The sequence below is a fragment of the Pelodiscus sinensis genome, chromosome 2 (assembly GCF_052426305.1).
Source record: "Pelodiscus sinensis isolate ZL-2025 chromosome 2, ASM5242630v1, whole genome shotgun sequence".
Classification (NCBI taxonomy): domain Eukaryota; kingdom Metazoa; phylum Chordata; order Testudines; family Trionychidae; genus Pelodiscus; species Pelodiscus sinensis.
Genome location: NC_143053.1, coordinates 36989142 through 37061230, shown reverse-complemented (window position 1 = coordinate 37061230; position 72089 = coordinate 36989142). Strand labels below are relative to the sequence as shown.

Genomic DNA, 72089 nt, shown 5'->3' with positions numbered 1-72089 from the left:
TAAAAAGTGGTGTTTTTAAAGATACACCATCCCCACTGGCCTCCCACTTAGCCATTATCAGCTGTTGATTTCCTGTAGGAATCATAGTACATACAAGGGGTTTTGAGGAGGGATTTGAAGAATAAAAGGGTGGTGGCTTAGTGACTTAGGTTGGGAGGGCATGGAGGAAAATCAAGTCCACTTGCGGAGAAGTAGATAAGCAGGCAGTTGAGGCGGTGCCTGTGGTGGAACAGAGAATGTGACTCAGTAAATTCTACTTCCAAGTGCAGTATAATGTTCATCTGCTAATGACTGCTGCTAGCACGGCCTGGTGGACTGGTTACAGTTATTTAACTTGTGTTTATTTTTATTTCTTCAGCTGCTTTGCTTAATGTTAGCACTTAAATAATCCCAAGTAGTCTCCCAAGTCAACACCTCATTAAAATGAGCAGAATTCATGTAGCTGCCTCTGTCTGGTTAGAGACAGGAGTTTTCTGAAAAGACTTGTTTAACAGGGTCAGTCGATTTATATGAAAGAAACTGTGATAATGGATAGGGCTAAATCCAGCCAAACCTCTCAGCTTGGACCCATCTCTCTAACTTAGATCCAGACAAGCATCCTGAATCCAGGGAGTCAGCTCATCTGCTCAATATGAGGGGAACGGGCAGTTCCCTATATGCAGATCCCCTTTCCTCTGTGGGCATAAGTCAGACAAAACTGGAACCTTCCCTCCTACGCTCCAACCTTGCAGAATTCCTTGTGTCTGGAGATGGGGAGACCAAGGACACAGGTGGGGAGCTCCCCACAGCTCCAGTGGTGAAGTGATCAGTGTTGACAAGTCTGGGATTGCACTAAATCTTCCCCGGCATCTTCCCATGGGGGAAACCTCCAAAGGGCAGCTCTGGCTGGGGGGAAATTAGCAATTCCTATGGAAGAGCTGGTGCAGAGAGAGGCATCTGGATGAAGAGGCCAACCCCTCCTGTGGTTCCCTCAAGATTCATGGACTGTGCTGGATGAGGTAGGAGAAATTGCTGCCCATTCCAAAGGAGGGCAAACCCCAGTCCGAGAGGGAACAGTCTGAAGTCCTCTTCACCCCCACACTCCCAATTATCCTTGTCAGGTTTCCTGGTACCTCTTCCTCGCTGACACCCCTCTGTGGTGGTTTCAATGGGTTGGATGACCAGGGCCATTGTTCTTCAAATGAAGAATTGGTTTGCAGTAACCAGAGCAAAATCACAGAATGACACTGAAGTTGTATATTGGGGTGTATTCTGGGCATACATTGCATTGATCTGTCTCACCTGTATTTTTATAGATCTAGAATTGAGCAATATTATAGCCTGGGTACTCCTGAAGCAGGACATGGCCATTTGGAAGCTAGATAAATTGAACTTTCTGTGCGTATGTGTTTTTTAAAATCCCTCTTGAATCAGGTGACTCCAAAAAACGACCATGTAAGTGATGCTTTAGGCTAGACATGCATTATCCACTGATGCTAGCTGGCCTCTGCCAGAATCAATGAGATATAATAGTGGCCTTCCAATCCAAACCTCCATATTCATCGGCAAGTCAGCACTTTGCTGAAGTATCATAAGTAGCATTCAACTTAACTTATTAGGGTACCATTAGTAAAAAGTGGGTGTTGTTACCCTCTCCAATGACTGTATTCACTGACTGTGGATGCTCTGGAGCAGAAGCACCCATTGAAAAAAAAAATAGCAGGTGCTCAACTTTTACCTGCCACCTGCAGTCAGTTGTTCAGTGACCCCCCCCCCTCCCCACTGATTAGCTGTTCAGCGGCAGGTGGGAGGCTGAGGGGAGGGTATGGAACAGGGGCAGGAAGAGGTGGAGGGTGGGTGGGGCCGTGGGGAGAGGGAGCGGAGTGGTGGGAAGAGGCAGAGCGAGGGTGAGGCATATTCAGGGACTGGGCAGAGCAGAGGCAGAGTGAAGTTGGAGGCTTGGGGGAAGAGATGGGGGCAGAGCCGGGGTGGAGCACCCACCTAGAATAATGAAAGTTGGTGCCTATGCCAATGACTGACCTCATGTGGGTATTAAATGTTTAAAAAACCTAGAATATTGAAGAAAAATACTGCAGCGCATGTCTTTAAAGTAATATACATCTGCTCCAAGAACCATAACCCAAAAGAATATCTTTATTGTTAAAAGAAGTGCCACAATATATCTTTCCTTCTCTGCAGCATGGTGAATTTCAGTATTATGAATACATCCAGTGCACAATGTTAAATAAAAGGTATTACATATCTCTGTGTGTGGGATTCATTCTTGACTCACATGGCAGCTTAATTTATACCGTCTTTGTTATGAGTGCAACATAATCAGACCAGCTGCCTCACCATCAGCAACTAGAAAACTAAGCTTCTGTGGTTGTGGAAGCCAGTCTTGCTGTGACACTTGCTATTACTCAGTCTTGTGCAAAGGTATTTCCTACTGTGAGAAAGAAATGGATGGCTTCTGTGTGCTATTTACTTTTATAAGGTTTACAAGAAACCTACAACAAGCAATTTCTGTTCAGGAAAACAGTTATGGATGGGCCTCATCTTTGCTTCCTATTCAGGAAGATTCTCAAGGTGGGGGCTTCTTTTGCCAAGTGTATTATGCACAAATGTTGGATCACTAATAAGCTAGGTCTACATTGTCATGCATACTGCAAATTGTGTTTATTTTTCTGATTGACTTTCGAAAGAGGCTTTTCTGAAATTTGGTGTGTCTACATGGCACCAAATTTCAGGAAAAAGTGCTCTTTCAAAACATCCCTTATTCCTCATAGAATGAGGTTTACAGGGATGGCGAAAGAGCACGTCCGCTTTTTAGTTTATTTTTCTTCGAAAGAGCGGACATGTTCCTTGGGCACGGCGTTGCTTTTCTGGGATACCTCTGGTGTCCCGGAAAAGCAATGCAGTCTAGATGTAGCCATATTTGCAAAGAGGTTGAAGATCCTCAGAAGAGGAATTTAAATATGAACATTATCTGGATGTTTCAGGTAGCCCTTATCCCTATAACTGGGGAAACTGAAACCCCAGATTACACAACCAAACTAGCAATTTGGGCCCATCTCCATTAAGGATGATATTTCAGAATGCGTAAGAGCAACAAATTTACACAGCATTCTGAGGCCTGGACCTGAGGCTGCAATTATCTCATTGATTTCAATGGTGGATTGCTTAAGCTTCATTTCAAGGATGGTAAAAAAAAAAAAAAAAAATTCCCTCATGGCCACTCTCTCATAAGAGATTCTAGATCTTCTAAATCCATCACTCTTGCATTCAAAATATGACATTCTTCTTAATAGCTTCACAACCTTAAACCCAATGTTCCATCCTTCTCAGATTGACTAGTATGTTAATCTACAACTAATCCCATGCACATCAGTGGGACTACTTATGAAGTAAGGCATTGTTTCTTGTAAGGGCGGAACTATAGTTATAGTTAAGGAAAATTTTTATCAAAGAAACATGTTTCCACATTCTCAGGGGCTCTCTCATGACCCTCTATTTTAGTTGTTGACCACTTGCTGGTTAAAAATCTGATAGGCACCTATGTCGTGCTGAGATACCTTAGCATTTACACCACACATATACTTAGAATTTCCCCCTTCCATTAGGTGCCTAACAAAATGTAAGAGTTCTTTCCACAAGAAATCTGGCTCAGGGAAGGTCTGGATCAGACCAAAGCTGTCAAACTGGTGGGTAAACTCAGAACCTAAGGGGTCACAGGGAGACCCATAGCCTCTGTTGTCCAGTCCCCTTCATCCAGATGTATCTCTGGCAGATGAAATTATTTCCATTTTCCTCAGGTAGTTTATGCCAAACAGAAAATCTCTCACATTAAATTCAGCTGATTACACCCATTGATGTGTTTGGCACAGCTGAATCCTTAGTGTTCCTGTCATGCAGGTGGAAACAGCAGGCCTCTATTCAACAGGAGAACACCTTTATCTTGCTATAGGATCTCCATGCATCCTGACTTACTGGCTGTGTATATGTGAACCACTACTCTTTGTTGGATGGATTACAGTACAGGCAGTCCCCAGGTTACGTACAAGATAGGGACTGTAGGTTTGTTCTTAAGTTGAATCTGTATGTAAGTCGGAATCTGGATGCCAGTTCTGACTTACGTACAGATTCAACTTAAGAAACCCAGACGTCCTCAAGTCAGCTGCTGCTGAAACTGATCAGCAGCTGATTCCAGGAAGTCTGGGGCAGAGCAACTCTGTCTCGGGCTTCCTGTAGTCAGCCGCTGGTCAGTTTCAGCAGCGGCTGACTTGGGGCCTGGGGCAGAGCAGCTGGGGTGCTGCTGGGTTGCTCCAGTAGCGCGGCTCCTTGGCGCTACTGGAGCAACCCAGCAGCACCCCAGCTGCTCTGCCCCAGGCGTCCTGATTCAGCCGCTGCTGAAACTGACCAGCAGCGGCTGAATCAGGACGCCTGGGGCAGAGCTGCTGGGTTGGTCCGGAGCAGCGCTGTGGGACCAACCCAGCAGCCCCCAGCTGTTCTACCCCAGGGGTAGGCAAGAAAAGCCTGGTCTGCTGGGGGAGCACTAACTGTACCCCCCCCAGCAGACCAGGGAGACGGGGGTGGTGGGACCGCCCAAGTCCTCCACGGCTTTGCTCCGTCTCCCTGGTCTGCTGACCTGGGAGACGCCGAGCAAAGCCGCAGAGCACGCGGGCAGCGGGACAGTCCAGGCATGCCACGGCTGTCCCACTGCTGGCGTGCGCCGAGGCTTTGCTCCCCATCTCCCTGGTCTGCTGGTCAGACCAGGGAGACGGGGAGCAAAGCTGCGGCGCACGCCCGCAGCGGGCGTGCTCCAAGGCTTTGTTCCCCGTCTCCCTGCAGACCAGGGAGACAGAGAGCAAAGCCGCTGGACCCCCCCAAGCAGACCAGGGACACCAGAGCAAAGCCGCCGCCTGGGCGGCTTTGCTCCCGGGGAAACAAGCAAAACCGCCCATGCTCTGGTGTCCCTGGTCTGCTAGGGGGGGTCCAGCGGGTTTGCTGGACCCCCCCCCCCCGACCCCCCAGCAGACCAGGGAGACCGGGAGAAGCTTTTCTCACCCCGGAGGACACGGGTGGCGACCCGCCGCCCGTGAGCTCCGGGGCAAGAAAAGCCCCGTTTGTAAGTGCGGATCCGACATAAGTCGGATCCGAGTAAGTCGGGGACTGCCTGTACTTCTGTTTATGTAACACAATTCCATATATTGGCTGAGCTACTGTATTTTCTTTATCTTTACTTTGGAGATAAAGTCTTAAGTTCTATTCCTGATGCTTCATATAGGCACGTAGATACTGTATGATGGTCAGCTATATTTAAAGAGAAATGGACATACCAGCATTGCTACTTACACTCATCTACCCCCAAGACTTTCAGGAACACTTTAGGATAAGATGTGTGTAAGAGAAACTAGAATGGGACACAAATATGGAGGAAGGTCTTGATTTACCAACTGCAAAAATATATTGTATTCAACCATATTGAGTAACTGCAGACCTAAGTATTTTCCTATTCTGGTATATTAGCCTTTATTATATTTAGCACAACCTTACCTCTCTGTTCTACTCAGGGATATTAAACAAACAGATCCTAATATCAGTATTCCAAAATATAACAGCTAGCTAGAACACTTTCTAGGCCTAACATGTTGATTTAGATTCTGTTGTGAATTATGTTTCAACCAAAATTGTATAAAAAGGCTGTATGAAATATGACAAATTAAGGATATTTGTATTGGCAAAAAAATCATAAAATGTGTAATATTTTATTAATATGCATAATTCATTTGACAAGTTCTATAAACTGGGCAAATAAGTTAATATATATTTTAAAATCACAAAATTAATTGAACAAATCATTTAGAACCCTATTCTCCCCTTCTGCCCCCATGAATAATCCTACTGAAATTAAGAAGGCTATTTGTGGAGTAAAACTACTCACTGTGAGTAACAGTGGCAAAATTGAGCCATCAATGGTATTTAACCTGTTCTAAATACAGATTATGTTCACACTTATTTTTGTGTTCATATATTGAATGACAGATTTTAATCAACCTTTTAGCTTTCTAAAATGCTCATTTCAAATCGTGCCAACAGATGAGCTGCTTGTTATGGAAGGTGGAAAACTTATCTTTACAGATGTGAAATAACCAACGTACAAAGAGTGAAATAACACTTCCAAAGGTTAAATCGTGAATCTGATATACGATGATGTAAAACCTCTACCAGAGTATTAAACTGCTGAAGGTTTAGCACCTTACAATGTCACAATGATAAACTGATGCTTGAAAACCCAATGTAAGAAAGATAATGTGAAAACACACCCCAGGAGTGTCCCGTGTATGCTGAGTGCTGGTGTTCTACAGCTGTTGGCTGTACAGATGTGATGCCGTGAGTGGTGTTCCATTATGAGACACGATTTGAGGCATTTTACACAACCACTGCCTGGCAATCAGAAGTTATTTATCCCCTTAGGGAAGAGATCACCATGAGTACATCTGAATGCAAAAACAAAGCTACTCCTTTTTGCCCAATTCAGTAAGTGATGTCAGATTTATTTATTTATTTACTTCAGGAGAACTTTACACTTTTGATCTATAGATTTGTCAGTAGAGGTTACATAGCAAGAAGGTTGTGTCTGGGTCATGTGAACTATATCAGAGAGAAAGACTGGGCATCCCAGATGGCAGTTGTCAGAACTGCTGTGAAGGAAATCCTTGTTTTGCTTCTAAGTCTTGGTTTCTCGCGGCCTGAGAAAGTTTTATGTGTGCAGAGCCTCAGAGGAAAGGAGAGGCTTACACAACAGTAACCCAAATATACTGAGTACTGTATTTGGTCTTGGACTTCAAAGAATAAGGTGTTTTCTTTCTAGACCCTAATACTAGGGGAAGAATAAACTAAAATCATGTTATCACCAGCATTATCACAGTCAAACTGTTTGGAACATCCATGAAACCAGCACCACCCTGCATAGGCATCACATAGAAACCATGTGGTAAACTGGCCTTAGATTATATAGCGATGGTGAGGAAATTTTAAGACATTCAGAATCTGATTTGAATGTTTATCAAAACCAGTTCAGTCCCCGGAGGCCAGGGCCTTTACAATGTGTATCAGTGCCTATATTATCTTTTAGGAAGAAACAGATACTGTGCATTATGGAGACAACACACATTTAAGGATAAGGCCATTTCTTGTCCCATATTTTATACAGTTCAAGTAATAGCATGTATTGCTTTGATACACAGCAGACAACATGAGATAGTGGAGATATTTAAGAGCAGGTTAGACAGACATCTGTTAGGGATGGTCTAGACCAGGAGTGGGCAAAAGGGCCTCTGCAGGCTGGATCCAAGTGGGTGGATCTGGCCCGTGGAGGCCCTGCAGCTTCCCCGCCCCCAGGCCAATTAGGGCCTGAGGGTGAGGGAAGTGCACAAAGTTTCCTTTGCCCTGTCAGGAGCGCACAGCGCTTAGAAACACCAGGCACTCCTGGCATGGTGGAAGGAGGCTTTGTGCACTCCTCTGCCCCCAGGCCAATCATAGCCTGGGGGCAAGGAGAGTGCACAAAGTTTCTTCCGCTCTGTCCCTGCCTTGTGAGCAGCGCACGGAGCTTAAAAGCTCCATGCACTCCTGGCAGGGCAGGAGAAATCCAATTAGGGCTTTGGGCGGGGGAGCGTGGGAAATTTCCTCCCGGCCAAGGATATGGGCACCGAGGGGTAACCTGGGGGGGGGGGGGGGGGAGGGCAAAGGTGCTCCCTTTACCCCCAGACCAATTATGGCTTGGAGATGGGAAACCCAGAAGTATCCTGGCCCCTGACCCTTCTGCTCAAGACCACACTCCTTTTGGTTCAGCCCGGGGCCACTTCAGAAATTTCTGAAGTGGCCCCTGGCAAAAAATTATTGCCCACCTCTGGTCCAGATAGAGCTTGGTCCTACTGGAAGGGCAGGGGACTGGACTCGATGACCTCTCGAGGTCCCTTCCAGTTCTAGTGTCCTATGATTGCCATGCCTCAGTGTTCACCCAGTCCAGATCTGAGATCTGTTTCTTGGTACTACATGGCTACCATATATGAGACCTAATACAGTTAGTCTCAGAGGGGTAGCCGTGTTAACCAGTATCTGCAAAAAAAACCAAAACAACAAAAAACCCCACTAAGAGTCCTGCGGCACCTCAGAAACTAACTGCCTTCATGGGTCAAACCCACTTCATTAGATGAATTGCAGACCCCCTGCCTCTGTAATTTCCACTCCAATTCATCTGATGAAGTGGGTTTTACCCACAAAAGCTTATGCCCTAATAAATCTGTTAGGGTGCATATCTACACAGCACCCTTAACTCAAAATAAGCTATGCAATTCGTGCTATGCAAATTGCATAGCTTATTTCAAAATAGCTTATTTCATAATTTGGTGCTGTCTACACAGCACTAAATTTCGAAATAACTCGCTGTTCCAAAGTGCCCCGTAACCTGGAACCAGGGTTACCGGGACATCGGAATAAGCCATCCATTATTTAAAAATCTATTTTGAAATAATGGGCTGCCTCAGTAGATGCGGAATAGCTATTTCAGGATACTTCCACAAGACTTCTCATTTTTTGCTGACAGTGAAGGTTGCAAATGGCCTGTTCACCCTTCTCACCACCCCCGTGATGGTTGCAAATGGCCTGTTCACCCTTCTCACCACCCCCGTGATGGTATTGGGGAGCTGTATAAATACTATCTTCACAAAAGCCAATCAGCCCCAGTGCACCTTAAAAGCCCTTATTTCAGGGGGTACTCTGCACTGGTGTGACCCTCACAGCTGTATGTGGTGAAACAGGCTGTCTACATAGCTACTCTGGTCATGCTCCGCCTGCCCTCCTGGCTCAACCCTCTGACCAGGTCACAGAATTTTACCCTTCCTAGGATAATAGAATCCAAGAGAAAAGAGTCCAATTTCCTCACATTTACTGCAGAACACTCATTTCCTATGCCGTGTTTCTATAGCCTCTTGAAACTCCTGCAAATTTAGTTAAAGGGCTGAATACAATTGTTTTAAATGTCAGGCTCTTTGGGTGATTAGATAATAAGGGTTCAAATGTGAATTCTTTGAGAAGCCTAGATATTTGCAATCTACTCTGCTACTGTTCCTCATCAAGAATGGAACCTTCTACCTTTAAATCTTGGTGATTAGCAGAGTGAATAATAAGCTTTAACTTTAATGATAGTATTGGGGATGAAATAGTTCTCTGAAGAGCCTTTTCTGTGTTTGACTTTTATTCACAAATTATGTATAAATCTGAATCCCTTCACTTCCCTAAGCTTGTCGGAGTTCATTTCTGTAAGGCTTTCATTAATCTTTGGGAACTGGCAATAGAAGCCTTTGTCAAATGGCACTTACCAGAGAAATCTGTTCTGTGCTGGGAATGCAGTAATTACTTTCTAACTTACTCATGTCCAAGCAATAAAGGGAACATCTAAACATGGTTATGCTAATAAAAATGTTAAAATCAATGTCTGTCCCTATTACATAGCCCTTATGGAAGCCAGGGTCCATTGCAACTAATGACTCCTTTCTATTACTTTAAAGAAGATTGTTTTAGAATGTCTGAAATAACGCGATCTGAGAACTGCAGACTAGGATATACCCAGTGTTAATTTTCCAGTCTGTAGAAGTGTCATCCTTAGCGTTATATATCATATCACTGGTTTGTTGCTGAATTTTTGTTTCAATGAGTACTATCCAAGCAGTTTATATACAATATATATAAATTACATACAGCCACTTAATCCCCCAGTTAAGTGAAATATTGCTGCATTTATGGAAGCCTTTACATTATTTTAGTTTTTATTTATTACTGTAGAATGTGAGCATCTCACAGTTTATTCTCACACCACCACAATGAAGTAGGGAAGCATTATTAACTCTGTTTTACTGATGGGGAGTTGAGGCACAAAGGGCCAGATTTTTTAAGAGTCCTTCAAGATTTCACAAGATCCTGAATTCATAATGCTTCTCTGGGAGTTTCTGTCCTTGTCAGCACAGTCTGCATTTTGCCCATATGCTGTCTTCACTTGAGCTATTTAATGAGTCAGTTGAGTTCCAGTAGCACTTATGAATCACCCAGAGACATGGGCCCATATCCCAGAAGAGAACATAGGCATTGCAATGCCTAACTTCTAGGTTCCTAGAGTATCACAGAACTTTGCAACCACAAGTCTGCGTTAGGTGCCTAGGCTCTCTAGACATGAATGAGAAGCAGGTGCAGCATTGCCAACCTCAAGAAGTCAAAAGTCTTGATCAGACCCTCAAAATCATGAGGGTTTGGTTTGTTTTTATCTCAAGCCATGTTTTGGGGTTCTTTTAACTCCCCTCTATTCTTCTGGCGCTGTGTGTGTGTGTGTGTGTGAGAGTGAGTGTGTGTGAGACAGAGAGACAGAGAGACAGAGAGACAGAGAGTGTGTGTGTGTGTGTGTGTGTGAGTGTGTGAATTTCAGGTTGAAAAGTCCATGGCTAATGTACTTCTCTGCCTCATTGCTCAGATGGAGACTCCCCTCACCTTTTTTTCACCCCTAAGACAGGAAATGCATAGCAGCTCCCTGTTACGGTCTTGACTCAGCAGCACCACTTCCCTCACCCCTGCTTCCTGCTGCCCAAGGGCTTTTCCTCTGTCTGGATCCAACCATGACATCCCTAGCTCCTTTTCCTCCTGCTGCCCCAGGGCTTCTCCTTTGCCCAAGTCCCGCTAGCACCATTTCCCTGATTTCCCCCCTCCCATGCTTCCAGCTGCCCCAGGACCCCCCCTCCCCCGCTATAGGACCATATATCAAGGCAGAGCTCAGTATCAGGATTGGTCTTGTGTCCTTACCCCCAAGGCTCTTGCTCAGAGCTCTGCCATCATGTTCTGCCCAGGAGCTGGCAGGCTGCCACAGATTGATACACTCCAGGAAAGGAGCAGCTGATATGACACGGTCAGAAAGGCAATGCAGAATGAAGAGGGGTTGTGAAAGCACTATGATAACCGCAGTGGGACAAGCCTTGAATTTAGAATTTGTTGCTCCATGATGTTGGGCCGAAGTGGCCCAACTACATTTTTTGTCATAGGCAGCATGATGGGATAATTGGAGGGCCTGGACCCTGGCCCTTTATGTTTTTCTCAGGGGCAGTAGAGGTGCCCGGTTCTTTACTCTATGCTGGGAGGCTGTGTCTACACTGGGCCACTTATTCCGGAAAAATCAGCCGCTTTTCCGGAATAAGCTGCGAGCTGTCTACACTGGCCCTTGAATTTCCGGAAAACCAACAACACTCTACTGTACAAAATCAACCGCTATTCTGGAAAAACTATTCTGCTCCCACTCGGGCATACATCCTTATTCCGGTACACTGTTCTGGAAAAGGGCCACTGTAGACAGCCCAGTAGTCTTTTCCGGAAAAGCGCATCTACATTGGCCACAGACGCTTTTCTGGAAAAAGGGCTTTTCCGGAAAAGCAGCCTGTCAATGTAGACGCTCCTTTTCCGGAAAAACTGAAAACGGAATAGTATTCCGTTTTAAGCATTTTCGGAAATTCATGCCAGTGTAGACACAGCCGGAGTGTTTGGGGCTCTACTCACATATGGGTCTTTACTTTAAGCGGAGTATGGTAAGGGGACTCAGGTCCTCGCTTCCTTCTCTGGCAGGTTTCAGCTAAGCACCCTGTGGTAAGTAACACCAGCAGGTACCTCCCTCAGGAAGTCTAGGTCCACTCTCTGAGCTACTTCCTACCTTTAGTTCAGGGCATGGCCACTAAAGAGCAAACAGACAATAGCTTACCAGAAAGTCCAAATGACCAGGGCCCTGAAAGTTCTCAAAGGAAACTGTGGCAGAAGACACTGCCTCGGGGTTCTTATCTGCTCTGTAGTCCCCTCTCAGACCCAGCCTTCTCTCTTGCTCCCCAGAGAAAGACTCGTTCTCTCCTTCAGCCTGTGAAACATTCTTGGCCTGGGCTTCTGAACAACTTTTAACCCACTCCTCCTGTCAGAGCCTGCTTGGCAGGCCCAGAGAGGCAGGCCACTTGGGCCCAGTATTGTCCTTTAGCCCCTGTGAGTTCAATATGGACTTTGTAGACCCCATTACAGGGAGGGTATAATCACAGTGTCCTAGCTGTGAGCATAGGTGACTCGTAGTAGTGCTCCCCAGCACCCCCACCAAAGTTTTAATTGCTAAATGGAGTGCTCCTAGAGGGAGGGACCCCCTCCCTCTAGATGGCCCTCCCTGCACCCTTTCCCCACTCCACAGACACAAGCTGCCTATGAGATTTTGTAACTCTTAGTATCTTTCATGGTGTTTATGTACAGCACTGAATAAAAAACTAAGACACCCATAATTTGTGTGATGTTCCACCTCATTGTTCCAAGTACCTATAGTAACTAATGCCTGTATTGGATCCAGGCAAACAGTTATAAAAATAACCAACTGAACAAGAGTTAATAACTAAGGACGATGGCTGAGGCCAAGTGCCACTGCAAAAGTTATGGTGGGAAACGTTTTGAATGAAGGCTTATAGTGCTTCACTATAGTACATCACTGAAATAAATGATTGGGGTCAGGACCCCAGGATAACACTAACTCTGCTCATTTTGATGGTTATAAAGTGGAATCAGATCCTAGAGTATTTTTCTTATTTGACTCCTATGCCCCCAGCAGCTTTGTCTGAAATGTGTGGGAACCCGTCCCTCCCTTTTTTGGCTGTTTGATTGGTATATATTATACCAGACTCATTAAGCTGGGTCATTTACACCTCTTGTGCCTGTTCAATTCTGTGCCACAAGAAGGAGTCATCCCAATGGTCAGCTGGTAGCACTGCTGCTGCCCCTCTCTTGTGATTGCTGGTAGAGATGGAAATTAAGCTGGCTATGGCTGGGATTTCACGGGAACTCTGTTGGTAGAGGCTGCTAACAAATATGCAGCCATGTCCCCTATAGACTGGGATGCCTATCTCCTGAGATGGACTGAATCCCAACACTCTCCCAAGCAGAGGGTAGCTGTGACACTGTATAAGCGCAACTTCCTCCCCTGACAGACTTTCCCTTTGCTGGGGTTCTTGCACCTTGCTTTATGCCATGGTAAACTTGGGTTGTATCTAGGCCATTTTCTGTTATGAACATAGGTACATACTGTAACACTGCACTCATATTCTTCAGTGATATTGTTATATGATTATAGCATAATTATGCTGCATTTTGTACAAGACTGGTCATGTAAAGTGTCTTTGGAACAATGATTTGCTGAATAGGATTATCTTATTTGTATGTATCATACTTGTATTTGAAGTTATGAATATTGACTAAGGATTATATTCCCTGCCACAATAGTCAGCTCCTGCCACTCCAGCCCCAGTCTGTGAGAATGGATTGGGGCTTGGTGAACAGCACTACGTTTTCCTGGTAAGTTCTAGCACATGCCAGTCTCATTAGCAGGAGCTGTAAGGTTGGAAGGAAGTGAGAAAAAAGGGAGGCAGGGGCAGTAGGAAGATGCTTCCTCGTCTTATGCTAGCCAGGTCTGTGACAAGCCAACCATTTGTAAAGCCTGTGTATAGCTGAAACTGGTGGGGGGAAACTAGTCATGAATAAAGAATATGGGGATAGTATCAGACTGAAGTGTCCCTGATTCAGCTAAGATTCAAGGGGCCAAATCTGGAGGGACATGGCATGCGCCCCATCACAACTATGTATCAATAGTTTAAATGTAGTTACACCTGGGTAAAACCCCCTAGGCAAAGTTTTCCAATCTAAATAGCCATCTGCGAGAGGCTTAGAAGAAACTTATTCCCCACCTGGTAAGCCTTCCAGAGAGCCTGTAAGTAATGGTGATGACTCAGCAAGGCATACAAGGGCATGTGACCAGACCACATGACTTTGGACTCCATTTTGGGATGTATTTTTCTACAAACTAGTCTGGAACCTTGTTTGAAGCAAAAGGTTCCCACCATATGCTAAAACTATTTAAGGCAGGGATTGACATCATTGGTTGTTCTTCACTCCCCACACAAGGAAACACCTGGAAACACCCAAGGAACATAAGAATGAGCTTGAGGAAGGGCTGGAAGAGATTTCTAGCCTGTGTATGCAGCCTGGAATACCCAGGCTTCCAAAGCAGCTGCAAGTTGTAGCTTGAGTATCTGTAAACCTGCTTGTGTCATCAGTCAAGGTGAGAGCGTTAATTCGAATCCTATCCTTCTAGTATGTTAAGCTTAGTTTGCATTTTTCTTTCTTTACTAAACAATCTGGTTTGATCTGTTTGTTATCGCTTATAATCACTTAACCTAACTTATTCTTACTTTAGCTATACCAGTGAGTTTGAATGAAGTGCTCAGAGATCTTAGCTCAAGGAGCAAAGGCTATTGCATTTCTTCTCTACAGTGAGGGTGAGGCAAACTGGATAGTAAATTCATACTAGTCGGAGTTTTGACCAGGGCAGGATAGTACTACTCTGAGGTCCTAGTCTGGGAAACTGGTGGTTATTCTGGCTGTAGCCTGTCTATTGATGGTTCATGCTGTGGCGGGCCAAAGCTTGCATGCAACTGCAGCTGGGTGTGTCCCTATCTGTGTGAATGCTGGTGGAAGCATAGTACTGGGAGCGAGTCTGCAGTATTTCACAGCAGCACCGTGTGAGAGGGAGCCCAGACTGGTGAGTCAGAGCTCGGTGGAACCCCAGTTCCAAGTGGCATCCTGGAGGAAACCCACCACACATACCACTGAGAAAAAAGCTGGGATGTCCACGAGCACCTTTCCAAGCTGCTTTATCACAAAGGAGTTCTAGCATTCTAGTGAACTTCCACTTGCACTTGGAAGAAAGATTTTAGTGAAAAAGGTCACATGGCTAGATATTGGAAGCAGGGCTGCGGGCTGGTGTCTGGTACTCCAACTGCAATCACACTTTTATGCGTCTCACAAGGACTGGAAAGTGCCAGAAACAAGCATTTTGCAACTGACCTAAATAGTTTCTTGAAGTTGCTATGAAAGCCAGGGCCACGGAAAGGAACTTAGCTCATAGCTGCTTGCTGCAGAGATTAATGGGTGGGGACAGCAAGTGTGAAAGAACAAGTGAGTTGCCAGTCAGAAATCTGCCTGCAGCAAAGATGGAGGAAAAGCAACAGTGATGAAACATGTCAGCTAGCTAGCTTTCAGCCTGCTGCTGGGTAAATGGCCTCCCGTAAGAAGAATAGCATTGCAAGGTGGGAATCTTTGATTCTCAGTTAGTAAAACTAGCTGCAAAAATAGTGAACGACAGCAGATGGTGTGGGCAAGACTAAGTGTACAATAACCTGCCTTTGGAAGTGGCTGAGGCCCAGATTCACAAAGATAGGCATCTAAGTCCTAATTTTAGGCTTCACTGCAGTCTACAACCTCCCACTGTGACAGTAAGAGCCTAAACTCTCTCAGCATCCAAATTTTTGCAGGAAGTTCCCTTGGTGCCTCTGGGCAGACCCAGTACAGCCTTGCTCTTGTCCAGATGCCTATCTCCCACGTAAGCCCCAGAGCAATTAACGAAAAGTCTGGTCAGGGTTGCAATGCTGGTACTCCAACTGCAATCACATGTATGTTTCTAACAAGGACTGGAAAGTGCCAGAAACAAGCACTCCCATACTGTTAGGGGACCCACTTCACGCTAAGGCAAGTGGGTGCAATTCATACAGCCACGCATCTCCTCCTCTGTTTCAGGGCTGGCATCCCACTTCATCCAACCCATTTATCATATGTGGAGGTGATGCTGTTGCTTCCCTCATTGGCTCAGCTGAGGAAAATAGATGCCAAAGCCAGCCTCAGGAGGAGAGCTGCCACCCAGGAAGCTAGGAGTCTTCCCTTTTGTTACAGATCAGAAGTAAGCAAGCATCTTGACTCAGATCCACAAAGAGATTTAGGCTCCTCAGATGTAATTGCTACTATGACCCATAAAACCCCTGCTTGGCTGCTGCCTAACCCTCAAAGGCTATGTCTACACTGCCGCTTTTTATCGGAAAAAGGTACACAAATTGCACTCCACAATTTGCATGCCTTTTTCCAATAGTTTTGTCAGAAGAGGCTTTTCTGAAATTTGGCCTGTCTACATTGGGCCAAGTTTTGGAAAAACCTTCTCTTTCAGAAGACCCCTTCTTCTTCGTGGCATGAGGAAGACAGGGCTTCTGAAAGAGCGTGTCTGTTCTTCTGCAAAAACTGTCGGAAGAGCAGATGCGTTCCCTGGACGTGGTGGAGATTGTCTGGGATATCTCCTGTATCCCAGAAAAACTCCATGGTCTAGACATAGCCTAAGTGCCTGAATTCACTTGGTTCCTAAATTTTCAAGATAAAAGCTCCCTAAAGATCTGTGTTTCTGCCTCCATCAGCAGTATACCATCTCACTCTAGGCCTGTCTCACCTAAGCTCCAATGTAATCCACAAAGCAGAGACAGACAGGCATTCCCTGGTCTATATTGTCTGTGGGACCCCGTCCAGGAGGTGTGCACTGAACAAGCCTACTGGATCTGGTCCCATTCAAAATCTGGACAGAGGAGGAGGTGGTGTCACTTCCTTTACAACTTTTAGTCCAGTTAGAGCATTCACCTGGGAGGGAGGCAACCAGGCTCAATTTTAATCTGTGCCTGTGAGGTGGGAGACTCCTGTTAAAATCTAACCCCCGAGATGGAAGCTCCAACCACTGGACTCTAGACTCCCTCTTACTTCTTCTCTGGGGCAATGACTTAGTATTAGCCAAAGCGTACCAGCTTCAACAGGAGAGGTTGACAGAGCTTACATTAAAGCATCCCATAATGCAGTGATTAGAGATGGCCACTCCTGTTCAAATTCTCTCTCACCATCAGGCAGAGTGGGGAGTTGAACCTGTACCTCCCACATCCTAGAGCACCACCCTAATCACTGGGTGAAAGGTCACAAGACAGTAGATAGTGCCACCACTGCCTTCTCCAGCATCTCTTGCAAGAAACACCTTGGGCACCTAAACTGCCTGACTCCAGGAGAGCCATTGCTGATTATGGATCATAAGCAGAGACAGGTGCCTTCCTGCAGCTCAGGCTTAGGCATCTATTTTGAGACAGAAATGGGGCTTAGGATACACCCTTTTCATTGGCATGTCCCATTGGTTAGCCTAGGTGGAGACTAGCCTAGTACAATGGCTTTGTGGATCCCATTTTTAGGCACTCTCCCCTTGCATTGTATAGGGAGCCTAAATCAAGCTTTGCGAGACCCCCTGTTATTCTAGTGCTATTCTAGGTACCTAAAATGTAGGTGTCCAATGTCCAAGTCCCTTTGTGGATCTGGGCCCATCAGTTTGATTCCCTGCTTCACTGCAACTTCAGTGAGGCCCTAGGACTGGGGTAACTTGTAGCCCTACCTGAAAGGGGGAGAACTTGTCCCAGTAAGTTTGATGTCTGTTATGGGAGGGAATAATGTGGATGGTATCTGAAGCCTGCCACCAATGAATGGTGTATTTCCAAATATCAGACATCTCCACAGCTTTCTAGAGCTAGTGTAACACAATAAGAAGTCCCCTATAGTATATGCTTTCTCCACCATAGCAGGAGTGTTGATGTAATTGCTTAATGCTGCTTGCTGAAGCTGTCATTTACCCAGTTGGTATATTTGAGCTTGGAACTTCCATCACTACAAGCTCTAGCAGGAAGCAAAGGATGGATTCTCCTAGCTAATTAGCACAGCTGTCTGTACTTTTAAAGCTTTTGTAGTGTTTTCTCCTGATAAATAAATAAATGGAACAAGACAGCACAACACAGCATGGAGACACACATAATATAAATGGTTTCCTTATGTACCTCATCCTGATTTGTCAGGAACCTACGCTCAGCTCTTTGATCACTTCTGACAGAGTTGTTCACCAGCAGTACTTACTCATGGCTTAAAAATATCAGTCACTTCCCCTTGAGCAGAGACAAACAGATCAGAACATGCTGGATGGCTCACAGGACAGCCCTGCCTGACCCCAGATCTCCATGACATGCTTTCTGCCCTAGCCAGCCATTAACCAAAGGGTAGCTTAGTACCCCATGTACAGCATCGGCAGCCAAGAGGTGAAGATAACTCAGGATCCCATAGTTCTGTAGCACATCCTACAGAAGCTGATGTAGTATTCTATCAAAGGCCTGATGTTGATCCAGGGAATGCACAAAACCTGACCAGTGTCCTGCTGCCCTGCCTCAAATACCCCTCAAGGTTGCACCATGGATCTGCTAGCAGCCTATGCTAGATTGCACTGGCCTGAGCCAGATGGATCAGTGTTAGAGCCACCTTACCATGGTGCATCAGGAACACCTTTACTAAAATCTTATAACCTGAATTCAGCAGGGCAAGGTCTCCAGTTTTCTAATCACAACCTATTCTCCCTCTGCAACCTACTACCCCCACCTTTCCTCAGCAGGATCAAGAAGCCCTCCTTAAGCCATCTCTTCAACTCCCTCCTACCTAGCGCCAGATTACACACCTGGCTGAAAAACCACTGGCCATGGTTGGTACAATTCACTTGTTGCCCATCTCTACTTGGGGATACGCTTTTCTTTAAAGCTTGAATTGCTTCAAAAACTTCCTGACACTGCACAGGGGTGCACAAACCTTCTGCTTCTTCTACTGGAACTTGCGGTAGAGACTGCCACAGAATTCAAGAAAGTTACCCGCACTCTCCTTATCCCTGTGTACAGATGTCTGCTGTTTTTGCTCTTCTCCCTGGGCCCAAGTAATTTGGCATAATAAACCTGGATCACATCCAGCATTTCCCCAGGGTCTGTGATACATCTCCCTTCTGTATGTCTAAGCCCCAACATGTCCCTAGCCTTCCTTTTCATTTTTATGGGAGAAAAATCTGGTGCCAGCTTTTGTACACTCTTACTCTAGCAACAACTGTTTCCCCTTCACTGTTGTTTTTAACTACAACACTAAGGCTCCTGATGGTCTCTTCCCCTTTTACCACTGACTTCTGAGTCAGATGCTTCTGCCCCTCCCCTATTACCTCCTGAGTCCCTGACTGAGGAGAGGGTGTGGTCAAGGCTAGGACTGAGGTGATCTTTCCCATAATAAAGCATGACTGCTCTGAGACACTGCAGCCTGTCTTGCTGATATAAGCACTTCTTTTAACTCCACCATTTCCTTCTCTACCTATTGTCTCCTCCTCCAGCCTTCCTGCTTCCGCTGTACCAAAGAGTTCCACCTCTGCCAGTGCAGCCAGTCAGATGGCATTGCCTGATGCTGGCGAGACAGAGACAACACTGTGAGGGGAGTAAGACAGGGAAAGGTGCAGAGAGACAGCCCAGAGGGCAGCCAAGGAGAAGAAGCCCCTTCCTACCCATAAGCCATCTGGTGCTGCTGCTGGGGCTCTGCCGGAAAAACATTCCCCCTGGTACCCATCAGGCTCCGCTCCTTTTGCGGCTGATCCATCACTGAACTCTCCTACTCCTCCCCACCTCTCCCTACAGATACTTCCTTCTGCCTTTTTTCCCTCTCCACTTCTAAGGACACACTGGAGTTTTGCTCCTCCTACACCTCCCTGCTCCCATGGGACTTTCATTATCCCTGCTCCAAACTGATCTCCTTTGCCAAGCCACAATCTTCCCTCCCCATGTTCCTGCAGCCCTCATTATCTTCCCCAGCAGTCTGGAGCGCTACACCTCAAATCCCCTCCCCCCCCCCCCAAGTACAACTGAGGCAGCCAACTCTAGACACTGAGCCCCAGATGGTCCTGCTTCTGAAACAGGATCCCATCCTAGTAGGACTCTCCAAATACGCCCTTCTGTGCCCCCCAACTCTGCAGTGGGAACATCTGTCCCTTCTGTGGCACACAGCTGCCCTGTAGCCATATTCCCAACATTTGAAACACTACATCTCAGAGCAACTGTCTGCAAAGTATTCCTCAGACCCACATCTATAACCCACTGATGTAGGACTACCCACATAGTTATCACAACATTTATCAATGGTTCACTGGAAGGGCACAATGAGTAGTTTCCACAGGGATCAGTGTTGGGTCTGGTGCTATTCAATATCTTCATCAATGGATGTGCTGTTTCTAAAAAGAACTTTTACTTTCTTTATGTCTAGAGCAGTTAAAGAAACAGCCTCCACATGTTGCCAACCCCCCTTTGACAGTTGCCAACACTGTCCCATAGTGCTTCATAAACTCCAGCCAAGAGTTGTTATGAGAGTAGAGGTTGACTTCTCTTGACCCTGCTGCTAGGAGTCCCATAGGTACAAGCTCCCCATGCCTTTCCATATTAGATCTGCTACTAAGAACTCTCTCTGTGATGTTAAGGAAATGTATTGCAAATGGACCATGTACCTCCCTGCCTGTGAGGGGGTCACTCACCACCGTAGCAGGGGTCCATCGTCTGTCCCCTCGGAATCAGTCCATTCCGCCCGCACAGGCCTCCGCTCACGTGGCGTTTCCCCTCTGGAATCTTCCGGTCGCGTTGCTCTCTTCGCCACACTGCCCTCCGGCAGTGCCCAAGTCACTCGCTCTGAGCCCCCCTTCCGGGGGTTGGTGTCTCTCCAGCAGGCCTTGCCGCAGGCCTAGCAGGCAGGTCGGTCGGTCGGTCGGTCGGTCGGCTGGCTGGCTGGCTGGCTGTCCGAGCGCCCTGGCCCAGCCTGGCTCTCTAGCCCTGCCCTAGCTCCAGGGAGCGTCCTGCTCCCTCGGCAGCCAGGCTCACACTGCCTTTGCTGAAGCAGCCCTTCCCTTTTATAGCTCCCAGCTGGGCCTTAATAGGCCAATGCCACCCAGCTGGGCTGAACTCCCCGGGCCTGCTCCAGGCTGGGGTTTGGCTCTTAAAGGGCCAGTACAGGGCAGCTGCCCTGCTACACTGCCCATCTCCAATTAGTTGTTCATTTACTCCTACTTCTCTTTCCAACCTTTCTGTCCCATCCCACCTCCCAAATTCAGCCTCCTGACTTGTTGACCACCACCCTTTTCTCTCAATTGCTTCAGGGCCTCTCTCTAAAACACCACCAACCCCACAACATTCCACTTAGTAGTGGCAAACACAGCATCTCATTACAACCCCTACGTTGTTATTGTCCTGTTTTGCCCAAGGGGCCTCAAATCCTCTGAAGATTCAGGCAATTCCTTCCTCTGTTGCTGTGTCCATACCACACAGACCTTCGCAACTGTCCTGGGCAGTAGAACTGTCTGTGTTAGCCCTGTCTTCCTGAGTCTTTTTTTTAAAAGTAATCATCCCCATTTGCTTGGGAGACTCTTGTTCCCCAATCAGAGAAATTGTCCTATGTTTATCCAGTTGATCCACCTTCTCCAATCCCACTCCTTCATCCTCTGTTTCTATATCCACTCTGGTTCACCCAACCCTCTCTTTCCTCTGCTCCAAGTCCCCATCCACATCTCTCCTCAGTGCAGCCCTGAAACTCAGCTCCCTATGAGCCTTCTCCACCAGCCCTACTAGTGACGAACAGGCACCTGGGATGCTGCTCACAGCACCCGAGGCCTCTGTTATCCCTCTGATACTGCCAACTGCTCAGCTCTGTCACCACCCTGCCCGCTGCTTCCGCCATCATTTACATCTGCTGTTACTGCCAGATCTCATGACTGCCAGCCCAGCTCAGCCACCACCATGCCTGCTGCTTCCTCCATCATCCACATCAGCTGTTACTGCCAGAACTCGTGGAAGCACACAGGCGGGTGCATTCCACCCGCATGGTCTAAAAAGAATCTTGGAAATTTAGGAGCGATCATGTGACCAATGCAAAAGTGTTGCGACACATGGGTCAGCAAGCTGCAGACTCCGTAATTAGATGGAGACAGCTGCAGTAGTTTGGCCATATCATTAGGCTACCCCATGGCAGAAACACAAGGGATGTCTTCAACTGGATTTAGCCTTCAGGGAAAAGAAGGCATGGAGAACCTATCACAGGTAGGTCAGGAATAAATACACCCATAGGCACTGGTTGATCAAGGAAGATACTGCTATCACAGAGACCACTTAGGATGGAGTTGAACATCTTGCTCTGGCCAGATAGCAGTAGGGAAAACAGATTCCCATATGTGCCACTAGGCATAGGAGATTCTGAATCTAATCAAGTCAGTTATCTGTTTTGAATTTTAAGGAGAGTTTCATTACATTTCAATTTGTGTTTAGAGGTGCTGGGAGTGAGAGGGAGGAGTTGACCAATGGGGCCACTTGCAGGTAAGAGGTGCTGGGGTGAGGAGGTTAGCTGCCAGTAGATGCCTAAGCACCTACTCATTTTTTTCCATAGCAGTGACTATGAGACTACATCTACACTGGTGCGTTCTCACGCAAAAACTCTTTTGCAGAAGAGTTCTTCTGCAAAAACTCTTCCAGAAGAGAGCGTCTACACTGGCATGTGCTTTTGCGCAAGAGCATTCATGCCAGTGTAGATGCTCTCTTGAGCAAGAAAGCTCTGGTGGCCATTTTAACCATAGGGCTTTCTTGCGCAAGAAATTCATGTTACCTGTCTACACTGGCCTCTTGCGCAAGAACAGTTGCACAAAAGGGCTTATTCCTGAGCAGGAGCATCAGAGCTCTGGCGCAAGAAGCCCTGATTTCATACATTAGAACATCAGTTTACTTGCGCAAGAACACGCGGCCAGTGTAGACAGGCAGCAAGTTTTTGCGCAAGAGCGGCCGCTTTCGCGCAAGTGTAGACACAGCCTGAGTGTATTTATTCTTTCCTTAAAAAACATCACAATATAATGCAGGCTTCCCCACAGCTGTGACTCCTCAGCCCAGGCTCACCCTCTGAATTTCCCCCATTACTTCCTGTTCCTTCCACTTATATCTTCCCAATTATACCATTAGCCCACTGGTTACCAGTGTTCCCTGTAAGCTGTGTTCCTGGGCAGCCACCCAGATGAGTATCAGTTCCCGCCCAGCTGATTAACAGAGTGTCCACTGCTGGCAGCATGTATTTCTACTGGTGGTGCACATCTGCATGTGCCTTGGTGCACATAACATTTATTCCACACACAGATGGGAAAAAAATTAGAGGGAACATGCTGATTACTACCCAGGGACTCACAATCACCCAACAGAAAGTGTCTACTGGCTCAGAGCTGAGCCTGCAGCCTTCTTCAAGCTGCAGCAACGTCAGTGATCAGAGCACAGGCACTGACTTTTCTTCTTGCTGGGGGGTGCTCAACACCCCCTCTCCGTTCTAGGCCCTATCCCTACTACAGCCCCGCTCCATCTTTTCCCTACCTTCTCCCCCATCTCCAGCCCTCCCCCACTCTTGCTCCCAGAACTAGAATGTTCTGTTCACAGCACTGCAGAAGCCCTACAAGGGATGGGGAGGAGTAGGTAAGCGCCAGGCCTCAGGCACGTGAAAGATGCCATGGGAGAAGGGGGAGCGTGGCGCCAGTGTGTGCTCCCCTCTCTAATTTTTCCTTGTGGATGCTCCAGCCCTGGAGCACCTATGGAGTCGGCACCTAGATCAGGGTGCTACTAATTAATAGTGCCCTGTCACAAACTCATTTACTTGAATTCACGTCAGCCTGATTTTGTAAGAGTGAGGACTCAGGCCCTTGGCAATGTAACTCGATATATTGACATTCTGATTATATTCTATCAGTTATGACCTGGATAAGTAAACAGTCTGACTCAGATTTTGTTTAGATTGGGTTCCACATGGCAGATTCAAAGGCCAAAGGCTGTTTTTACAATATACATTTCACACTTGGGCTTTGCTCGTTAAGAATCTACACAAGCATATTATACAGAAAGTGCAGTTTGTTGATCTGATACAGGGTTTACTTGAATTCTGTTGAATCTGCAGCTAAAGGAACTATCTGGGCAGTGGGTGGTTATTCTTGCAGAGAAAGTAGAGTGCAAAGATTTTGCTGAGCAGCTGCATAGTTCCTCAGGAGACTCTGTGCTGTTCTGCATGTGCTATCTTCTACCACAACCAGGCTTTTCCTTAATCTTGCTTTACTACCAAAGAAGCACCAAACAGTCTGATGAAAAAACTGTAAAATTAATATATTGGACATAAGGTGCTATAAGGTCCCTGGGAATATGAATCATGCATTTTTATCCCAGCTGCAGCCCCTTTATTTGCTATCTGTATGAAAATGAAAGTTAGGAGTTTTTTACAGAGATAAGGTGGGTGAGGTAATATCTTCATTGGCCCAACTTCGGTGCAGAGAGAAGCGAACTTTTGAGCCACACAGAGCCTTTCCTCAGGTCTGGGAAAGATATAGCAAAATGCAAGGTGGAACAGATTGTTTACCGTAAGTATCGAGCACATGTTATAAGGGACCATTCAGAGTAGAGTGGCCCCATAACACCTATGCAGTAGTAGCACACAAAAAAGAGGGGCTAGTGGGCTACAGATTGAAACACTGAATTTATTGTTTAGACATGAAAAATCATGGCCTGAACTGTAATAATCAAGAAATGAATGTAAGCTCCCAGGCTTGTCAGTTGACAGTGCTGTGTAGGTTTTCTTGGAGAATGAAGACTGACAGCTGGGATATAGAGAGGTAGTTGTGCAAAAAGTGTTTACCCATAGATGGTGGGGTGTTTTTGTCTTATCAGTTTCCTGGGTGAGTTCATTTGCAAGCATAGTGATTGTCTGGCTTCACCCACATAGTTATTGGGTGGAGTCGGCACACCACACTTGATAGGCATGTAGAAGGGTTCCATGGGTCTTGAAAGATGTGTCGTGGGGAGGGAGGGAGGTCGTAACGTGGTGCACTGCATCTGGTGCACTAAATGCCCCAGTAATCAGGGTAAAGCCAATCATGAGTGCAAGTTAATTGGTCACTCTAATTTGAATGGTCCCTTACAATATGTACAAATTACTTATGCTGAACAATTTGTTCCATATTACATTTTGCTGTGACAGTGGGAAGTAACTTTCCAAGATTTGAAAAAGAGCTCTTTATGGCTTGAGTCTTCTCTAATTTCACCGTTTTCAAATCAGGACTAATTCAGAGAAGTCAATGGACCTATACACAAGGAAAAGTGACCCATCAAATCCCATATATCCTATCTGGAAAAGTGACCCATTGAAACCCATATATCCTATCTGAGATTTAGAGTTGCCAAGAGAAGCTCTAAGCAGAGGAAGCATTAGAAATTCTAGGGTCTCTTTGCTTCATAGACCCATATTTTTTCCCTTTCCCTGTATGTCCTCTTTCCTGTCCCTCTCAATAAGTGATAATCCAATAATAAATTGACCTTTTCCTCTCAGTCCTTCCACGAAAACCAAGACGTCTCACCAACAGAAGTTGGTCCACTAAAGGTATTATTTCACCCACCTTGTAGCTATGTTTGTCCCAGGATACTATAGGAACAACTGCACTGTGTACAACAGTGATGGGCAACCTGCAGCCCATTGACATTCTATATGTGGCCCTCAAGACATTTTATTCACTGTTGCCCATGTGCAGGGTTTCTAGATTGTGCTGGTTTCCGTCCACTTAGGTTTTTTTTCCCAACCAATATTACTAAAGTGACATGTAAAGCAAGGGCATGTGAAATGATGAGGTGTATGCTGATTGCACACAACATTGACTGTGAGAGTGTCCAATCAAAGTGCTGCTACAGTTCAGTCTGCATACCCTGCAAATTCTGGGTACGCAAGTGCAGTTAGCAAAGCTATCCTATCCAGGGAGACTGCCTTGGTTACAGCAATTTTGCAGACCACTGAGTTGGGGACGGCCACCCTTGCGACCCACTCCTAGCCAAGTTTGTCCATTACTGGTATATAGTAGTAATTAAGAATTTGGAGGAAGGTTGTTTTATAAAGACTGGAGTTTTAAACAAGCAACTGCGATTTACCCAGTAAAATCCACCTAATTTCTCTGGCGGAATGAATTCTAGATCATTTTACAAAAGAGAAGTCATCTTTGAAAGCTCCTTTGCCAAGCTGCAGAGTCTGTCTGTTTCAGCAGACGGGTCTTCTTCACTCTATCTGATGAAGTAAAGTGAAGTTAAAAAGCACATTTTATAACAATGTTCCCTATGCTAATACTACTCCGAACAGTTTCAGCACTGGTTCTCATCCCAGCACTAACCTCACTTTAAACATTAAAAATTAATGCAAAACACAAAACAAAACAGCATCTTCTCTCCCTTGGGCTCTGTGAGTGTCCTGAAGCAGAACAGCTTTGTCTGAAAAGAATATGCTTCCACTATGAATAGTTCCGGTAGGGAAGGATCCTTTCAAAATATCTCATAAATCTTGAGCAGTAACTTGGAGTTTTGAACAATCTTTAACAGGAAGATGTAAAACTGGAGTTTGCATTAGAAATGCCTTAATATTTTGTTAGAGTGTAAATATATTGTCCTATGGGTTTGTACATCACCTGGCACAAGGGCCCTGATCCTCACTGGCACTAGTGAATACTACTGAAATACGAATATGAATTAATAACTGCATACAGTTGCTCTGGCATCATAGTGCTAGATCAGGTTTCAGAGATCTCATCTTCAAATCAATAATAAAAACATCAGAAGAAAATAAGGAATCTGACCTATGATGAATCAGTCAACCAGCCTGTTTTCCCAGTAGAGAAATAAGTATTTAATGTGCAGTGCATAGATCATTGCACTGGAAAAGAGAGGGGATACCTGGCATCTACTGGCATGCAATATGTAATGAGCAGTTCAGCATAACAGGTTGTGTAGGTTATATTTATTGCTTCCCCTTTACTCTGCAAAATTACACATTAATTCAGATGAAGAGTATGTGATGCGAATAATGCCTTTCTCTCTTCTTGACTATTTCAGGGCAGCAGGGCTGCAATCTAGCTTTGTAATAGAGACAGAGCAATCTTTAGATGTGAATTCAGAGCCTGCTGTGGAGGCGATGCAATTAAAGGGGTCACCTTTGTTGAAATTAGAATAGCCACTGAGAGATGCAGTGTTTCTTAATCTGCAGCCTCTATGATATGGGACCAAGAGCTTGCCTGTTACAAGCTTCATTAATAATTAATGGAACTATTGGCCCCTTACTAAAACTCAGTGAGGGTTTTTGGTTGGTTAGCTCCCAGTATTAAAAGGGAGGGGAAGGGTCTATGAGAAATCAGGATCCTGAACCTGACGGCTCCCAGAAACAATGGGAAGAGAGCAGAGCTCTAGGTCAGCCTGATTGACAGCGTGGGCAGGCAAATGAGGGAGTAAGGAGGCTGGAGCGTGTCCCATCCTCCACGTGAGCTGGATTTGCTTGGCTAGGATGGAGTGGTGCTGAGCTAAGGAGATAGCAGGTGCCTGAGCTGAGCTGGGAGGAGAGCCATGCCAGCCAGAGACCCAGCCCAGCAGCTGATCCATGCTGGGAGCTGGGCTGCAGCCACAGAAGCAACCCAGGAGCTAGAGGCAGCATAGCAGAGTGGAGCTGGGGCTAGAGCTGGAGCATGCTGGAGCTGGTGTGGTGAGCAGGAGTGGAGAGTAGGGGGACCCAGGGTAGAGGCTGGGGGAGAGGGGAGGGGCAGGGCTCCACCAGCCAAGAGGCCTTGCAGGCCAGACTAGGGAGGGGTTGACACTGGGCAAAAGAGTTCTGCCACCCAGAGTAAATGTCCAACCTAGAGCATCCCTGCAGCTGAGCCAGGGCCTGAGAAGGATGCCTGGGAGCTACAAGGAACAGACTGGGAACTGTGTTTATGTTCCAGAGACACTGTGTGTGGGGTCTCCATGCCAGAGCGGAGTGGTGTGGTTTCCATTTTTCCTTAGTCTTTTGTTTAAAAAAAAAAATGGATTGCTGTTTAATAAATTATATTTGCTTTGAGCTGTAGGTCAGGGAAACATCCAGTGACACCAGAGCACCCCGGAGTGGGGACACCCTAGCCCCTGCCCTAGGTGACCACAACAAGGTTAGAGGTTGAGCACCCAGGAATGCTAGGCCCAGCCTTGTTGGCTTACTCTGCCACACAGGGGAGTGGAAGGGGAGCCCCTGAGGTCAGGGAGGCCTGTCGGTAAAGGAAGTGGGAGAAGGGCCTCAGATCCTTTCACTGGCCCATTTCACCAGGGTAGCGTAGAAGCCAGGAAAGTTCCCCTCAATAGCAGGACCATTCCCCCACTTACAAAACACAAGCCCAGTTTTAACTGGGGTTGTTCTTTCAGTACATTTATGGTGATGTGTTGTTGAAAGCTTCTATTCAGGTAGGCGTGTCATAAGCATCTCAGATGGTGCAAACGCTGTTTCAAGCAGCTAAATAGAAGCTGTCATAAAAGCTGAGACCCTTTTATGAATGTACCTGTAAAGACAGCTACAGAAGAAAACAAGTCACATACTTACCCCAAAATTGTTAGCTTCCTTTGCAGGAATGCAAATAAGGGAAGAATGACACAGCACAATCAATCAATCAATCACAAACCGAACGTTGCCTAGACAGATACTGCACCTGTGAACCATAGGGGAGAATAGCAGCTCAGAGAAGACAGGAAGCTCAGTATCCCGTTGTGAGAGTTTTCTCCCTTGGGAATGGGTCTGAGATGTGATTTTTCTGAACTCTCCAGTTTTCCAAGATCTGTATAGAGCTATGGCCAATGATGGGAATCTCTTCCCATGGAGCCATAGGGGGCTCCTTTATTGGCTACTACCTTCAACTTTTATCAGGGTGGGGTAGTGAGATTCACTGTGCATTGAATCCATTGTCAGACTTCAATGGTAAACACACTAATAATGCAGTAATGTGGTCTGTAGAACTTGGTTTGGGGGTGGCCTACATGGTTGGGTGTGGGAAATCTGGAGAGCACAGTCATCCCTTGACTGCTCCTGCCATCTCTGTGCACAGAAAGCTTGTTGGCACAACACACCTAACATATGGTCTTTTGTATGCAAGCTTATGACAGTGCCACAGAGTCACAGCTGCCCTTCTTCCATGTTGTCTGAGGAGACACTCTGGCATCTGGGTACCCTCTGCTGACAGAAGCAGAGGGAATGATCTATCTCAAGCTAATTAGTTATAGACATAGCCCTGTATCATGTAAGTGAATGGAAATTTTGCTACTGGTTTCAGTGGGAGAAGGGTCAAGTTGTACTGAATACTATCCAGCAGCTGAGAGTCTCAGTGTAGAATGTAATTAGAACCTCCATTTCACTCCCCTTCTTAATTCATGTATAATTCCCAGCTGTTTGCTCTTAACGGCAGGTAACAAATCTCTTCTTAATACTTTGGAATGTATCTGTCAAATGGGACCAGATGTCCTTATTGAGTCATATTGTCCATGCTACTGGAAGCTATTTTGGGCAGTCACCGTCACTTACTATATATCAGGACAGTGTCTAGCACAACCTGGATATACTCTTAGCATTACCACAGTATGCGTATTGAATGACAGCTTAATTCTGCCACTTATCACCATAGGCTCAGATAGGGATTTCCAATAATTTCTCATAAGGAGATCCATTCAGATTTTGAGCCGTTAACCACACTTCTTTTCTGCTACTTTATTGAAGTCTGAACTGAGTACCAGTAAGTACTAGTAAGGAGCACTTCTGTGTGCCACATAGTAGGGGTGTAAGCAACTAGTTGAGTGACTATTCGCTTCTCTCCTCTCCTCTCCCCATCCCCCATTCCCCGCCTCTATATTAGAGGCAGCAAAGGGGGAAGCAGGAGCCGGTGCTGGAGGGAGCTGGCTTAAGAGCCATTTCCCCCCAGCACCATCCCCACAGTGCAGGGGCTGGAGGGCAGAGGAGGAACAGCCGCAGTGGGCCCAGAACTGGCATGAGCCGGGACTGAACAGTCCCAGCTCAAGCCAGCCCCGGGAACTAACCCTGCTGTGGCTCTGCACTTTAATTGTAGTAAGAGCCCAGCAGCTGTTACTACATTTAAAACGCAGAGCTGCAGCAGCAGTAGCAAGTACCCCCCCCCCCCCTTCAACTAATCGACTAGTCCATGGAAATTCCATCGACTACTCAATTAGCTAATTAACCGTTACTTAACATCCCTACCACATAGTGGACTAGCCTGCTTTGGTGTGCATTAGCTGAAGATTTCCTTTTATGGGATCAAAGCAACATTGTGTGCATGCCCATTTCACACAGTACTTTTAAATGGGCTTCTGTAGAACTGTGGAACCTTCTTTAAAAATCACAAATTATCACTCCATGTATGACATTTAAAAGCTCAGCTTTATGTAGGTCCTGCACTCTTGGATTTCTTATGCTTTGGCTGCCAATGCAATGAGGCCAACAGAGTGAGCACAAGTTAACCAATTATTCCTCATCCCACAGCAGTGCTACCTAAGGATGATAAGAAATAGGTAACTGACTAATCGTGTAGTCAATACAGTTTGTCCCAACTACATGATTAGTCGATAAGGGGCCCTGCTGCAGCTCTGCAATTTAAATGTAGTAGGAGCCGGGCATGCAGGTAGCTTGGCTCTTACTACATTTAAACTGCAGAGCCACGGCAGGGGTAGGTCCCAAACCAGGCATGTGCCAGGACTGAGCAGTCCCAGTGCAAGCTGGATCTTGGACCACTGTGCTTCTGCATTTTAAATAAGGAGCCACAAAGGGGTTAGGTTCAGGACCCGCTATGAGCTGGGATTGAGCAGTCCCAACTCCCGTCACGTCCCAGACCGCTGCGCCTCTGCCTCCCCTGACCCTCCCTTCCCCACACTGTGGAGACCGTGCTGGGGAGAACTGGCTTTTAAGCCAGCTCCCCCCAGTACTGGCTCCTGCTTCCCCCACCCCCTTGCTGCCTCTGATACAGAGGGAGTAAGGCAGGGGAGAAGCAAGTAGTCGAATACTGACTTGACTAGTTACTTACATTCCTAGTGCTGCCATCATCTGTGATACCGATTTTCAGAGAAGGAAGTTGCAAACTATAGCAAGAGCCGGTTTATTTTAATCAGGAAAGAAAATCAATGTTTTCTCAAGTTTTTTTTTCTTGTTATTTTAGTGTGAAATTTGTCAAGGAGGAGTAGTTGGGGAGAATAGTTTTTTCAAGCTTCTTAGAATGTGTGGCTTTGGCTTGTAGATGAAGCAAAAGCACTGCTTAATAAATGTTGATGCTATTTACTTCCAAAGGTCTTTGACTGTACCTTCCATAAACATAATCATGCTGTACATGAGTTAGCACATTTTAAATACAAACCAGCAACACAAGAACAAATCCAAATCTAACCCAATGCCATCTGCCACAGAAGACACTGCTGCTATATACAAGAATCTCATTAGTGTCCACAAATGAATGTACTTTCAATACTGTGTATATAAAAATCTGTCAATATTAAAGTGACTCATGGAAAAATGGACCTCCATCTCCTGCTGAGTTCCATCAATAGTGTCATAGCCGTTCAGGATAGCTGTGCACGCATCCATGCTTGTAAATATTTTTTTTAAAATACTTTACACAGCTTCACTGAGCAGGCTGAGAAATGAGGAAGACTAAATGGCCAACTGCAGACAAGAATGATGCTAGTAGTGCCTGAGTCTCCTCTAATTACATCGTTATCAAATTAGGACTAACTCAACGAAGTCAGTGGACTTACACTCTTTTCTTTGGGTGTAAGTGATATCAAAGCCCATATATCATGTCTGAGGTTCAGAAGCTGCCAAGCGAAGTTCTAGGTACAGGAAACATTAGAAAATCCAGGGTCCCTTTGTTTCATAGATCCATGTCTTTCCATTCCCCTGTATGTCCTCTTTCCTTGCCCTCTCAATAAGGGATAATCCAATTGTGAACTCCCCTTTCCCCTTCAGTCCTTCCATGATAGAGGGAGCACAGTTCATGCTGCCAAATCCATTACTGGTGCTCTACAGATGCTGTGAAGCTCTCATCTCTGGGTTCTGGCAGTGCCCAGGTAGTGTCAGCATCACTCCCAGCACTGTGGCCAAAAAGGGGAAAGAGGAATTTAATACTGGCACAAGCTTTCATTTAAGCAGTTACTTTCAATTACAGGGCCTGGCAAGTTTAACCTCACCTGCCCCTTCCTCTCAGTAGCCTTGACTGAGTGAAACCAGTGGTCAAATCCTCCCTTGACAATAAGGGTACGTCTAGATTACAGGCTTTTGTCGACAGATACTGTCGACAAAGCTTCTGTTGACAAAGAGCATCTAGGCTACATCCATTTCTATTGACAAAGCAAGCCGCTTTGTCGACATGAGAGTGTAGACACAAAGGACAGTACATGCAATAACGCCTCCTGTCGACAGAACACGTTATTCCTCGTAGAATGAGGTTTACTGCCGTCGACAAAACTGCCGAGTTCTGTCGACATTATGTTGACAGAACTCGGCGGTAGTATAGATGCAGGTATAGTTTTATCAACTTGGTTTAGTCCACTTTTGGACTAAAAAGTGGTTTATTCCACTTTTGTTGACAAAACCCTGTAGTCTAGACACACCCTAAGAGACTTATGCTGCCTTCCTCCTGCTCCCTGTCCCAGCCCCAGTGTAAGAATGTTCTCGGGAGAGGAGGGGTCAGATCATGCATTGCAACGGATTCACGTGGCAGAGAAGATCACAGGTAGCTGTGGGGATCAGGGGCGGATATACGGCAGGGCGAGTGGGGTGGCTGCCCCGGGCCCCGCGCTTCAAAAAGCCCCGCGCATGCGCCGTGGCGCCACCGCGCATGCGCGTTGCGTCACCACGCATGCGCCGTGGCAAAGGGGCGGCCCCGCAAGATTATGCTGCCCTGGGCCCCGCAAAACGGTCATCTGCCCCTGGTGGGGATGCTGCTCTTTGGTAGTGCATGCAGCTACCCTCCATAGCAGCTCACAATCTAGATGGCACACAGTCATTTTTGCCCTCATTCCCTTTGGTTCACTTTCTGTGGGGCACCTCTCAGACTAGTCCTGGGTGTATATTGAAGAGTGTACAATATGGAATCCGGATCCTGCAATGAAATGCATGAGGGCAAAGTGTTATGGCCATTTGGAATTCCAATGACACACCACATAGATCCATCCATGACTGCAAGATCAGGGTCTAAGTAAGATTAGAACAGCCAGAGGAGACAATAACGCAGGGCAGCGTATAAAAACAAGAAGACAGCAAGAACTTGCAGTCCCTTAGGAGAGCTGTGCTCAGAGGGATAATTTCTTATGATAATGTTTAGCATTTTTCTATCAGTCTATGATTTTAGATATATATTTAAGGAGAATTACAATTCTGTGGAGTATTTTTTTGTTTATTTTTACTGAAGAGACAAGGGTCATGGCTGAGTAAAGGGACGTTTGCCAGGTATAATGGACAGCATAAAGGAACGGATGGAGATTGGCATGTGAACAGGGCAAATGGAATGAAGAAGTAAGAGAGAATACACTACAGAGAAGCTTGCCAGTAAGCAGCGATTTCTTACACCTCTCCTCCGAATTTCCCCAGCACCCACCCAACTGTCAACTAGTTACATCACTGTGTTGCCCAAGTGATCAGTTTTGGCTGATGTGGGGGTTACAGATCACTTGAATGCTGGGGTAACGAATTGTTGTTATCCTTATTATTTGAGTAAGGGACAGCAGGACTGCACTTAGCCTGTCCTGACAGGGTGTCTCCCTCAGTTGAAATGCCAGATCTCAGTAGCGAGAGAGGACAGGGAGAGGTGTTTTGCTTGATGGTCTGCCAAAGAATCCAAATACTATTTGACCACTCCAGTGTTTAAAGACAGAGCTGATGGATACTTTGTCATCTTTGGATGAAATCACTTAACGTACTTTTCACACCACATATTCAGATCCCTGCACCTATCAGTGACATGCGGCCACTTCTAAAAAGGAAGGCAGCAACCTTCAACTAGCATACAGCAACACTGGACAAGAAGCACTGCAAAAGGCTATATTCAACTGAAACAGTAAAGAGAGTTTAAGCAGAAAAAATAAATTTTGAAAAATAATTCCAGCTGGAATTTGGTTAGGATATCATACCTACTACCTACTCCTGCGAAAAATGCTATACGATTTTTTACTTGTATGGAAAGTTTGTGTAGAGCAATAGCAATTAAACCAATAGGATACTACAGAGATGTAATAAGGGGATATAAAATTACTCTAAAATCCTGCAGAATTGAATAGAGAATAATGTCCTTGCTATAGGTTTTTAAAACTAACCCACAGAAGAATTCTGTGGCAGGGATATCATGCTTCACTCATTTCTATGGGATAGTTCAAAAGCCCACAGAGAGGCGGTAATTTTCTGTTAAATTCCAAAAGATTTTGCAAAATACAGTGCAAAGACACATGTTTTTATCCAAATGGGGGAGTGCATTGCATCATGCAAATTCAAGGCTTTCCCTTGGAGCATGGAGATAGATGAGATGATGGAGAGCTGGTTGGAGCTCAGAACTGTTTTCTTCTTCACTAAGATCTCTGGGTGTGCTGTGGCCAGACAGCTCATTTTGCTTTTATGTAATACTAAAGATTTACACAGCATTAACTCAGTTTTTCCCCCTCATTTAACTCATTGCTTTGGGGTGGGCTGGGGATGAGGGGGTCAGTATGTAGGCTGCCCTGAGAAGAGAGGACTACCTTAGCCCTCTCTGACCACAGCAGCTTGGGGCTAGGTGAGAAGCGCCTCTCCATGGCCAGTCCAGTAGGCACAGCTGGGGAGAGGTGCATGTCCCTTGGCTGGGGCAGGTCCAGGTCCAGGTTAATTTGCCCCTTGCATTCCCCAGACAAATGAAGGAATGGAGCAAACTTCACTTTCCCCCTCATTCCCTCACAAAGGGGAACAGTCAGCAATGTTCCTGTACGAATGGGGAGGGGAGCTGTAACTCCCCCACCTGCCTTCCCTAAAGGACTCCTGCGGGGTGGGAGAGTCCAGGAGCAGTCCAGGAGTGGGAGGCATGCCTCCAACCAGCCCCTTTCACCAGCCTGGTGATTCTGTCTCTTTTCTGTATGGTTTTATACATCCCCGTATGCATCGGGGTAGGAGAGGCTTAACTCCCTCTCCCCATAAAACTAAATCTTGACCTTGCTTTAAGTTAGGAGAAGAGGAAGCTGCCTACCAAATTTGGTGGTCCTAGCTCTTACTGTTTAAGAGGAGTTCTTGAACAAATGGATAGTCTTGTTAGCTCACAGACAATCACTTTGTCAAATATATAGTAGAATATGTTAAGGTCATAAGGTTTATTTATGCACAATGCATACATTTACATAAATACATGTTTATGGCTAGCATATGAATGGGAAATCACATAATTCTAGTGGTAACAATTGGCAATTTAGCTGAAGTGCTGTAGTGCTTTGTTTTCTCAGCTGAACAACCCAAGGTTTGTTCCCCAAACTGCAAGGACAGTGTTATGCGTTGTAATGCTGCAGAGCCTAGCAGCTTCAACAAGGGATCAGAGCTCCGAAATACTAGACACTCTTCCTTGCCCCCCAGAAAAGATGGTCCCTGTCTCAAAAAGCTTACAGTTTAAGTAATGATGTTTAGCTGAGACTGTAGCATCCACATGGATTCAGCCATGGATATGGTATAATAAACACTTCCCTTCTAAATGCTTTTTTGGAATTCTGAGCATACAAATTCTGCACCAGAGTGATTGCATGTTCGTACCTCATCCACATTTCAATAAGCTTTATTAGTATTCTTTGCAGTTGGATTGTTTGGCAGAAAGAACTTGGACTGATGCATCCCCGAGTGTGTCTGAAGTTATACATGGAATTTATAATGTTAAATTAACTCAGTTTAATAAAAATGAGCATTATAATTATGGAGACAAGACAAAAAATATAGAAGTCTATCTGTTCCAATATTTTTGGCCTGGACTTCTTGAAAATCTTCCACAAAAGCAATATAAAAAGTGGTGAAATTAAACCAAGGGCTGCCAGTAAACATCAGCCAGGTATTGTGAGTGCTCAGCATTTTGAAGTCTCAGCCATAAGTAGTGACAATGAAGGAATATCTAAAATGGGGATGGGTATATACTGGCCATTGGGCCAGATCTAGAGTGCCAGGGTTAGCCCTTACTGGGCCCCCACCCTGCCATATTTACCTGTGCCTCCACAGGTACAGGGGAATCACAGCTCCCGTTGGCCCTGTTAGTCACTGTTCCCAGCCAATGGGAGATGGAATTGCCCACCTGTAGAGGTGTAGGTAACTATAGTGGCAGCGGCCCACTGGGGGCTAACCCTGATGAATCACTCCCATTTTATTGCCCACCCCGACCTAAAAGGTTTCAAATAAATAAAAACACCAATTCTGAACCTTAGCAGAAAGAACACAAATCTGCCTACACCTGCCTCTTCTGACATCTCCTCAGTCCTGCCACCAGTTCAAACTCAACACAGCAGAAGTTAAATTCACTTTTTCCTCCCTCCCCTCCTTTTCTCATTATGATCAACAATTCTGCCATGCTCTCAACTAGGTTTGCATCCTAGATATCACATTTCACTCCCTTTTTCCTCCTTTATAATCAATAAATCCTGCTAGTTCTCTCTATAGATCATTTCAAAAATCTACCTTCCTATTTCTTCCCAACATCAAGATATTTGTCTAGAGCCAGGCATTTATTTCATGTCTTTACTACCACAGCCACCTCCTCCCTGTTCTAACACCCACCTCCAGTCCATCCAAACCTCTGCCACAACAATCCTCCTCCTCTCCAATGTTATGATCGATCCTGGCAGGCTCTCTACATGTTGTACTGCTGGCCCCACCCACATCAGACATACTCTGTTCTGAAGCCTACCGATGAGGTGGGGAGAGCAAAGGGGACAATCGCCCCTGGGTCTGGCAATACAAAAGGACCTGGAGCTCCCGGCCACCACCACTGCTACTGCGGCAGCAGTTGGAACCCCAGGTCCTTTAAATCAGTGCGGGAGCGCTGTGCAGCACTATGGACAGCACTGAGGGCTGCCATGGGGAGGGCTGCCTAGCCCCAGCCCCGCCCCTTCCACATGAGGACACAGGACAGGGCCTTCCCCTGCTTTGCCCAAGGGCCCGGCAAGGCTGTTGGCCACACTGCTTGTTTTTACTGGCAGTGTTTTCCTCAGGAACTGAAATTAAGGATGGGGCGGGGGTAGGAGGGAGGATGTTCATATTTACAGGAGGGGCATCAGGGCCAATGAGGGTGAGACAGTGAGAGTGAAGGTGGGCCGTATGCTTTCCAAGGTGCACTCATTTGCATTGATCAGTCTCAACTCTACATATAAATGATGGGGTTTAAATTAGCTTTTACGACTTAAGAACGAGATCTTGGAAATATTGTGGAGAGTTTTCTGAAAACAACCACACAATGTGAAGGGGCAGTCAAAAAAGCGAATGGGCTCTTAAGAACCATTAGAAAAGTGATAGATAAGAGAACATATCTTAAAACTCATAAATCACCTTTTGCTGCCACCTGCCACTGTGATCTCTGCATGTTGGTCTCTTGAGGTTCCAGCTCTCTGAGATTTCAGCTCTCAATGAAGGAACCTCACTGCTAGTGCAGGCTGGGCTGTATTTTGCACAAAAACACTGCCCAGAGCAGGTCTACGCATTTCAGCTCTAAAGTGGTGACTTAAAAAACCAAAAGACTCTCTATGGAGCCTGTCATGGCTCCTTCCCCACTCTGGCATGATAAATGCAGAAGTGGGGGCCAGCAAGTGTACCCCAAAGCCTTATCTACCAGGCTTTGGTATAAAGCTTCCCCCAAAATCTTAAAAACCTAGATCTTGGGAATAAAACTTCCGCTGCCACCACCCAAATGTTGCTAAAGAAACCAGGGGAAAGATCATTTGGGAAATCTTACCCCTAAAATAAAAATCAGGGCACACTATTAACCAATGCCAGGTTAACAAAAAGAAAGGAAAGAACTTTGATTATTGCACAATATTCCTGTTGCAGGTATGATGACTAGATAGGAAGGTAACAAAATATACTCATGGAGAAACTCCATGGGCCTAGAACTTAGTTACAAAGAAAAGCCAAAACATCTTTTAAACAGTGCCAGATCTCAGATCCCATACCCCATCCTTAAAACAATAAAACCTAACGAAACTGCCTAAACTTTACCCTACTTACAGAAAATGAAGAATGGTGTCTTGGAGAGAGAGAGAGACATGCTTGTCCCTCTCTGTAGCTGCAGAGAACTCACTCAGAGAGACAAAAGGACAAAGGAAAAACCCCAATTCCTTTGTCCCAGTTTGAAACTCCCTCCTACATTCCTACTGGTCACTCCACCTGGCTAGGTGTAGTTAACCCCTTAATCCCCAGGCTGCTGGCTAACCCTCATAATCATGACAGAGCCCAATCAGAGAAACAATCTGATTACAATTAAAGAACACCCCCAATAGATATACCATATATATAGATAGACACATGTGAACTTTGCACATGAGCATCCAAATAACACCATTTCTGGAGAAAATACCCAGATTATGAAGAATGCAGAGAGGACCCCTTCATTGCTGGACTCCCCCGACAAGTTGCCCCTTCCCTTCATTGCTGGGTTTTGATAGAGCTGGTTGAAAAATGTGATGTAACTTGTGCAAAAATTGTGTCTATTTCATCTAAATTTCAAATTTCAGTGACAGAATTTCATTGCAATTGTGAATTTCATGACATTTTCAATGAGCTCTAGTTAAGAAGCATTCACATATTTAAAAAACCTGATAAAGCACTACTGTCCTAGCACCAGTTTGGATCCTGGAGTGGTCAGAGACCAGTTAGACAATTATCGGCTGCAGGCGGGACCTCATCACACAGAACGCACAATTCACATATTTTTGGAAACATGTCTTCAGAATGTAATTTCGGGGAGGGGAGGGGAACTATTACTTATAATTTAACAGCAGTTTGAAACTCATCAACCCAGCGGTTAAGTAATTTAAGATTGCTCACAGCTTTCTTGTGAGAATGGGAGAGAGTTACATCAGTGTTCCCTTCTCCCACACACCTGCCATCCTCCGCTGCTACTGCAATGTGCAAGCATATGAAGGATCAAAGTCATATCATTGCAATAAGATTTCCTAGTTCATGCCTGTCTCTATCAGAGATTGTTCAATTGCTTGACAAAAATGTTATATTCTCTCACCCTGGATTGACGGTGAAGCTTTATAACATAGCCCAAACTGTTGCTAAACTGGGCCTCCTGCATTCTGGATGTTTCATACCAGAGAGAAGAAGATAAAAAATGAGAGCAGAATCTCAGTGGAAAAATTAGGCCTAGCAAATAAAAGCTAATAAATACCAGAAATCTATTGGCTCTTGAATGGCTCAAATGAGCTTTAACACATTCTACGCTGAACCTTGCTGCATCTTCAAGTTTTCTTACATTTAGACTGTGCAGCATGGATGTCATGTGATTTGCTTGTTACCATGGCAACAAACCTTGCTTAGTGAACAGTGTTGAAGTAAAATCCCACATAGCGACCATCCTGCTAGACCTTTCCACTGGCAGCGTTGCTAGTTTTGTACAATAGAACTTCCAAATGACGCATGGGGGACAAGACAGACACATTTTACTCCAGTGGTTTGAGCATGGTGTTCCACCACAGGATTGATTTGCCCTTCCACATTTATTTGTTTGTTTTCAAATTGGAAATGGCTGTAAGTCGTTTCTTTATGTGCTGGAAACAGATTATGTCTGATGATTCCTGCCTTATTTTGGAATTCATGTTTCCCTCAAAGGGAAAAAAGACTCTTGTTAAGGAAAGGATATTAATGCGTTTTGTGCACTGTGCTCTGTTTAAGAGGGGTAAAGGGAATTCTGCATTTCTTTCCTTAGCACTGTTGGAAATGGCCCCTGGAGAAAACAAGCAGGATGCTGCTGATATTAATAAGTTGTGGGGTTTTAGTGCCGTATACAGCCACATAGGAGTAGTCTGTGTTACACAGATTAACAGCAAAACCCAGAAACTGCTAACTCATGATCAGAGCTGTACCATCTTCCACCTTGGAATAAAGTGAAAGGAAATAATGGCTGGAGATTTTCTCCTTCTGACACATTTTAAACTGGTCAAAAGCCCCTCTAAAGTGCCCCCGCAGAGACATATCTGTAAAGAAATGTGTTCACCTTCTATAAAAGGGATGGGGAACTTGTAAAGGCATGTCCGCCAGGTGTTTCCCTTTCATCTGGATTCACTGTGACCCACCAGGTGCCATTGGCTCAGCTGTTTCTAAAGCAGCCTGCAAGCGCCTCAATATGGGAAGGACGAGTATCTTAGACAGGCTGGTTAGTGACAGAAATACAAAGAATAAATTAACCCGTTCAGTTCGTGCTGGCAGGGCTTGCCTTGTGCATTGTTATTCAATTACGCTGACATCTCCTGTGCTAAATTCTCTTGTTTTAAAACAAACAGGCATTATTTAAAGTGAATTTAGTGCTTGTTCTAGATTGAAAGCACTAGAAAGAAATGTTCTCCCCTCCCCCATCCCCTCTAGCCTTCACTCCTCGCCCCTATCCCCACGGGATATAAGTGACAGAGCTTCTCTATACTGATTTCCCTGCTGAAGATGTGCCTGAACCTTTGCCAGGTTGAAGCCACCCCTGGAGGTGAGGGGTCCGTTGTCAGAGGAAATAGGGTTCCCAACTTCTCCAAGGTTACCTAATTTATTTACTTCCTCTGAGTGTTTAATCAGCATCCTAGGCAGTTTTCACAAGGTGTTACCACAAAGGCAACTGGTCCTTCTTGGACTTCCTGCTGTGTAGACAGCGCCAAAAGCCAAAATAAGCTATTTTGACATAAACTATGCAATTGACGTAGCTCAGGTTGCGTAGCTTATTTCGGCTTTAGCCATGCTGTGCTCTAAGACTAGAATGGTGCCCCAGCCTGTCTGCACAGATGTTCCCAGGGAGTTAGTTCAACATGGCTGCTACTACAGTGAGTCTCTCACATACACTGTGCTAGCTCATAGGGCCTTTACATATATTTGTTTTATTTAAACTAAGTAATGTTTAGACTAAATGGATGTTCATTCTTTGTTGATGGAAAGACAAAATACATTCAAGTCTTCCTACTAGTGAAATGATGTACATTGTGTAAAAAGAGCTCCCTGATTTCTAGAGGAAAGCAGTACTGGAGACCTAGCCAAGGCAACAAAGGCTAAGTTTGTTACTGCCCTGCACTATGTGTAGTCATTTACACAGTGCAACGTTAGTGAAAAACGCTACCAGATCAAATGGGAGCAGCTGACACCTACTGTGCCTTACGGTAAATGATTACAGAAGGGCCTGGGTAGTGGAATGTCTGGGCCTATCACTCCAGGGTTGCCCGTTGCAATTGCAGAGTTATGTCCCACTCTAGGATTTTCAATATTGCTAGCCTTAAGGAGTCAGAGGGTGGGTCCAACATAAAGTATCCATCTTTTTGGCTCCTCAGAGCAAGGATAACGTGCATAAAGAGTCTTATAAAATGAGACCCAAAGGTCGAACCTGCTTCTCCTTGTTACTTGTGCATAACAGTTCATAACAGTATTTTGAACAATACTGAAGAAATCCCATTTCTGCAGTGTAGAAAGTAAAGACAGCCTAGTATGCAGGAACAGATACTCTCCACACTGACAAGGTGAGGGTGACAGAGCCTTTGGACCCATTCAACCCCACCCCCTTACACCTGTGATCAATGTCAGGTGTGGAGAGGGGAATTAAAAGGAGGAGACCTAGCACAGTGCAGGGTGGACCACGAAGGAGAGCCAAGTTCTGCTTCTCTTGATGTCAGATAAGCCCTGAAGCTGAAATAGCTTTTAGCCTGGATAAACCCTTGGTAGAAGGGATGACTGGACTCTGGGGGATTGGTAGAAGCCTAGACTTTTTGGAGATGAATCCTGACTAGAAGAGTGGTGTCCCTCTGATGGTTTGTTGGATGGCTCTGTTTTGAATTGTTTGTTTGATTTCTTTAGGCCCTCAACACACTGGAAGGGTTATGACTGAAGTGTGCTGTGGCTCTCCGGCCAGAACACTGTTACCTCTAGTAGTGGAATGTAAATATTAAGCCACTAGGCGGCACTGTATGTAATAGCTAGAGTTGGACAGTACATTAAGGGATCTTATGGAAGGCACAATTCTTGTATCTCTCTCTGAAAAGGAAGTGCTGTTGCCCATTCATATCTGGTACAAGAGTCTGACCTGCTAGCAGAAGCCCAGCAGCTCCTTTGCAAGGGATCTATCACATGGCATCAGAAGTAAGACAACCGAACTGCCAGGCTACGTCTAGACTGGCATGATTTTCCGCAAATGCTTTTAACGGAAAAGTTTTTCCGTTAAAAGCATTCGCAGAAAAGAGCGTCTAGATTGGCACGGACGCTTTCCTGCAAAAGCACTTTTTGCGGAAAAGCGTCCGTGCCAATCTAGACGTGGTTTTGCACAAGAAAGTGCCGATCGCCATTTTCGCCATCGGGGCTTTTTTGCGCAAAACAGTTTTTAGCTGTCTACGCTGGCCCGATTGCGCAAAAACATTTCCGGAAAAGGGCTTTTGCCCCAATGGGAACGGCAAAGCATTTGCGCAAGAAGCACTGATTTCGGACAGTAGAATGTCAGTGCTTTTGCGAAAATCAAGTGGCCAGTGTAGACAGCTGGCAAGTTTTTCGCAAAAGCTTGCCAGTCTAGACGCAGCCCCAGAGAAGAACAGAAACAGAAAGTAGCAACAAAATTTGGAAGAGAGAGGGGCAACAAAGGCTGCAGGATCTCATCAATATGCCACTTCTCAATGGCCCATAGAGCTACAGTTTTTATAGACCTGCAGGACGACAAACTGGAGACAAAATTTTGCAACATTTCAAATTGTAAACACACTCCACAAGGAAACTGGAGACATTCGGGTAAGCTCTTTAATTTGTGCTATGGGAATGCAGGCAGAGCATACCTTTAAATCCTCTGGCTTTACTGAAGACAATAATAAAAATTACTCTGAAAGCATTCTGGCTATGTTAGATGCATATTTTAATATCTCAGAGAAACATGGTTTATGAAAGACCATGTTTTCACCAAAGAATTTAGGAACTAAGAGAAAATGGAGAACATTTTATCAAAGCTTTGCTTGCATTATCAAAAAACTGAGTTTTGGAAATGCAAAACATGAATATATCCAGCTTGCAGATAAAAATCTTTTGCAGCTACTACAATTAAAAATAGACTTTATCCTTTTCACAGCTGTTCAAAGAACTAAGCAATCTCAGTTGGTGAAACACCACGAGCTTGACCGAAGGGATATATGTTCAGCCAAGGTACAAGGTGTAACTAATGTGCAAAATATGGACTTTTTGCAGTTTGTTTGTAAAGTTGACTCATACTTGTAAACAACCATGAGCCCTTGTTTCTGGGATCTGTCAAATGTAATGAGACCGAGCCTGCTTGGAGAATAAAACTGAATATTAATGGAAAGACTACTGACTTTAAACTGGCTCAGGAGCAGATGTCACAGTCATGTCAGAAAGGACTTTCAACCTCTCCCAAAGCTAAACCAATCTGATACATCCTTAATTAGCCTGAGAATTGCCAACTCTTCAGCCAGCTCACCCTCATCCATGCCCTGAACTCAGTTAGAGTGCTTGAGTTACAACAAAAATTCCTGTGGCAGGCTCAGTCACAGTGATCCCTTAGAGACTGTCATTTGATGTGCTGAAAATATCGAGCTCACCTACCTGTACTCAGGGACGTCCCACCACCCTGGTCTGCTGAGCCACAAGCTCTGGTCTCCTCCAGTGATGGCACAGAATTAGGGTCATAGCCCATCACACAGCAACAGACACAGAGCAGCTCAGCTATGGGAAGGCTCATTCAAAAGGAATTGACACAGCACCCAGGTCCAGAGCCCCAATGGGACCAGAACCCCAGATAAATCCATCTTACTCTATCTAAAGTTTATACAGAGCAAGCTCATAACTTGTTCACCCTCTTTTTAAGTGAAAGATAGAAATGCACAGCTGATGTCCCCCATCCCCAGGTAACACTTACTTACAATGGATTTATTAATAAACAAAAGTGATTTTGTTAAGTATAAAAAGGAGGGTTTAAGTGTTTGCAACTAATAACAGACAGATCAAAGTAAGTTACTAAGCAAAATAAACAAATAGTGCCAGCTAAGCCTTATGCTTTATGAGAACTTGTTACAAATCATAATTTTTCATCCCCATTCTTATTACAGGTAAAGTCCTCCTCAGGCCAGAGCTGTCTTTTCTGACCTTGGGTCAGCAGTTCTCCACCTCAGTCAGTACAGTCCTTTTGTTTCCTGCTATTTCCTGTTCTCTCAGGCTGTGTCTAGACTTCACCTGCGTCTAGACTGCAGCCGCGTTCTTTCGAAATTAAATCGAAAGAATGCGGCTTTTCTTTCGACGGCGGTAAACCTAATTCCACGAGGAAGGACGCCTTCTTTCGAAAGTGCTCTTTCGAAAAAAGGCATTCTTGAAAGCAAACAGGCTTTTTAGAAAGAGAGCATCCAGACTCACTGGGTGCTTTCTTTCGAAAAAGTGGCTTGCTTTTTCGAAAGTTCCGCGTGCAGTCTAGACGCTCTCTTTCGAAAGAGGCTTGCAGTCTAGACATAGCCTCAGAGTGGGGAGGCAGTCTGTAACACCAGTTGAAGACCCTCATTGTTAACATCCCTTGGCTTTGCTAGAATTTTTGTAAGGTGGGAAGCCTTTGTTCGATTCCCTAATACCTCTGTGTCAAAGTACAAAATTCAAGATGGATTCCAGCATCCGGTGACATGGACACATGTCTTTGTAGCACATCTGCAGGGAGACAGTTCTCCCCTACTTAATTGTCTCTTGCTAATGAGCTATTAGCTCTGTGTCTGGCTTCTTAATTGTTGTTCCTGGGCTAGAAATAGGCTTTTCCCACTATGAACACATTGATAATAAATCTACAGTCAATATTCCTAATTCAGATACAGAAATGGTACATGCATGCAAACAAAATGTACACATTCAGTGGACTATAAGCTTTCCAAAGATCTGTTACATGCAATATTTTAAATAAAGCATTTTTTAGTTAGGTATTAATATTCATGAACATATTTCCATAAAAAATATGGGGTGCAATGTCACAAATTCCTTTTCTGGAGAGGAAAAAGGAAAGGCTGATTCTGTGATGAGCTTGAAATTTGCTTCTTTTTCAGGGCGGAGAGGGGGAATTGGGAGAAAATGTGTACAGGTTGAATCTTTCTAGTTTGGCATTCTCTGCTCTGGCAACATTCGTGGTCTGGCATGATTTAAGCTAGCCGGATGTCCACTTATGATGGGTGTGGCCAAGTTTCCTGCGTTCCTATAAAGCTTGTTTACAGCCACCAGTCCTGGCTCTCAGGCTACGTCTATACTGCAACCTTCTTCCGCAAAAGCTTATGCAAATGAAATGCGGAGTAGGAGAGCGACGCACTTCATTTGCATAATTAATTAGCAGCCGTTTTTGCACAAGAGGCTTTTGTGCAAAAATGGCTGCTAATCAATTATGCAAATGAAGCAGTGATATTCTACTCCACGCTTCATTTGCATACGCTTTTGTGGAAGAAGGCTGTAGCATAGATGCAGCCTCAGTGTCCAGTGCTGTTATTTAGCTCTAATTTACCCCAAATGTCTTCTCAGAGCCCAGTAAGCAGGGGAAGTGTTGGTAATACTGCTAGACAATATTGACCTCCCGTGGTTCAGCAAATTCTCTGATTTGGCACCAGTCAGGTCCTGAGGGTGCTGAATTAGAAAGGTTCAACCTATATGTATTTGTGAGGATAAAGCTACATAGTAAGGAGAAGAATAGAGGGCTGGATGTTCCCCTTCATGCTGGTGGAAGGTAGGAAACTATTATATAAGGAAACATCAGATATGGAGGAACCTCGCAGCTCTGTGTGGCAAACGTCCCACTTCTTAGGAGCCTAAGGAATCTATAGCACCGGTGATGCAGTTGCAGGCATGCATGTGCAAGGGTCTGAAGATCTTGTCCCATTCAGAATGGGTGAATCAATTGCTCACTGTGACTTGCCAGAATATCTGTCTCTCCTTTACTGAATTGGCCATGCAACATTTGCTTGTACAGTGCCTTGATGTCAGGGGGATGTTAAGTGCCTCAGATTATGAAACTTTTCCCTGGAGAGGTCCCATGTTCTCAAGAGGGTAAATAGTCATGGCTTCATTTGCAAAGGTGCATGAAATCCCATTTTTTTGAGTTTTTGTGATCTGTCAAAATAGTCCAGAATTCTATGCTGACTTTTATATCTGTTTAGCTCCACTGTTAAATGGGAATGTACATTACTGCTGAATTTGCCCTAAAAATATCAATTGCCACCCAGTGAATTTTCATCCTTGAGTTAGGCACCCTTCACAATGTGTAGGGAGAGCTGGCACCTAAGAAAGGGATTTTCAGCCAGCAGAGTGGGTAGCCACCTAAGCAAGCTAGGAGTGAAATGCTGAGGAGTGGGGCAGGAAGTGGGGTGGGGCTTAGGCGCCTAAGCAGTTGACTTGGTGCACTGGGATGACTGGTCAGAGAAAGACACTTCCCTCCACTTCAAATCCTTAGATGCAAATCTTCTCCTGGAATTAGACACTTAAAGAAGGCCAGCTATCTAGCTAGCTCATGCACTAACCGCTGAAACGATCTTTCTTTTTCCTACTCACACTCGATAACTCTGATAGAAATGCAGCTGTGTTAGTCTGGTGTCGCTGAAACAAAATACAGGACTATGTAGCACTTTAAAGACTAACAAGACTAACATTTAGCCGTTTAGAATGGAAATCCATCAACCATATGAAGAAACGTGCACAGATACAGACCATCATCTAATAAACCATCTTGTTAGTCTGTAAAGTGCTACATAGTCCTGTATTTTGTTTTGATAACTCTCTCATCCTTACTCGTTTCCCTATGCCCTCAGATATCTTTTTTGAAGATGCTATGCTGCCCCACCATCACCACCCCTTGGTAACCTGCTTCAGCCCTCTTGCTGCAGGCTCAATTGGGTATCAAGCATTAGGAGCACTCAGAGCATGCCTAAAGGATCAAACCCCCATTGATGAGAGAGGCATTTCTCTGCCTCGTTTGAGGATCCTGTTTTGGGGCTGAGCTTGAGCTAGGGCTCTGAGTAGCTCACATACTGTGGGGCAGAATCAGTGCTTTGACTGCTTTACAAATGCTGACAGTGAAATGTAGGTGCCATGGGGACTGCAGGGTTAGGTGGCAGCTTGGCAATGGGTTTGGAAATGATTGATAGATGCCTAAAAACCTTTAAGAATCTAGGTGTGCAGAGGATGTGAATTGACACCGTTTCATTGACTTCAGCGGGGCTACACCATTGGTGGAGCGATGTTCACTTACCAGCTGAGACTCTGGCTCTAGAAGCCCAGTCAGTACTGAGGAGAGTTACATGACTAACGGCTTTGTGGGTCAAGCATGGGTATCTTGCTATAAAGGTAAATGCTAAAATGTTCAAGCCTGGGTACCTAAAGTCTGGCTCCCACATACATTTTTAGGCACCCAAATAAAAGAAGCCTTGTTAGCAGAGGTGCTGAGTACCAGGGAAATCCCACTGAAGACAGGCGCTCAGTACATCTGACAATGGGGCCACTTTTATTCAGGTGCCTACACATGTATGTAGAAGCCGGGCTTTAGGCACCCAGGTTTGAACATTTTTGTCTTGCTGCTGTGACTGAAGGAGCTCCAGCAACCTGGGTCACAAAAAGCTGGGTGGGAGATACAGCTGTTTTCTATCATTCATTATTAAATAGAGCATATAAGCCATGGAAGTCACAGAGAACAGGCTAGTCAATGTGGGAACTGTAAAACAACTGCTGAATTTCAAATGCATTTAAGATTATAAAATTCATCAAGTCCCAGTATCTGAAAGCAACTACAGAAGTTTGTGATTTGACAAAAACCATACAGAGTATGCATACCAGTCGATTACTTCTATTTTAAACAACAACGTGCAAATAACCTATTACAAAGCAACAAAATCGTTTTGCTGGAAAAAATGTTTTGCCCTACACATATCATCCCACGAGCATTGCTCTGATCCGTTATCCACACAGTTATAAAATGAGGATTTGCCATTTTCTGTTTATGCCCAAATAGCCCGAGCTGATCTTTAAACCTGAGAGCTAAGCTGATCGATGTTTTCATGGAACTCCTCCCCTGTAATTAAAATGAGCCAAAATGGAAATTTGCTCCATGCATTAAGGAGGTGGTTGTTCTAAGGCCCTGATCGTGTACCATTAAAGTAAATGGGAGATTTGCCATTAACGTCAATAAGCATAGGATCAAGTCCTGTGCATGTTCTGTTACCCAAGGTTATCTGAAACCAACCCTCTAGTAGTAACTAATCTCTGTCTTCCAGGTAATGTCAGGTATTAAATCACTGGGGGATACAACTCTGTACCCCCTCTGCCCCTAATCCTTGCACCTCCCTCCTATGCCCCTAAGCCCTGCACCGTGCCCCCTTCACTCCTACCCTCTGCACCTCCCTCAAGCACCCACATGAGGAAACTGACCCACCTGCATGCACAAAGCAGCTGGCATTGCTGCTCTCTTCTGCACTGCACTGCTGCCCCAAGCAGCCCCAGTCCAGGAGTGCACAAGGAAAGGGGAAGAGCCCAGGTGGGGAAGTGACCTGACTGCAGGGAGCTCTGGTGTTGTGGGGAGAGCGGGGGAGAGAGAGTGCATGAGCGCCTGACTATATGAGTGTGCTGTCTCTTTAAGAGAGCACTCAAAGTCAGGAGCCTGCAGACTCAAGCAACTCAAAGCAGCTCTAGCCCCAGAGATGCAGCAGCACACACAGATCCCCCACGTCCCATCTCCCCACTTCAGAAGGGTTGGGAAGGGGTCACCCTGACATCAGCTTCCACCCCACTGCACCAGAAAAAAGGAGAGTGGGACAGGAACAACAGTGGCTGCACATCTGGAGCAGGGGGAGGAGGGGCACCGCTGCTCTGAAGGGGTCACCTGGCTGATCGTCCAGTTGCCCCCTGCAGCTCAGGTCTCCCCACCTACACCACTGCTGCTCACCTGCCTGCCTGATGCCTCTGTCAGCCCAGCTGCTCTTGCAGGTCAAGAGGGAACCCAAATCCAGCTCACAATACCTCCTTTGAAGGGTTGCCCCAAGCAGGGGGCCTCACAGTCCACCCCAAAGGCTGGCCCTGCTTCCCCTCATAATTTTACTTACCAGCAAAGCAACGCAACTCTTAGTCACAACAGTAAGACACACAGACCCAGGGTCAGTTATCCACACTCTTTTATTTTAATGAATCTGTACAAAGCTGCTGCTGCTGTGCAGCTATTTGTCTGCTTTACGCAGACAAAGGCCAACTTACTTCTAACAATGCACACTCGCAACTAATCTTTTATAAATTACTCAAAGCAAAACACATAGTCATAACTTATAGTAACCTAGAAACAGCCCTCCTCGCCTCGCTCAAGGGCTGGCCTTAGGGAAAATGGCATCCTGGGTGAATTTGCATTTTCCACTAATGATGGATGAGTATGGTTATGGAAGGACTCTTGGTTATGTCCAGGTTATGTCAAGCCTAGTTCTTTTGTAACAGCACAACCTTAGGAAGCCTCTGATTTCCAGAGACCCATCCAAGAAAGGAATATTTAATATGGAAGTGTGAAGGGTAAAAGGGCCACTGCTCTGATGCTTGAAGGGGCTGCATTAGAACTTGAGGAAATCTTAATTTATCAGAATTAATATTGGATCATGTTCCAGAGTGCCACAGCAAGAAGACATAAGATCTATATACAGGTTTTAGAATTCTAGATGTTGGTACATTTCAAGGTGAAGTACAACCCTGGAGACTCTGACTGTAGCCTTTTGATGCAGAGTTTGTAGAAGAGGATAAATCATTAAATACATCACACTACATCAAAGTCTCTCAAAACCTTTCTTGCTAGAACAGAAGAGGTGGCCACAGTGTGGTGCAGGGGAAGAGACAGATAGCAACTACCGGCCTTGTAATGGAAAATGTCAGTATAAAAACTCCAAACATGCTATTTGGCAATAGTATAGCAAAGGAAAAATCATTTTTCAGAGTTGGATGGCAGATTTCATGCCCCGTCCATGCACAGAATGCTCAATGAAGTCAATGGGGAATTAGTTCTACACATGTAATAAGAGGAGAATTTCAAAGTTGAGATCTGCCATCTAGATCTGAGGGTGGAATTTTGTCATGTATGATGCTAAGCAGCATCATCTTTAAAAATGGCTAAAGGCAAATGTTTTGTGAAACTCTTCAAACGACCACGGACATGGTTCTTGGCAGCAAAAGTATACCGAAGAAGAATTACTCAAATTAATAGAGGAAAACCAACTGGAATATTGAGAAAATGAGGCAGCCTCCAGAGTGACACTTGTTCTCCAAATGCATTAACAACATGTTAGGAACAAAGTGCTGGCCCATGTAAATAGAGAGCAGTATACTTTTCTTATGCCCAATGGAGTGAGGCCCTAAGTTCAGTTCTAACCACCCCTAAAATCCTCTCTGCTTCCTGAAGTCTTTTAGAGCTTGAATTCTGAAATATAAGGGAGAGGGTGGATCAGTATTGCTGAGAAGGGCATGACTACAGTACAAAATAATGTGTGTCTAAGTCATGTCAACATTCAGATACAGCAGTAATGAAATTGCTTTTGCATGTCTCAGTGCATGACTTCACCAGGAGAACTTGTACTGACTGCACCGTCAGCGTGGGGCATTGTGGAATGGCTGCTGAAGCCAATGACAGTGGACGTAACCAACACAGTGTCTACACTAACATGCATCAACCTAACTACTTTGAAATTTGCTCTATGCTTCTTGTGAAGGTGGAGTTATTAAGTAAGTGTAGCAGGTCAGTTACATCAGTAGGAGTAAAATTTTAATGTAGACACTTGCATAATGAGGTCAGCACAAGCTGCCTTGTGTCAACCTAACTCTTAATGCAAAGCGTTTGCCTTTGTATGTTATCAAAGACCGATGCACTTCTCAGGCACAGTGTGGCAGCAGCCATGATGGACTAGCAAGAAAGGTAGCTGAGCTTCCTTAACAGCAAGAGTGTAAAATAGGACTTCCTTTGGAGGACAATAGGGTTTAAAAAAATACAGGCAAATTTTATTGATTTGATCTGATTTCACAACTGCTTTTAAGACAGAGTAATTCAGTGGAATTACTCCTGATTTATATGAGTGTACATGTGACCAGAAGCAGACCCATAATCTTTGTAAGAAATCTAGGATAAGGCTTGTGTACCATCTTTTCCTTTGAAAATATAGGGTAGAGTTGCTATTAATGTCTGCAAGTTTGAGATCTCCCTGGATGAAATAATAACCACCAAGTACAGCAAGATATCAACTGGTCCAAGTGTCCTTCCATAAACCTAGCCCTACGGCTGAGCTGACTTACAAATGAGAGGATATAAATTTTAAGAATTTGTTTCAGAAATTTTCAGCAGAGGTGTTGTATTTGCTCCCTTTGCAGAAACCTGGGGGAGGAAGATGGTAAGATTACAATCAAACACTCTGCCAATTGTTAAGGGCAATTTGAAGTCACAGACAAGAGGAACCTCAGAAGTATGGACAGAATATAGGACCAGGCCATAATTGTGTCTATTTGGAGCATGGCACATTCTAGTGAAGAGCCTCAAAGAACTTCCTTGATCTCTTCGCAAAGGACTCAATACTCAAGTTCTAAAAGTGTTTGACTGGGATTCCCATGAAAGTAGAAAAGGGGACTCCCAAGGGTGGTTGAGCCCTCGACTTTCTGTCCTTGTTTCCCTGCTGTACATGGCTTTCTTCTCATGTACAAGAGAGGGCAGGATATTCAGAACTGCCTGGGTCCTGTCAACGAAGCTCTTACAGGCAACGGGCATTTACTCCATTATCTTTCTTCACCTCATTTCTCTTTCTAGGCACTGCACTGAAAGAGTGAAAATGGCTGTACTAATCCCTGTTTATTAACTTCTCCTTTCTCTGCCTCTTCTCTGAGTGAGTTTTATTCTCTGCCCCCTTCCTCCAAGTTCTTTTTGGATCTGTCCTTTCTCCCACTGAAGCTCTTCTTTTTGACTCCTATTCCTATTTCCTCATCTCTCTCTTTTTCTACCTACCCTGCACATTTTGCAGTCCCACCTCCACAGCATTTCTCTGCCTGCTCCTCCCACCACTTCTCTTTGCTTCCCTCTTTCTACCTCCTCCTCACTGCGTAGCTAGAGGGGAACAGCAGGGGAGGAGGAGGAAGAAGAGCTGGAGATGGCTGGTACTGCTGCTACCTGACAGCTAAGGCTGGTTTTAGCAAGTGGCAGCCTCTCCCCTCACAAGCTAGAATGAGCCAGCTCTTTATCTTACCCTCCAACTACAGAGAGACCTGAAGCCTGCATATCCTCCTTGGGACACTTTCCTGTAACCCTATGGATTAGTCCAACTTTTTCCCAAGGATAAGAGATTATAGAATGGTAAGAGCTGAAAGGAAGGAAAAGTCCACAGGCACTTGCTTTGGTTTGAAAGCATCAGTGGAATAAGACTGACAAAGGACTGCAAATCCTTACATTACAGTTCTGACCAATACAAATGTTAATCCATGTGAGGGATCTGCAATCTGATTCTCCTCTCATTTGCACCAGTGTAACTCAGTGGACTTTCTTCTGTATTACTCCGGTGTAAAGGAGATCAGAATTAGGCTCCTTGTGTGGGAAATGCATTGCCATTATATTAATCTCTTAAAAGAGACTGACATTTTATCACCCAAAACAACATCTCTGAGCAATTTCAATTCAAACCTTAATTATACTCTCAAACAGGGTGTGTCTACTTTATTTTGTCCACAGTGCAACAACATTATGGTAATGGGAATTTGCCACATCAAGCTCAGAGGCTGCGTAATATGACATTGCCAGGCAGCACTCCTCTGTGTAAGGCTATGTCAGTGTGTCTATAACACACCTCATTTGTGTCGTACAGGCTTGCACCCCAAAAGCAGTATTTTTAGGAAGAAAACTTGGTTATGTGAGGAAATTAATCAAATTAGTTTTGATTGCATGGCTAGTGTGTCTCTCCTGCCCTGCCGGGGCCTGACTGCTATTTGGTACTACATCCCCTGCTGTGCCTGGGCCCCACCCTTTGCTCCTTGCTCCCTGCTCTGCCCAGCACCATCTGCCTCATGCCCTTTGTTACTCGCTGCACTTGTGATTCCTCTCCATTTTGTTTGATTTCCCCATTCGCAGTTCCCATCATTCTTACTGCACCTCACTGCCGATGCGGCTGGAGAAGCCAGTTGGCGCCAGACTGTTCTGACTTGCACCTTCATTCATTTCTGTAATCCCCCCACCCGTTTCTAACAACACTATCCCCCCCCCCCCCCCCGACACACAGTAGGGAGGAGCAAGAAGCTTCTGTTCTTCCTATTCCAGCCCTTTACTGTGTCTCTCAGCGCTGGTGGTTGTTCTGGTCACTTACCCTCAGTGATGGATCCTGACCCAGCCACGTGTGAGGCTTCCGCTCCAGTGGCTTCATCCGTGGGGAGATGGGAAGAGACTGAGGGAAAGGAATTCTGACCACCACTGTTGCCCTCTCTTGGCTTTTCCTCCCATCTGCCATTACAGCTACCAATTCCACAGCCGCTGCAACCCACACACCTGCTAGGTGTGGTTCACTGTCCCATGTAGTGGCACTGAGGCCACGTACAAAGAGAGAGAGAATGAGTTTCCTCCTCAGCCTTAGCTGAAAGCCCATCTGGCTTTTATAGCTAAAACTGCATAGAGGCTCGGGCACTTTGCTCCAGAGGCCCCCGGTTTGGATCCATCGGTTGGTGTTACACTGTCGGTGTTACATTACTGCCCACACAGGCACAGGCGGGGACTTTGCTGCCAAAACTCCTACTACCACCGAGTCTCTTCAATGAGCAAAAATGACCTTGCTGGGTAGAAGTAGCTGCTACTGCCATGACCACACCATCAGCCCTGGCACCTCTCCCCGCACTCTGCAAGCACTCGCTCTTCAGCCCCCAAGGCATACATCCAAATGGCTGTGGCCCTTCTCGTTGCCATCTGCCACCACATCCCCTTTTAACATCCATGTGGCTGGGGCTCCTTCCCCACCATGACCAGAAGGCCTGGCATTGCCTCCTGGGGGCTGCCTTGCCACATGTCATACTCCACATCCAGATGACATGGCCCTTGGCCATCACTGCAGCCAGCAAGATGTTCCAGAAGGTTGTCTTCTTTCTGGCATCAGAGGCTGCTGTGCAGGAGTTAGTGGGCAAAGGCATTTTGGGGTGAGGGGAGGGCTCTTTGTCCTCTAGAAGATCTGAGCATATGAGAATCTGAGAATCCGAGTCCTTAGCAGTCCCCACCCACCCTGATCCTCCCCAGTGTTGCCATTCTGCTTCTCTTCTCTACCTTGGGAAACTGGTCTCCAACCTCAGCCCTCACTCACTGGGTTGCAAGGAAGCATTCCCTGTTACAGTCTCTCATTCTACTGGCAAGGCACCATTCAGCTGCCAGCAGCAGTGAGTAGTGGGAGGAAGTTGAAGGGGTTCCTTATGGAGCCCTATCTCCCACCCAGGTCAGGGAAGGCTCCATGATTCTTTTGCCAGGTTTCAGGTCACTGCCAAAGGGACTGCTCTTTGGCCTGGCAAGGGGGGATGCCACGTGCCCCTGAGTCATGGGTGGGCATTGGCCTTGCTACTGCCAGCAACTCTTCCTATCTCATTCCTTCTCCTCCTCTTTCCTCCTGTGCCAACCAACAGTCCCACTTTGGTGCCAGGATGGTGGTCCCACCATCACACCCAGACAAGTGGACAGATCCTGCTGCCGATAGGTGAGGTTGAGAGAGGAGGGGGTTATCGTAACTTCTGGAAACACAGGAGTGGGCCCATCGTAGGAGGGAGAGAGAACACTTTCTCTGTTGCCCCATCTCTGCTTCTCCAATCCCCTCATTCTTGCCCCCCTTGGCCGGCACTCTAACACCACCACTTAGGGCCAGGGTTGCCAACCTTCCAGGTTTGGCCCAGAGTCTCGAGGAATTAAAAATTAATCTTTTATTGAGATTGTCATGTGATGAAATCTCCAGGAATGCCTCCAACCAAAACTGGTGACCCTACGCAGGGCTGGTACTGGTAACAGGGGGTAAGCATAGCAAACGTAAGTCACAGGCCCAGCTCCTTCTTCTCAAGGAGGGGGAGGAGGCCTCCTGTAAGGCATTTAGTGGGGCTGCTGCTGGGACAGTCCAGCAAGTCAACCTGGCTGAGGTGGTTCTAGTGGCAGAGAGGGGCAATGCTCTGCCCCTTCCTGAAGTCTCTTATGGAAGAGCCCTTGGAAGGAACCCCCTGCTGCCTTTTGTCATCTCTTCCCTCCACTGGTACCAAGGAGGACCTCACCTTGATGGTGAATGAGGAGGCTCCCCTCTTGGCAGGTGGGGGCTTTCAGGCCATCTTCAAGGAGACTGAAGGCCTGGCTCTGACTCCTGACTCCTTGCCAGTGGTTCTTGCTCTGGCTGCTGAGTCCATTGCAATGCTCCCAGCTCCTCCTCCCCTTCCTCAGACTACTGCCCAGGACCTTATCCTCACTGGGCACCCCCAGCCCTTTCCAGCGGCAGGTGACATTGAGCTTGAGGCTGCCGAGCCCACGGAGGCAATGCCTGGTGCTGAGCAATTGGGCTCAGGTCTCTCCCGGGTGCCCTCTCCTGCAGGAGGGTGGTTATTGCACAGCAGCTTGGAGAGCCTGACAGAGCAACGATATCACCTGATACTGACGCAGCAGGTGCCAAGCCCACCACAGCGCGTGAGCCTGGTGGCATAGAGGGGTTCTTTGCCCCTGCCTGCCTCAATCCTGTGCCTGGTGAGGAGGTGCCACACCCTGGTAACTCGGTTGCTGGGGACTCCAATTCCACTCTGCTCTGTGCCCTTCCATCTCCCAATCCCCTGCCCCAGATCACAGTCCCCCACTCCGCTAGCTCACAACCCAAATCCCTGCACCCCTCCTGTACCCCAATTCCCTGCCCTGGGTCACAATTCAACCCCCTGCATCCCAGTCCAGTGCCCCAGGTCACAAGTGCCTCCTTCAGCCAAACTCCCTCCCTTACTCCAAGTCTCCTTCTGCACCCAATCTTCCTCCCAAACCCCGCACTTCCTCCATTAATATCATGGAGGAGTGCAGCCCATGCCCACTTTCCAAATTCTTGAAGTGATCCCCCCCATCAAAAATTATTGCCCACCCCTGATCTATAGGAAATGCAAGTGTGGGGTGAAATGTGGGGGACTCAAAGCATAAGATGGAGAGTGGGTGGATGCAGGAGTCAGGGAAGGAGTTTGGGACATGGGGGCTAAGGGCAGGGCATGTGTGAGGGGGGATGCAGGACTCAGGGTTGAGAGAGTAAGGAGGGGCCCAGGGCAGAGGTTGGGGTATGTGTGTGTAGAGGGAGTGTGGGGGAGCAAGGACACGATTTAGGGAGGGCAGGGGTGGCAGAAGCCACCCCCTGATCTCCAAGGCTACGTCTTGACTGGCATGATTTTCCGCAAATGCTTTTAACGGAAAAGTTTTCTGTTAAAAGCATTTGCGGAAAAGAGCATCTAGATTGGCACGGACGCTTTTTCCGCAAAAGCACTTTTTGCGGAAAAGCGTCCGTGCCAATCTAGACGCGCTTTTGCGCAAAAAAAACCCCATCGCCATTTTCGCGATCGGGGCTTTTTTTGCAGAAAACAAATCCGAGCTGTCTACACTGGCCCTTTTGCACAAAAGCTTTGCGCAAAAGGGACTTTTGCCTGAACGGGAGCAGCATAGTATTTCCGCAAGAAGCACTGATTTCAGACAGTAGGAAGTCAGTGTTCTTGCGGAAATTCAAGTGGCCAGTGTAGACAGCTGGGAAGTTTTTCCGCAAAAGCAACTGCTTTTGCAGCAAAACTTGCCAGTCTAGACACAGCCTAAGATTCCTGCCAGGACACAGCTTGCTGTTCCCCTCTCCGCCACTGCCAGGGAGCAAGAGGAAAGTGCACAGCTTGGGTCGCTCACTCTGCCCTCACCAGACAGGAGGGAGAAGAATGGGGCGAGTTGTGAGCTTTCTTCCTGGGAGTGACTGGGAGGGGAACAACAACAAGCAGCATCCCAGAATGAATGTTAGTAGATAGGGGACTTCATCACCCCCCCATGCCCTTCCTGTTGCCCATGGGGAGCTCGGGGTTGAGGCTGTCCTGAACCAGTGGGGTGGGGGGAGCTTCCAGCCAGCCTCTTTAACCTGCCTGGCTGCCTGCTGCTTAGTGCGGCAGCCTGCAGGAAAGCCCCAGGAGCCCAGCCAAGTGCTCCAGCCAGCTGGCTTGTTCTTGCTGGAGCAGTATGCCAAGGCACACTAGCTTATTTTTGTCTCTGGTGTGAGGTGCTGTAGTTAGGGTTGCCAGGTGTCCGGTTTTGAACTGGACAGTCCGGTATTTGAGCTTTCTGTCCATGAAACAAATTGAAAAAATATATGTCCGGTAATTTCTAATTAAGTAAGTTTTATTATTATGAGTATCAGTATGTAGATGCGTACTGCCTGGCTAGCAGACATGCTCACACTGTGTGATCGTGTCTACCAGCAAGGCAGTATGCAACTATGCAGTAGAGAGGAGAGGGGTGGGGGCGGGGCTGGATGGAATCCCCAGGGCCGGAGTTGCCCATGCTCCCTGCCTGGACCATGCACAGGATGGGAAGCACCCTGGGATCTGCGTGTGCCCAGGCCAACCCCGTTCCCCCCCCCCCCCCCAGCCGGTTCCCTCCCGGCCAGCCCCACTCCCTGCCGGATGGTTTCCCCCTGGCCAGCCCAGCTCCTCCAGACCATCTCCTGGCCAGCCCTGCTTCCTGCTGGCCAGGTTCCCCGCCCCCCCACCCCCGATCTCCCCCAGCCAGCCCTACTCCCCCCGACCTCCTCCCGGCCAGCCCTGCTTCCCACTGGCTGGTTCCTGCCCCCGATCTCCCCTGGCCAGCCCTGCTTCCCACCAGCCATTTCCCCAGCCAGCCCCACTCCCACCGATCTCCTCCCGGCCAGCCTGCTCCCGCCCTGCCCCATCTGAGATCAAGTGTGTCTGCTGTTTTTTTGAAGTCATCTGTTAACCCTAGCTGTAGTTGTGGTGGTGGAGCTATGGGGAAGGGGGCATAACAATGGGGGTGGGGGAGATTTGTGCATGTTGGGATGCTGGGCAGTAGGAGGGTCTTTGTGTAGTACTGGCCAGCTGTGGTGGGACTAAGGGTGGGGGGTGGTGCTGGGCAGGGGTGGTAGTGGTGCTCAGGACACTGCATTTGTGTAGAAGGGGGGAGGCTGACTGGGGCAGCTGTGTGGTGTGACATAGGCTATGTCTACACTACAGAGTTTTTTCAGAAAAACAGCTGTTTTTCAAAAAAAAACCCTTCATTTAGTCCACACTGCAATGGCATTCTTTTGAGAGGAAAAAAAAAATCAAAAGAACAGAGGGGTTTCTCTGACATTGGTAAACCTCTTTCTACAAGGAAGAAGCCTTTTTCTGAGAGAGCTCTTTTGGAAAAAAGTGTGTGGATGGGGAAGAGGGAGTTATTTTGCAAGAAAAGGAAAGAGGAAAATGCACAGGTGCCCTGGTGGCCACTCCGTCCACAGTAATCACAGCTTACATGTGAGAGAGCGTCGATTCAGTGTTGATGCTCTCTTTCAAAAAAGAAGATCCTCGACGCACTTTGGCTGTGTGGACAATCTCTTTCGAAAGAAATTGTTTCGGAAGATCTCTTCTGGGAAAGCTTCTTCTGAAAGAAGCCTGCAGTCTACACGTAGCCATAGATCCACCTCTACAAGGGAGGAGTATGCTGGCAGTTCAGGGCTGGCTGGACTAGAGTGCACCTGGGCACTGCTGGTTTGTAAACAGGGCCCTTGTACTGGGTACAGACATGCCGTGCCATTTCCCTTTTCCCCTGACTTGCACCAAGAACTGACCTCCCCATGCCTATTCCATTGCCCCAGAGGGGCCCATGCATGTGTGTGGAGCCAGACCCACAAAAAGTTAATCCATCCCGGTCCCCTAGTGAAGGATATTGTGTGTTTCCTTGCATTCTCCTGATATAGCAAAATAATTTTTGATCTTCATAAATAGGACTGTTGTGAGTTCCTTCCTGTATATTTCATGAACTCTTGTAGACTACATAATCTTAGTTAGCGGATGGCGCCATCTGCAAATAGATTTAAATTGTAAGATACTGTGAGGGGGCCACTCACCAGCGTAGCGGGGGTCCGTCGTCTGTCCCCGGAATCAGTCCATTCCGCCCGCCCGGGCCTCCGCTCACGTGGTGTTTCCCCTCAGGACTCCTCCGGTCACGTCGTTCTCTTCGCCACACTGCTCTCCGGCAGTGCCCAAGTCACTCGCTCTGAGCCCCCCCTTCCGGGGGTTGGTGTCTCTCCAGCAGGCCTTGCCGCAGGCCTAGCAGGCTGGCCGGTTGGCTGTCCGAGCGCCCTGGCCCAGCCTGACTCTCTAGCCCTGCCCTAGCTCCAGGGAGCATCCTGCTCCCTCGGCAGCCAGGCTCACACTGCCTTCTCTGAAGCAGCCCTTCCCTTTTATGGCTCCCAGCTGGGCCTTAATTGGCCAACACCACCCAGCTGGGCTGAACTCCCCGGGCCTGCTCCAGGCTGGGGTTTGGCTCTTAAAGGGCCAGTACAGGGCAGCTGCCCTGTTACAGATACACAATGGTCCGCCAGGGAGATAGTATTTCCTACCAACACTTAAACAGTTATTACCTTCTGGTGTCTTGTCTTACATACCTTAAAAGCACAATTTTCAGTACAGATACATAACTTTAAAAATAATACCCTGACATAGATTTTTGCAATGGTTTATGATGACCAACCAGCAGGCTATGGTCTCTCAGCAGAGATCTTGCATGCTAACTTTTTGGCTAAATATTATGCAGACATCAGCCCCTGAGCACTCCTTATGCCCTGTGCCAGTTGTCATCAAGGGCTCTTTGTGTCATATTCATGACAAAGAAATCATCTCTGCTAACTTTCATGTCTATGCTCCAAAGCATGTTGGCACCATAGCCTCTCAAAGAAAAGGTCACCTGAATGTAACATGAGCGAAATAATATATTCTCCCTTAGCCTTGTTCTAGGAAACAGCTGAACCATTTGGGCTGAATTAAAATAAATAAAAAAAATCAGCCTGAGGTAGACACCAAGAATGGAAAATGTTAGTCCAAGTTGTTGAAATTTGGCAATGTAATAAGCGACTGAAAACAGGATGTTGGGAAGTTTTATTAACAGGCTACCAAACCCATCTGTAATTAGGCGACTGATTGAAAAAATTGCTACCCTATTCTACAGCATCCTGCCAAAACATTGCACTACCACCACTGGAAGATATAGTCAAATTCTATTCATTGTTACATGAATGTTTTCAGTGGAATTACAACAGAGTCACATGTCATATAACTAAAAAAAGAATGCGACCCTTAGTATTCCATACTATACTTCTGAACTATTCTAGATCTTTTTTTTTTTAAATAAAAAAGGCACATGCTACAAGCACAAGAGATTTGAATGCTTTGGAGAATCTTCAGCTACACACTTGAAGTCTGAACTAAACCCCAATCCATGACATTTTGAGGTTTCCTCATCCGCATTAAAAACTTAATTTAGAAAATGTCAAATAAGAGAGACATGGAACAAGCTTTATTTTTAAATATTTATGGTTCGGTCCATTATTTTATGTAATGAACAGCCTCTTACTCCCCAAACAGCCCAGTTATTTATTGCAGGAAAGAGACTAGTGTGCATGTTCATTAATAACTATTTTAGAACCCATTATATAATATGGAGTGGTGTCACAGTTTTACGCAGCCAGAGCCTTTTGAGATAGAGATCACACAAATCCTCTCTAACAGCCCTTTTCTGTCATGTCACATCTGAGTTTTTACACAATCTAATTTAACAGAACCACCAAATTTCGCATGTGGCTCACTGAATAACCATGTGATCTTACTTCTGGAATTCTGGTCCTTCCTTCCTTCCTTCCCACCTCTCTCTTACATTCCTCACTTGTTCTGTCATGGCGGAATCTGGGACCTGCCCAATTCTGGAAATATTCATGGGAAAATGTGAGCAGCCCGATTGACTTGGAGGCTGTTTGCAAGATTGGAGCCTTTTGACAGCACAACTGACAGCACACAGGTGGATTGTTGCAATCAGTGAAATGCCGCACAGCTGCGATAGTCCACCCACATACTCTCTGCAAGCTCAGGGTTGTAAGTTCTTTTTTCCAAAGACCAAGTCTCTGCTTGTTTCCGTGGAGCCCTACATTCACTTATAAAAAAGGAATACACATATATACTGTCACAATTTAATGTCAATCCATAAGAATCCCTATATTGTAAGTAGCTTATATCAGATATTCTATTATAGAGCATGTGGCTGTCAGCTCCCCCATACTCATCGATGTAAAGATTGCCTAACACTTGCCATTTTAAAAGTTTGTGCAACCTTTTGAAAGAAGCTTTATCACTTTCTGTGTCTATAGCTAGTCTTTGAAAATGGGAATGGGTAAAGGAAAACACCTTGCCCTGCTCTTTGGCATGGGGCCATGACAAACAGCTGTCTCTGGAGCGTAAGGGCAGTTTATAATCTGTTCCTCACATATTCCAGGCCATCTCCTTACTTCCTGGCTGTGCGGCAGGGATGCTTGGGGTCAGACACTTGCTCTGGTGATGGCCACATGCCTTCAGGTTGTAGGTGACAGGAATCAGCTCCTCCCTCTCCCTCTCTTATCAGGATTATGATTCCCCTCCAAGTCTGAACAGCAAAGCCTTCTGGTTGGTGTTGTCTCCCTGTGCTGGACCTGCTGCCCACTCTCACTCTCCACAGCTGTTCTCTGCATCCACTGTGGACTGCTCCAGCACAGTTCTACCTCGGCCCAATGGCTGCTCTTTCTGGCTCTTCTGGTTCTGGTTGCTATAAGTCTCCTCTCAGAACAGGCCTGCTCTCTGGGTTGCTTCTCTGGCTTTTGTCTCTGGCAGGCACATTGCTGCTTTCCAGCTCAGTTTGGACCTACTCTGCCTGACCCAGGCAATTCCAGCTCACACAGAGCACAAGATCCCTGGTTTCCTGAGCCAGCCTGCCCAGTTAGTCAAGTTGAGCTGGAGCATTGGCGTATCTCTGTTGTTCCTGGGGACTGTAAGTCTCAGGGTCCTTATTCTCCCATCAGACACTGGGAGCTAGCCAACCCACTTGTGATGGTCTCCTGCCATGCTATATGAAATTGTCTTATATAAACAAATATGCATAACTCAGAGATGCTTTGGACAAAATACATCATGTATCCTATCAATTTTAATACCACAATCTGCTGTATCTGTAGATCTTGTTTTGGTGTATCACTTGTGTATGTAAAGTTAGGAATATGGAGTATGGAAAGCTTTATGGTTTTAAATGTGCAAATGAAAGCTATCATGGTTGTTTCCAATGCATGGACACCTTAATGACTGGGTGAGCAACTTAATGACTTGAGAACAGCCTCGTTTGTCCTTTAAGTCTAAGCAGGGGTTGGTCTCAGGAAGACGTGACCACCCCAGCTGGTAGGGGGATACCAGTTTGACCAGGTAATTTTCCATGGAAGGTGAGAGAGAGAACAACAGGTTCCTACCCAAAGTGGAATCTATAAAACAATGTGAAGCTATCTGTCCATTTGTCTTTGGCTGGTGTGACATACCCAAGAAGGGAGCCAACAACTCAGGTAAGAGTAAAAGATCTTCCTTGGCTTGAAGGCTTGCCCAGAATAAGAACAGTTTTAGAGTAAGTTTGCAATAAGCTTTAGTGTATTAGAACTAGCTATGCATTTTATTTTAAATTTGTAATTTACTTTGCTCTGTCAGTGTTCACTTGCAACCACTTAAGTCCTACTGTTTATACTTAATAAAATTACTTTTATTTACTATCAACCAAATAATTGCTACCTGGGGGAGCAATCAGTGTGTACATCCTCCTCTTATTATAAAAGGGGGTTTACCTGAATGAGCTTTCAACGAGTGAAACTCACACAGTGAAAGACAGATCTATTTGGGGTTTGGATCCCATTTGGGGCTTTCCAGAATGCTGAGCTTTTGAACACCATTCCCCTCAGAGCTAAGTGATTCAGTGCCTGCATTGCTCTTGGGGATAGGGGGGTGATCTCAGATCTGTGACTTGTCTGAGGGAGACCAGGAGATCTGGCCCAGCAGGATAGGGTGGTGAGGAGCCCCAGGCTAGGTCTAGACTGAGGCGTTTTTGTGGAAAAAGCTACGCAAAATGCGCTCCGCTTCCCCCCCCCCCCCCCCGGAAGAGGCTTTTCCCCATCTAGACAGGGCCAAATAGTGGAAAAGCCTCCTCTTTTGGCAGAGCCCTTATGCCTCATGAAACAAGGTATACAGGGGCTCCACGAAAAAAAGCAGAAGAGCAAACGCGTTACTTGGACACGGTGGGGTTTTTGCGGGATACCAAACCCCGTAGTCTAGACATAGTCCCAGAGAGCAAGGTGAGTGTTCATGGTGACTGCAATCGACTAGTTGACCCTGGAGCCTCTGCCAGTTGATTGTGATTTCTGGGTTGCTAAAATCCAGCAGGGCTCAGGCAGTCTGTCTGCATGCACCAGCCCCAGGCCACTCCTGGAAGCGGCCAGTTGTTGGCAAGGCTCTGCGGCTGTGGACAGGATGGAGGTGGCTCTGCACACTGTCCCCATCCTCAGCACTGTCCCTGCAGCTCCTATTGGCTGGCAGTAGAACTTGCTGGCATGGGCAGCACAGGAAAACATGCTGTCTGAGAGCCGTGCCAGTAGCTGCCACTTCTGGGAGCAACATGGAGCCACAGCATGCAGGCAACCTGACAGAGCCCTGCTGCACTGCCAGCCAGAAGCCATCTATGGTAAGCACCTCCCAGCCAGAGCCTGCACCTGGCACTCCCTCCTGCTCCCCAACCCTCTGCCCCAGGTCAGAATCCCCTCCTGCACCCAAGGCAAGTTTAGTGTTTAATGTCATAATTGTGATCATTTTGTTTTAAATTAGGAAAAAAGACTTGTATGCAGAGGCCCCACAAGATCTAATAGCACACAGGAGAGTTAATCCAACCCTGCATGAGACAATCTTTAATTAAAGATTATTTTTGAATTCCTGGAGATTCCAGAATAATTCTGGAGGGTTGGCAACCCTAACTAGTGACTCCGCTAACTGAAAAAACCAGAGAGATAGAAATGAAGGTTCATGAAACAAAACTAGAAAAGGAAGAGTTACTCACCTGTGCAGTAATGTCTGTTCTTCGAGATGTGTGTCCCCGTGGGTGCTCCACGACAGGTGTTGGGCTCATCCCGGTGCCGCAGGTTGGAGAGTTTTCCTTAGCAGTAGCCCCCGCCGGACTGTGCATGCGCAGATGCCGCCTCACGCCCTTTCTGTGGAGTGCGGTCCGGCCCACCAGTTCCTCCTAGCCGGAACCATCTGAAAGACAAAGAGAACAGTTCCGAAGCAGAGAGGAGGGCGGGTTGTGGAGCACCCACGGGGACACACATCTCAAAGAACAGATGTTACTGTACAGGTGAGTAACCCTTCCTTCTTCGTCGAGTAGTGTCCCCGTGGGTACTCCACTACAGGTGAATACAAAGCAGTGGTCCGATGTAAATGATGTGCTTTGGAATCAAGGTCTCTGCATTGTGGATAGGACTGCCTGGGCCATCGCAGCATCGGTTGTTAGCATGCTTGCGAGGGCATAATGCCTGGCGAAGGTCAAGGTGGAGGACCAGGTAGCCGCACGGCATATGTCTTGCAGTGGTACACCTTTCAGGAAAGCCGTGAAGGTTGCAATCCCTTTAGTAGAATGTGCCCTTGGTTTATGAGGTAACGTTTTATTACGCAAGGAATAATAGCAAGTGATGCAGGATACAATAAGAGTGGAAATGCACTGTGCAGAAAGCTGCTGGCCCTTAGAACGGTCCACTATGGATAATAGAAGACGCTGCGACTTTCAAAAGGGGTGCATTCTTTCCAGATAAAAAGCAAGCGCTCTTCTGATGTCTAGCGTATGTAAGCGCATCTCCTCCATGTTGGAGAGCGGTTTAGGGTAAAAGGTAGGTAAGGTTATAGGTTCGTTTATGTGAAGCGGAGAGTTGACCTTTGGCAGGAAGGCAGAGTGAATGCGCAGAATTACCCCCCGCTTGGTGAATAACATATATGGGGGATCAGCAGAGAGTGCTGCCAGTTCATTCACGCACCGTGCGGAGGTGATGGCAAGCAAGAACGTCACTTTCATCGTGAGTGTGTGTAGATAACATGTCGCAAATGGTTTGAAGGGAGGACGAGTCAGAGTGTCCAGGACTAGACCTAGGTCCCACTGTTCCAGGGGAGGTTTGTGAGGGGGATACAAGTTTGCGATACCCTTTAGGAATCTTCTGGTCAGTGGGTTAGTGAAGATTGACCAACCGTCAATGGGCGGACGAAAGGCAGAAATCACTGCCAGGTGGACCTTAAGCGAGGAGCTCGCTAGTCCTCCGGTCTTCAATTGTAGAACACAGTCCAGTATCTGCTGTACCGATATTGCTAGAGGATCGACAGCCCTTACCTCACATCAGGACTGAAATCGACACCATTTGTGAAGGTAGGTCTTTTGGGTGGTCTGGTATCTACTATGTATGAGGACGTCTTTCACTGCCTGAGAGCAAGTCGTTTCTGGGCCCTGGAGCCAGCTAGGAGTCAAACCGTGACGTCCAAATGGTCAATGTGAGGATGAAGGAGCTACCCGTGCCGTTGCGACAGTAAGTTGTGTAACCGCGGAAGCTGACATCTCTGTTAGCTGAGATAGTGTTCTGGCCCCGACAGATCTGGCTATAATTATCACTGTTGCCCCGTCTGTAACTATTTTCTCCAGCTCCCATCGAATGAGTGGGATGGGGAGAAAGGTGTAGAGTAAGTCATGAGGTCCACAGTCGATAAGGAAGGCATCCCCCAGGGAAGCTGTGTCTATTCCTGCTCTTGAACAATAGCGGCGGCACTTCCTGTTGATCCGAATGGTGAAAAGTTCTATGGTGGGATACCTACAATGCTCAAAGAGGTTGCAGACTACTTCGTCGAGCAATTCCCACTTGTGCTGCAGGGGAAAGGCCCTGCTGAATGCATCGGCAATAGTATTGTTCCTGCCAGGGAGGTAAGCAGCAGTGAGTGTGATTCCATGCTGGACAGCCCAATTCCATAAGTGGATGGATTCGGCACAGAGGGATTGGGATCTGGCATCACCCTGCCGATTGATGGAGTAGACAGTGCAAATGTTGTCGGTGAGAATTTGCACTTTGATGCCTCGTATTACATGCAGGAAGTGTTTGCAGGCGTTGGACACAGCTTGCAACTCCAGAACGTTTATGTGCAATAGGGACTCCTGATGTGTCCAAAGCCCCTGAGCAGGATAGTAATGCATATGAGCTCCCCAACCAATTAGGGATGCATCTGTGGTGATTTGTGCAGCTGGTTTCAGGGTGTGAAAGGGGATGCCCGATAAGACATTCTTCGGGTTGAGCTGCCACAGTAAGGAGTCTTTCATGTGCTTTGGGACAACCACAGAATTGCGTGTGTTCTGGTTGCCCGGTGTGTATATGGTGAGTAACCAATGTTGAAGGCACCTCAGATGGAGTCTCACGTGGGGCACCACATAAGTGGTGGCCGCCATGTGACCCAGCAGTTTCAGGCAGGTAAGTATGGGTGTTTTGGGAGCAGCAAGTAAAGTGTTCCCGAGGTCTTAGATGGTATGGAACCTGTCCAGGGACAGATACGCTGTAGCGGCTATGGAATCCAGCCTCACCCTGATGAACTCGAGACTGGGAAGGCGCCATAGAAGACTTCAGGAGACTGATAATGAGCCCTAGGGCTTTGAACATGACCCTGGACGTGTTGACTGCTGCCTTAGCTTTGTCTGCAGAAAGGACCTTCAGCAGGCAGTCGTCCAAATAAGGAAAGATGGTGATGCCGAGGCATCGGAGGTAGGTGGCTATGACTGCTAGGGTTTTGGAAAATGCTCTCGGTGCTGCCGAGAGGCCAAAAGGTAGCACTTTGTACTGGTAATAGTCTTCACCCAATGTGAAACAGAGGAACCTCCTGTGAGCTGAGTGCACAGTTATGTGGAAATAAGCATCCTGCAGATCGAGGGACGCGAACCAATCCCATTCATTCAGAGCTGGAATGATAGAGGCTAACGTGACCATCTTGAATTTTTGTTTTCAAAGGTAGCGGTTGAGTCTGCGGAGATCCAGGATAGGCCTCCACCCACCAGACTTCTTTTGGGTGAGGAAGTACCGGGAATAGAAGCCTTTCCCTCTGAACTGCTTCAGCACTGTCTCCAATGCCCTGATGGTAAGGAGACATGTGACCTCTTGGTACAAAAGAGGTTCATGAGCCGGGTCCCTGAAGAGGGACGGGGTAGGAAGGGAAGGAGGGGGCTGGGTAGAGAATGGAATGGTGAAACCGGATGTGACGATTTATCTGACCCAATGCTCTGTGGTTACCGCGAACCAGCGGAGGTGGTACGGTCTCAACTGGTGATGGAATAACGTGGTTGTGTTGTGTGGAGCCTCTGTAAGGGGAATAGCACGCAGTCCCTCGATCGACACGTCAAACCTGCTGCCGAGGGTGCTGTTGGTTAGACACTTTGCCTGGTTGTTGGCAGCGTCTCTGTGTACACTGTCTCTGCCTCGGCTGATCATATGGTCTGAAGCAGGGTGCAGCATATGAGAAAGGTCTCTGCTTATTGTAAGACCAAATCTCTTGTGCCTGTATGAGAGTATACATTCCAAGAGTCCTCAGTGTGAGTCTTTGCCGGAATGGAAGACCTGATCGGTGTTCTGAGCGAACAGCGATTGACGGTCGAAACGTAGGTCCTCTACTTTTAGTTGGAGGTCCTTCGGTACTGATGCCAGGTGGAGCCAGGAAGCGCGCCGCATGACCACCAATGTCGCTGTGGGTCGAGAGGCAGTGTTGGCAATATCTAGGGCAATTTGCAGTGCTGTATGGGCTGCTGTGTAGCCCTCTTGCACTACTGCCTTCAAAATTTGCCTTTTAGTCTCAGGTAGAAATTCCAGGAGAGCATCCAGTTTAGTATAATTATCAAAATCATGATTGGTGAGGAGAGCCATGTAGTTTGCCATCCTGAGGGTTGCCGTGGCAGAGGAATAGACTTTTCTGTTCAACAAATCCAAGCACTTTGCCTCCTTATCAGTTGTTGCTGCTCTACCCTGTGCTGTCTTTGATCTTTGTTGAGCAGCATCCATAACGACGGAGTTGGGCTGAGGGTGCGTGAATAAGAATTCAGTGTCCCTAGGAGCTACACAGTATTTCTTATCAGTATGTCTGTTTGTTGGTGGCACAGAGGATGGAGTTTGCAAGATGTCATTGGCAATTTCCAAGATGGCCTCGTCGAAGGGGGGGGGGGGCGCTAGCTTGGATTTCTGGGATGGTTGTAGACTTTTTAACAGACGGTACTGTTTCTGTGGCATGTCCATGGTGTGCAGTTCCTGGGATTGGGCTACCTTTTTGAACAGCTCTTGTAACTGTTTGTAATCATCTGCAGGAAGGAGTGACCCTGGAATACTGCATCGTCCGGTGAGGAGGACGACTGATCAGTGGGGTAGACCATATGCTGTTGCTCACGGTGGGAGGGAAGATTATCATCCCTTTCCCTTTCCTACTTCCTGGCTCGAAGTAGAGGGTGCATCACCTGTGGGTGTCGGAGGAGCCTGTCTAGGAGGTGGGATGTCATGGGTCGGGTGCTGTGGAGACTGGGATTGCCTGGGTCTCAGTGACCCAGATGCAGAATATATCGCACTACGTGAGCGTGGACGTTCACGATAGTAGTAAGTGTAGTGCCGGCTGTGATGGTTATATGTTTGAGGGCAGTGCCTTGGAGAGGAATGCACTCCTGTAGTGGCAAGAATATTGTGACGTTGGTGACCTTGGTGATCTTGACCACACTGTGTAGTGTGAAGGTGAATGAGGGCAGTGGGATCGGTAGTAACGATGAGGTGAGCATGATCGACACAGGGGATCTCTGATAACGTCATGGAGGTGAACATAGTGTTCATGTCTGTGACTTCTTGAGCGGTAGGAAGGTGGAGAAGGCTTAGGAGAAAAAACAACCACCTCAGGACTTGGTGTTGGTATGCATATGTGCCTAGACTTGCGCTGCACCTTAGTAGGCATTGTAGAGGCATGCGCAGGAGGTGGAGCTGAACGCATAGGGCTAGTCGGAGCTGAGGTGAGGTATCTCGGTTCCGACCTCTCTCAGTGCCAAGGTGGCATTAGTGGTGCCGGCATGGATGATGTTGGCCCTGCCAAAGACGCTGGGATCGGTGCTGAGAACATCGGCGCCGGGCGCGAATGATGTGGTGATGCCGCTCGCTTCAGCACCGAGACTGTCAGTGCCGAGGGGGTTGCTCTCGGAGCGGCATGAGGCTCTCTTGGTGCTGTCACCGGTGCCGATTTGGGTCGCGGTGCCAGGTCGGATGGAATCGCAGGGCTAGGCGCGGATGTACTGTGGTCTTTGGGTGCCTTAGCCGTGGCATGCTTAGGCAGCAATCCTGACGTGTTCAGTGCATCTCCCGCACTGACACGCCTGGCAGGGACAGGGGTCTGCTTGTCATGGGACCTATGCGCCACAGGCGCCTCGTCCATTGAGTGCTCTGTGGTGGGCGGCTGCAATGCCTTGTTGAAGAGAAGCATCTTTAGCTGCATCTCCCTGTCCTGCCTCGCGCAGGCAGTTAATTTAGAGCATTGCGTGCACTTTTGGGGGATATGACCCTCCCCAAGGCACTTAATGCAGTGGGAGTGGCCGTCTGACGCTGGCATGGTGTCCCGGTATGACATGCACTTTTTAAACGCAGGGGAACCGGGCATGATGGCACCACTACCAAACCTAAGTCCTTCTTCCTCTCTCCTTTTGTTGTTGTTGTTGTTGTCAAAAAGCAGTGAATTGTGTATAACTATACACAGAAGAAAACTTTTTTTTGGGGGGGGGGGAGAACAAACTGGAACTAGAACTACTGGGAAGGGGCTAAACTGAGATGAAAAAAACAGAACTTTCTACTTAAAATTTTTCTCTCTCTCTCTTCAGAATGGAGGAAGAGCTCGTCCGGATTCCATCTGCAGCCGTGGACAGTTAGAAGGAACTGGCAGGCCGGACTGCGCTCCACAGAAAAGACGTGAACGGCACGAGTCGGCATCTGCGCTTGCGCGGTCTGGCGGGGACTACAGCTAGGAAAACTCTCCAAGCTGCAGTGCCAGGACGACCCCGACACTTGTAGTGGAGCACCCAGGGGGACACTAGTCGACAAAGAAATTCACAGTTAGACAAACACAAAAATCAGGAGGAAGTGGCGAGGAACAAGCTAGACAAAGGACGTAATAACTTTACGGTGCAAATAAGATTATTTCAAATGTATGGATGAAAATGTAGTATAAGTGCTAAGTACTATATCATTAAAAATTGAAGAATTTATTGTTAAGATTTCCTATTTTTATTTTTTTTAAATAAGTAAATGGCGTGGATTTTGCTTATCAGCCCATGCAAATACACCTGATGACATGTGAAAAACAAATCCAAATCAAGTTTAAATTAGAAAGTCACAAATGCTGTAGATGAGATTTGTCAACTTTTTCAGGATATTTTGGTGATGAGGTCCCAGTGTGCATTAGTGGGAGCTGCTATCCATGTGTGTTCTAAAAGATTTGACAGTCACACATTGGCAATGGGTTTCCATGTACGACCATATTGGTGTAGCTAAGCATTGTACTCCTGAGCTGACGGTACTACACAATATGGCCCTATCCAGCCAGGACCATAGTCTAGTAAACCATTATTCATTCGTGTCAAGGCAATTTAAACATAATTGTTTCAACTTTTCTGTTCACGAGCCAGTATTTCCATTCTCAGATGCATTAATTTAAAAAATTCAAAAAAGGTGAAAATAAGAGGGCTCTGGATTTCTGTAGTGACATGCACCATTCATTATATTGTCAACTTCTGAAAAACTGCTTCCACAATAGCTGGGACAAGAAGCTTTTGTGTGCTTTGACTCAAAGGTCAATAGATATGTAGACTACAAAAGAATGTTTCTTTGAAACTAAGAGTAGATTTTGCGGATCTTGATTAAGTGTCCCTGGCTTGTGAGGGCTGGACAGAACAATTATAGCTATGGACAGTTTGATCCTGAATAGAAAACGGAAGGGCTACAGAAGGAAACACTATTAGATCCCACATCCCCTTGTTTAATAGTGGAACAAAATGTACTTTTATGCCTGTGCTGTTGCTAGCATCAAGCTTAGGCTCTTTCCCTGTTACCCCAGGGTGCCTTCATTTGCAGTCAGCCTGTTCCATTTTAGTCCAAAGGTGGACTCTTAATACAGAACCAACTTCTGTCCTTATTGGTCCCATTTCAATAAAAAGCACTGCTTAGATGAGACCAGGGAGCAGGTTTTGGCCCTGAGATTTAATTACGTAATTCTCTTATAAGTCAGTTCAACTCAGATTTACATTTTTAAAGTATTGGAAGCTTCGTTGTTCTAATTATTTGTAGGTATGATAATTATTTAGATTATCAGCTTGTTAGTTTAAAAAAGCCAGGAGGGGATCATATTTGGATTATTGCTAATGGGTGTATTTCCCCATAGCTCTTTCTGAAAATGAAGATAAAACAATATTTAATGTATCATTCTATCAAATAAGGCCTGTAATACACTCAGTGGGAGACCAAACATACAGCAGAAGTAGCCATCTGTACATGCAGTTTGGAATGTTGAACGCAGTCCTGCTCCCATTACAGTTAACTAGGCATCTAGTACATATTTTTGACAACTTTTGGGCGCCATACAAAGATATACAATAATTATAATTTTGGTAATTCTCCCACTTAATTGAGGGTCTGCAGGATTAGATTCTTAGTGGCTAAAAAGTAGCCACACTATAGAAAATAAATAGTATAGCAAGAAAAGTGATTTGAAGATCAGTTTAGAATTTCTTCTGACATTTATAGCTGTTTCTCAGGTTTTGGAAAACTAATGTTCAGTAGATGGTTCTGACAGTGGGGTAGAAAATGTTATTTTAAAATAAATTCAATGGCTGCAATAAAGAGCACAGCTTACTGCCAAAGTGAATAAAAACTAAGGGTCAAATCCTACAACCTTTACTCATATAATTAGTCTCATGTGTAAAGGTTCAAGCCCTTAATGTTCCCACTGAATAATTTGGTTCACTCTTACAGACTGTGCATTGCCAGTTCTTGTTTTGCTTCATGCCTCTGTGTGTTTTTCATATTCATTTCCTTCAGAATCATAGAATTATAGAGCTGGAAGAGACCTCAGGATGTCATCAAGTCCAGCCCCCTGCCCAAGGCAGGACCAACCCCAAC

At 46.3% G+C, this 72089-nt stretch overlaps 1 long non-coding RNA gene across 1 annotated transcript; it reads left to right on the top strand.

The window, feature by feature from the left end:
- The first annotated feature begins 13868 nt into the window (after window positions 1-13868).
- Window positions 13869-69934, top strand: LOC142826974 (uncharacterized). The gene is made up of 3 exons (XR_012901285.2): window positions 13869-14149; window positions 66918-67044; window positions 69797-69934. It is a non-coding gene; the product is annotated as an uncharacterized LOC142826974 (long non-coding RNA).
- The last annotated feature ends 2155 nt before the right edge of the window (window positions 69935-72089 follow it).